Genomic DNA, 72,089 nt, shown 5'->3' on the forward strand with positions numbered 1-72,089 from the left:
GCAGTCCTCTCTGTGGCTTAAACATTGTTTCATTGGTCAAAGGGAAAAAAGAGATAAGAGAAACAGAGATAACACTCTTAACATGTGCACCACATTGGAATGTGAACTAATGTAAACATCAAGTAGGCGCCATCTTCAGCATGCCGTCTATTCTAACAAGAATACTGCATACGTCATGTGTGACACTTCAAGGAGGTCCTTCTCTATAGGCAGTGAATAATAGGTATATATCATCAACCCATATGATAGGCTTATGCATTCCTCCACACTCTATACAACTTCCTTGAGGACCCCTGTACAAAGGTGAGAAACCAGACATTGCCCACAGCACAGGTCTTTGCCTCCCCCCCTCTCTTCTCCACTCTTGAAACAAAGAGGGGGGTGGAAGACACTTGTAAAGAGAAGAAGTTAACCAATTACTGTCCTAGAGATACAAAACATAGAATAAAATTCACACATCTCTATTAGTCCCCCCTTGAATTTCATTCTTAACCTAAACATCTGTCCCAATGCTCCGACATCCTCTTCACCAGCTTCCACGACAAGCCATTCCTAGCGAACAGCCTCCTGTGACACTGGATTTGACCACGGGGAAGTCAGATGATCTTTCCCTAACTGGCGTTGACAGTCATCAGTGCTCCTGATTTTCTGGATCGAAGTCTTTATACAATTCTCCCATCATCATCTCTGGTGTGGCCTCATCAACTGCCTTGTTGAACAATTTTTTTACACAGGGAATAATACAGCAGATAATTAGAACAAGCAAAATCAAAATAACGATGATGATGATACCAATTTGCAACAACATCTGTTTCCAATTTTTGAACCAGTTCTCTAGCCCTTCTGCCCATGAATTGTCTATTCCTGAATTCCTTTTTAATTCTTCAGATAGGGAGGTCAATCCCTTTAAAGCATTCATGACCTGCCCATTGGGCCCTAGATTATCGGGTATGACAGTACAGCAGGTTTCTCCTATCATTTTGCAAACTCCTCCTTTCTCTGCCAGCGACATGTCCAAAGACATTCTGTTCTGGAATGCCATAGTACTAGTGGGACCTAATTGTTCTATTATACCTTTTAGGGCATCCCGAGTGTAATTCACAAAGCGTTGCTGGTTATAGTAGATATAATTTATCCAATCCACATTTTTGTTTACCATAATTATTGGGAATATAGATTCAAATCCTGCTGCAACTTGATTCTGTGCTTTAAATTCATCAGGGACCCCCCTCGGGACTCCAATAGCATCTATATATACATAGGCATCCAAACTACCACCTGGAATAGTCTCCCGTTTTCCCCTTGTCCCTATGTGCTCCTGGGATCTTGGAGACTGCTGTATATGACTTACAACCTTCCAATCAGGGATATCGAAAATATGGCAGGGCATCAATACCATGGCTAATGTACACTGACCATGCCATTGTACCTCGATTTTTGTTCTCAATTTCATATCTGCACATATCCATATTATATCTCCTAGAGCCTGGGTTTGATTCACCAAATGGATTTTATACTCCTGTATTGTCATCAAATCATAACATCTGCAATCAGCAACATCACAGTAATCAAAGTCATATACTTGAATTTCTTTGGTTAAGTTGACCCAAAAAACTAAAGGACTTCTGTCTGAATGTGATTCCCAATAATGACATTTCAGCGGAGGTTTTGGGCACACATCTTTGTAGAAGCATTTGTCTGAACTTACATACCCCCCCCCCCCCCCATATGATGAATAGAATGAAAAAGGATATCATCATTGTTCAGGAGGTGGGTCAGGATTCGTGATTCTTTTACAGTGGGATGCGTGTATCCAAGTCTTTTTTCCCTCTAGTTTCACTGAGGTAGCTGTGGTGAGCAGTACTTGGTAAGGCCCCTCAAATCTGGGTTCCAGTGTCTTTCTGACGTGTTTCTTTACCAGGACCCAGTCTCCGGGCTGCAACTTGTGACTTCCAGGAATCTGTTCAGGATCTGGAAGTGAAGAAAAAACTCGAAAATGCAGATCAGTCAAATGTTTACATAGAGCAATCACATAATCAGCTAGACAGTCATACAGTAATGCAAGCTGTTCTGGAAAATACTGTCCTAACTTAGGGGCACTACCAAATAGGATCTCAAAGGGGGATTGTAACGGACCGTTTCAGCAGACAAGGGGTTAAAATCCGTTCAGGCGATATGCCCCTTTTCTGAGAGACAGGCCCAGCTACGGCAGAACACCAAACTCCCGAACTGGATACAAAGTAGCACTCCAAACTGGAACCTCACGAATAGCTGCTAGCAGACGAACAGGAATCAGCTTACACTCCTGGCAATCAGTCCCTAACAGCATACAGCGGATCCCCCCAATAATGAGACAAGGCTCCGTGTTGAGGGTCAAGCAGTGGTCTGAGGTGCTGGCACACCCAGCCTGGTTTTTATTACAGTCTTTTCAAATACAGGACCGCCCACAGGGAGGTATAAAACAACCAATCACATATCAGTTACATCCCACATATTCCCTCCCCTTATCCTGAGAGGAAACTCAATTACACATACAGTTAAAACATACTTTCTACCTAACTTTCATAACTCTAAAACCATACATCACATTCACATAAAAATTACATATTCACAATCAATCCATTCAGGGGAACAACATATTACAAAATGGCATGAATCAGACCAGGGGTTGAAAAGTTAGTAAAAGTATCTTTTGGGCCCTGGCTGGCAGCATGGCAATCTGGCTCAAGCAGCTTTTACAGAGACAATACATCCCCACAATGCATCATGGTTTCCTCCTCTCTGCCCTGGAGACACCCGAGGCGTAATCCAATTATCTCTCAAGACAAAGAGAAATCACCAATACACACGTGGGGACAATGGAACAGACATCACTTACTCAAACATACAATGTCCCACCCTTTACAATACACATAGACATTTGACACATTCCCAGACAGCTCAAGTCTGAGTGCATATTATTAGGTGAATGGCACTCAGACAACATGAATACAATAAAATGAGCTAACTGGGTACCCTCACATAACATACAATACAATTACACAGACAGATGGTTCTGTCACACATCTCAAAACCCCACATGTCCCCATATGGCTTGGATCTGAGCGCTCAGATGCCACAAACACAGTCAAATCGCCATGGGGTTTAAGTTTTGCATGGGCTGATGAGAGGGCCCATAATCCTGGGGCAAGAGGCTGATAAACAGGCCTCTCCAAAACCCAGTGGCGAGGTTGGTTTCGCCACAGGGATAGTTTCTCTTTTCCCCTGGGAGTATGGCGAACACTGGCCAGGGTAATTGGAAGGGTTTCTGGCCATGGTTTGCCAGTCTCTTGGGCCATCTTCAGCATCTTTAGTTTCAGAGTGCCGTTCATTCTCTCTACTTTTCCGCTGCTTTGTGGTCGGTATGGTGTATGAAAGGCCAAGTGCGTTCCCAGAGCTGTCCATATTTCCTGTGTAATGTCCGCAGTAAAAGCAGTCCCTTGATCACTCTCGATTACTTCAGGTACCCCGAACCGGCAAACCACTTCGTTCAACAACTTCTTTACAGTAGTTTTCGCTGTCTGGTTCTTCACGGGGTAGGCTTCTGGCCATCCAGAGAACATGTCTACAACCACCAAAGCATAATGGAACCCCTGTGCAGGGGGCATTTGGATGTGGTCGATTTGGATCCTTTGGAAAGGGTACAAGGGTTTTGCTAGGCACTTTGTGGGAACCTTCTCCAGCTTCCCTGGATTGCACTTGGCACAGACCATGCAGCTGTTCACATATCGAGAGGTGTAAGTGGAGATGGCGGGTGCAAACCATATGGAGGATATGAGATTGTTCATGGCTGTCTTCCCTAGATGTGTGGGTCCATGGGCCCAACAGACTACATTTGGATATAAACTTCTCGGTAGGCACAGGAGGTGGCCCAATCTCCATATTCGATCTTCATCTGGGCCAGCATCTTTCCGAGCCCACACCTCATACTCATCATCTGTAGCCTCACGTTGTCTGTCTTCCAAGATCTCCTTAGTGAGGAAGAATCCCTTTGGAATTCCACCTTCTCCCCTGGCCACTTTACCCGGAGCGAAAGCCATTATGGTGCTGAGATCCTTCATTTCCCTCACTGCCGCTTCTTTAGCTGCCTTGTCTGCTAGAGCATTCCCCTGGGCCTCTGGAGTTTCCGATTTTGAATAGGCTTTGATCTTCTAAATTGCAGCTTGTATGGGGAGGCTCAGAGCTTCCATCAGTGCCTGCACAGCTTCCGCATTCTTAACAGGTGTGCCTCCTGCTGTCAGAAACTTCCTGCTTTTCCATATTGGTCCAAAGTCATGGGCTACTCCAAAGGCATAACGTGAATCAGTATAGATGTTTGCAGTTTTCCCTTCTGCCATCTTGCAAGCCTCAGTCAGAGCTATTGTAGTGTCCCACTAGGTAGGGGTGGGTACTACACAAGGGTCAATTGGGTCATGTGTTACTCCTACTCCTAAGGGACAGTGATATTATATTTAGCCATGTACTTTAATGTATTTTCTATGTGCTTTTACATGTATTGTTCCCCTGTGACATGCATAGCAGGCCTATGAGGGTGAAGTTAGGCATCCTAGACACTAGAGGGAGATAGGGAGCCCCTAGTATAAATGTTCAGGCCCAGACAGGGAGGAGTGAGTCTGTAGTCAGGAGTCTGTGGACACAGAAGTGAGAGGGCATCTTAGCCAGAGACATGCTGAGGGCCTCCTCCTGACATGCAGCTAGATAGTCCAGGCTTCTAGTTGCCACCAGGAGGCTAGTGAAGGACCACAGCCCGCCTGGAGTATTATTGAACTTATAATAGCATAAGAAGAATCAACCCCAGTAGAAGAAATGAGCCTCCTGGGAGAAACCTGCAGTTACCCTCAAGCCGAGCAGAGCCATTGCATCCAATTAAGATAAGTAAGTTGATGGGCAGAGGAACTATAAAGTGAGAGCAAGGGTCAATACGGGAGGAAGATTAATTTACCAAGGATAAAAGCCAGCATTTAGGCATCCGGGCCTTGGGATAGAAACCATACAGGAGTTCTAAAGAACAGTGTACACTATTTCTGAGGAGAAGGTACAACCTGATTCTGAGTGTGTTGTTGATTACCCTCTGAGTATCTTGCACAGAATTATACCTGCCAGTATTTGAAATAAGTCTGCTTGTGAAGCACTTGATATAAGGGACTGCATTACCATCTTGTTGTACAAAGTTGGACTGTTATAAGTAAAGCAAAGTTTGGTTCACTATACTACCTGTGTACCTCACTTATTACTGCTATAAATCGGTGTGCCACCGTTACAGGCACTGGCGTCACGATTCTTAAAGGGACCTTGCCCCAGGCACTCAAAACACCTGCAACATCCAGGGCACCTCATCCACCATCAGGCCTGGTCCCTACATACAGAGTGTGCCTCAGAGGAACTTTGTGTCAGCCTCTCCTTCACTGTCGCATGCCTGCCCAGGGTTCTCCTATGAACAGTGAGTAACCCTCGATTGCCCATAACCGTGACCTCACTTCGCAATACCCTGCAGGTCTGGCGTGCTGCACTATTAATTCAGCCTCCTGTGCTGATTTATCTGGTGGAAGGGGTTGTTGCTGTAATACTGTTTCCATTGAGGTAACTGCATATCCTGTGTGGAATTTTCCTGTTTCATCTGCGTATCTAGATCCATCCACAAACAGTGTCAAGTCCGGGTCCAGAATAGGAGTTTCTTTGATGTTCCATAGGGGCTCAGTTTCTTGTTCAATTAATTGTAGGCAGTCATGGGCTTCCCCGTTATAAAACTCATCATCTGAGTATGTGGCATCGATGTTGTCGTCCTTTCCTTCTTGAGACCCCCCTTGAGGGAAAGGAAGGAGTAAAGCTGGATTGAGGACATGGATCTGCCGATAGTGACCGTTTCCGGAAGTAAGAGAGAACACTGCATTCTGAGATGTCTAGCTGCAGATAAGTGTTTTGGCTGAGTCTGCTGAAGGATGGCTGATATGTCATGAGGGGCCAGGATTTGAAGTGAATGACCCAGGACAACATCAGCTGTTTTGTCCAATAGCAAGTGACATGCATGAATGGCTCGGATACATGATGGACTTCCTCTGGCCACTGGGTCAAGCCTGGCCGAGTAGTAGCCCAGAGGGCGACTGCGGCCTCCATGTAGTTGGGGTAGCACACCTGTGGCATATCCTTGACATTCCATGACGTAGAGCAGTGATCAGCAACCTCCGGCACTCCAGGTGTTGTGAAACTACATCTCCCATCATGCACACTTGCTTGGTTGTTCTCTGACCTCCCACAGAATTGAAAGGAGCATGCTGGGAGTTGTAGTTTCACAACAGCTGGAGTGCCGAAGGTTGCTGAACCCTGACGTAGAGTCTGAATGGTAAGTTGTAGTTTGGGAGGCCCAAGGCTGGAGAGGATATGACTGCTTGTTTTAATAGTTCAAAGCATTGCTTGGCCTCAGAGGTGAGGTAGAAAGGCTGAGTAGGAACACAATCATACAAGGGTTGCATGAGGATTGAAGCATCCAGAATCCATGGTCGACAGTATGAGATTAGTCCTAGAAAGGCTTGAAGTTGTTTTGGTGTTGTAGGCTCAGTCATCTTCATGACCTCTGTCTTCCTATCTTCAGTCAGGTGTTTAGCCCCAGGGCTGAGACAATGGCCCAGAAAAACCACCTTGTCCTGACACCACTGGATTTTCGCAAGACTGACCTTGAATCTTTGTTGTGCCAAGAAGAGTAATAATGCAACAGAAGCTTCTCTGCATGTCTGTGCAGTATCAGCACACAAGAGCAAATCATCCACATATTGCAGGAGTGTCACTGTATCATGCTCCATTCTCCATTCTCCATTCATCCAGTATGGAAGACATGGCTTTACTGAACTGATAAGGACTGTTCTGTGCTCCTTGGGGCATGACCGTCCAGGTATATTGGCATCCAGCATGCGTGAAAGCAAACAGATATTGACTGTCTGGATGAAGTGGCACTGAGAAGAAGGCATTTGCCAAATCAATGACAGTGAAATGGGTGGCTTCTGGAGGCACACATGACAAAAGGGTATATGGGTTTGATACCACTGGTGTTTCCAGGACTGTAACTTCATTGACAGCCCATAGATCTTGTACCATACGATAAGTGTCTGGCTGTCCTTTTTTCCCCTTCTTTTTCACTGGGAAAAGGGGCGTGTTACACGGAGAGGTTGTTTTAATTATTGCTCCCTTTTCTTGGAATGCCAGGATTTGCTTAGTCCCCGCATCTATTTGTGCCACTGACAATGGATATTGGGGTTTGGGTGGTAGGATGGCACCTGACTTGACCGTGACTACTACCGGCTGGACCTTTAGTCTTCCAATATCTTGTGGCCCTGAGGACCATAAATGGGGAGGTATCAGCTTCATTACATCTGATGGGATAGTTGTTCCCGATATCTCATCCTGTATTATTTGTAGGGCAGCAAGCATAACTGTCTCTTCTGGTTGTAGGAGGGAAGAAAGTATAATTGTTCCGTCTTCATTGAACTGGATGTTTGCTTGCATTTTTTGGAGTAGGTCTGCCCCCAAGAAGTTGAGGGGGCAGGTAGTAGACACTACAAATTGTGACAGGACCGTGGGAGAAAGGACTAAACCTGAGGACACAGGCAATGGTTTAGTCAGCACAGATGTTCTTGCCTCTCCATCAATGCCAATACATTTTACAGTAATATTGTCCAGAAAGGACGGGTCATAGATCTCTTCAAGTCGGAGCACACTTCTGGCTGCACCCGTATCCACAAGAAAGGTGTGTGGGTTCCCCCCCACCTGCAGCTGTACAGTTGGGGAGGACACAAAGCCATAGTATTAATGGCCTCTCCGACGTGTGGATCTGGCTTGCCCCTGTCCTACTGTTGATTTGGGGCTGCCCCCTTTTGTTGGACTGCCTGGGCAGTTTGGGTCGGTGCCCAAGGAAATTGGGGAGGTCTCCTCTGCCCCCCCCCCCTTGGCCGATGTGGGCATTCCCGTTTGTAATGCCCCTGTTGTCCACATCCATAGCAGGTGATATGGGCTCTCCAGGCCGGATCCTGAAATCTTTCTTCTGCCCCCCTGGGCTCTTCCCTGCTAACCATGACAGGATGAGTTCGAGGGGCTGCCTCAATGCTTTTTTGCTATTACTACAAGTGTTTCCAGGTCAACCGTCCGATACTCAGGGCGGGCAATTTCTAAGGCTTATTGGATGGGTATTTTTAGCCCATCCACGAAGGCACTGGATAACATTCTTACTTGCACTGTATCATTACGATTGAATCCTAGATCCCAGAACATCTGTTCCATCCTGTTAGCAAATTTTTCTACGGATTCACTTTTGTCCTGCTTCATATCTTGTATCTGAGTAGCTTGATCAGCCAATCTCCCCCTTGCCCATTTCTCCAACTTCTGACTAAATTCCTCCCCTGACTGTAACAGACCGTTTCAGCAGACAAGGGGTTAAAATCCATTTAGGCGATAAGCCCCTTTCTGAGAGACAGGCCCAGCTACTGCAGAACACCAATGTCCCGAACTGGATATAAAGTAGCACTCCAAACTGGAACCTCACGAATAGCTGCTAGCAGGCGAACAGGGATCAGCTTACACCTCTGGCAATCGGTCCTCTAACAGCATACAGTGAATCCCCCCAATAACGAGACAAGGCTCCGTGTTGAGGGTCAAACAGTGGTCTGCCTGTACTTCACGTACAGCCTCTTTTATTCATAAACCACAAACATAGTACTGCCCACAGGGGTTTGAAATACAACCAATCAGTAATTAACAACACATACAATGTAACTACAGCAACCAATCGTTCACGCCCCCAGAGGACCAGAATGAAGACTGGGACATAGGACAACATATCCCCACAATGCATCATGGTCTCCTCCCCTCTGTCTGGAGACAACCTGAGGAGCAATCCAATTATCTCTCAGAACAAAGGGAGATCGCCAATACACATGTAGATACAACAGGACAGACATCACCATTTAAACACACAATGGGACAATGGCACAATAGAAACACACCCAGCATTTTCCTCCCAAGCTGACAAGTTACAATTATTATAGATTGTTACAACTTTGTGAGTTTACATTGGCCATACATATAACTTACATTAATTCAAACCGTATAACGTGGGGACAAACCTATCCAAAATTCACTTGAATCGGTTCAGGGGTTTAAAAGTTAGTATATGGCCCATAATCCTGGGGCAAGAGGCCAGCAGCCAGTCCTCTCCAAAACCCAGTGGCGAGGTCGGTTTCGCCACACATCTCCCCCCCCCAGGGAAGACTAACCAGATACCTGACCTCACGCCGGTCGGTACCTGAGTTAGTCTGGCAGCCCACCCACAACCAAATACTGGACCTGTTGACTTTAGTAGCCTGTCTCTGTCCAGTGAGTCCACCAAGGTTGTGTTGGAAGCTGGTACTCTCGGTCTCTGTGTTGCTCCCTGGCTTGGAGTGGAGGTTGCTTTGTGGGCAGGTATCAGCGGTACTCTGCCCTGGTGCCAGCGCTACCACAGAAGAAGCCTGGTTGGAGCCTGGTTGTTGGAGGGGGAGACCGACTGTCTCTACCCCCTGTGCTGTAAGTGCAGAGACCACGGTCCCATCTGCACTGTTGTGGGGCTTACTGTCTCCCCTTGGTGCGTTAAGCTGCCGCTGGGGAGAGGGGGTAACAAGCTCCTCTCCCATACATACTTCCGGCCGCTGGGGAGGGCGACCGACCGTCTCCGCTTCCAATACAGTGTCCTGTTGCTGGGGAAAGGAGACTGGGCTCTCTATTCCCTGCTGGACACTCTGCCGCTGGGGGACAGGACCGACTGTCTCTGCCCCCTGTAACTCCGCCTGCCGCTGGGGAATGGAGACTGGGCTCCCAATTCCCAAAAAATCATGCTGCTGCTGGGGGGCAGGAACAACTACCTCTGCCCCCTGTAACTCTGCCTGCCGCTGAGGAGGGAGGACGCTGCTCTCCTCTCCCTGCATTTCACACTGCCTTCCCGGCATATCACTCTGCTGCTGGGGGGCAGGAACTACTACCTCTGCCCCCTGTAACTCAGCCTGCCGCTGGGGAGGAAGGGCGCTGCTCTCCTCTCCCTGCACTTCACACTGCCGCTGGGGAATGGAGACTGGGCTCCCAATTCCCTGCAGGACCGGTGGAGAGACCTCGGTCCCATCTCTACCGGCCACCTGGGGTCCTTCCCAGTAACACTCTACAATATCTGCCCAGCTGAATGGGTCTGGATCTGGGTCTGTCACCTTACCGTCCTGCTGAGCCTTCTCAATGGAGTGGAAGAGATCTCGGTAGTCCTGCTCCAGTTCCCACTCCAGGGTTGCTAGGGGAGCCAGGTCTTGCTCTACCTCATGGGGGTCATCCCACTCATGCCTAGCCTCCCTCTCATAGAAAATGTCCTGAAGTCTGGACTGTACAGGGCTCCTGAAGTCAGGCTCTGCAAAGGACTCCCATAACAAGCCAGGACCATAAAACTCCTCTCCCTCTGGCTTGTCATGTTCGGCTGTCCAGGGTATATACTGTGCCATATACCACCAAAGCGCCTGGTAGGCATCCTCCAGCCATAGCTCCTGCCATACCCGGTGCTCTAGTTCCTTCACCCATTCCTCCAGGGGCTGCTCTCCCAGGAAGGGCATCCGCAGGGCCACTTGCTTCTGCAACCGCTGCTCTTCACTGGGGAGACTCTCACCCCGCTGGTATTGTAGATTATCCAGGGCCTGGTACCAGATGCCTTTCCTTAATGCATCCCGGCCATCCAGGTCCTCCTCCTCGTATAACACTGCTGGTTCCATCCTGCTGCTGTCAGGGACGCTGTACTGGGACATGCATTGTCCTTAAATTGTAGAATCCACAGAAATGGTGTCTCCTGTAGCTGTCCTTCTGGCTGTAGGAACGATCCCGCTGCTTGCCACCAATGTAACAGACCGTTTCAGCAGACAAGGGGTTAAAATCCGTTTAGGCGATAAGCCCCTTTCTGAGAGACAGGCCCAGCTACTGCAGAACACCAATGTCCCGAACTGGATACAAAGTAGCACTCCAAACTGGAACCTCACGAATAGCTGCTAGCAGGCCAACAGGGATCAGCTTACACCTCTGGCAATCGGTCCTCTAACAGCATACAGTGAATCCCCCCAATAACGAGACAAGGCTCCGTGTTGAGGGTCAAACAGTGGCCTGCCTGTACTTCACGTACAGCCTCTTTTATTCATAAACCACAAACATAGTACTGCCCACAGGGGTTTGAAATACAACCAATCAGTAATTAACAACACATACAATGTAACTACAGCAACCAATCGTTCACGCCCCCAGAGGACCAGAATGAAGACTGGGACATAGGACAACATATCCCCACAATGCATCATGGTCTCCTCCCCTCTGTCTGGAGACAACCTGAGGAGCAATCCAATTATCTCTCAGAACAAAGGGAGATCGCCAATACACATGTAGATACAACAGAACAGACATCACCATTTAAACACACAATGGGACAATGGCACAATAGAAACACACCCAGCATTTTCCTCCCAAGCTGACAAGTTACAATTATTATAGATTGTTACAACTTTGTGAGTTTACATTGGCCATACATATAACTTACATTAATTCAAACCGTATAACGTGGGGACAAACCTATCCAAAATTCACTTGAATCGGTTCAGGGGTTTAAAAGTTAGTATATGGCCCATAATCCTGGGGCAAGAGGCCAGCAGCCAGTCCTCTCCAAAACCCAGTGGCGAGGTCGGTTTCGCCACACTGACTCATATGTCTTTAAGTGTTCTTCTGATGCATACGGTGGGAGATTCAATTCCCGCTGCATGGTGGGCCAGAAGGAGTCCCCTGCTTTGATTTGTACCAGCCCAGACAAGTCCCTCCATGCAGCTGAATGCGTCTTCCTTATCTGCTCTATTGCTCTGTAGAAAGGCATAGGGTGCAGTTCTGGATCCGGGAGTGAGTTCACTAAATTTGTGGCTTGGGTGGGGCTAAACGTAACATATCTTCCTCCTGTTTTATACTCCTCACTGGACCTGGCTGTTGAGGTCTGGGCTTGTCGTGTTAGGATGTCTATTTGTCCAGACAGTTTGGCTACCATCAGATCCAGTTCCTTCTCTTTCTCTACTCTGGACATATCATCCAATTCAGGTGGTTCCTCATCTGCTACACCTTCTGGTACACCTGTACTCTCCTTTTCCTCATCGTCTGTTTTCTGATCTTCCGTTCTGTTGGATTTTGCAGCTCCTGTCCTCTTCACCCCTCCCCCCATCATGATTGGCACCACTAGTTTTCTTCTTTGTGACACTCCCTTTTCTGGTACGTAGTAGGTGCCGTCAGCATTTATGACTGGATATATGGGCGCTGGCAGGAGGGGCATGGGCTGAGTTGTCTCCTGTGTTTCCCCAAAGGAGATGAGAGGCGGTACATTATCTACAGCCACAAGGGGGGGAGCTGAGGGGTTTGCAGCTACTGTTATCAGAGAGGAGGTGCTACAAAGCCTGGGGGCTCCACATGCCAGGCAAGTGTTATGTGTATCGGGTTTTTCTGCCTGCACACATTACAAACCCACCGGTCAGGTCTCTGTTGGGGGAGGGCACTTTTCAACAGGGCCTGCGAGTTCCTTTGTTTGTGAGCACCATGATAGGGTGGTGGCTCATCTGGTCCCACAGTATACATATACATCTTAGTTTTTTCATCCCATCTTTCTGTCCCTCCAGTTGCCATAAATCGACTTGCCGCTCGGTGCCATGCCTGCGCTGCACTTAATAATCCTTCATCATTCAGCTTTCCTCGACAACGCTGTACCAGTCTTTTCAATATTTCAACATTCAATTCTCCATTAATATCACATCCTGCAATCTTCATTAACTTCTTATACTTTTTTACATGTTGACTTCCTTCTTCTCTCGCTACAAGCTGAGGAGCAGTATATTCTCCTTCTTCATGTGAGTGGGACTGACCCATCTCAACCGCAGTATTTCAGAATGACACACACAAAACAGAGGAGTGATCAGCACCTTTAACCCTTTCCTCCACAGACAAAGGATTCACCCTCCCCTCTGGTTGGCTCAAATCTGACTATCACGTCTGACTAGTCAGTTGGGACTCCCTGCACGTCTTCCCCCTAGAGGGTCAGACGGGCTCCGCACGCGTCTTCCTGGGATCAGGTCAGGTGGAGAATATCTCCGCAGTCTTCCCTTCTAAGGGTCATGAGGCTCCGCACGCGTCTTCCTGGGATCAGGTCAGGTGGAGAATATCTCCGCAGTCTTCCCTTATAAGGGTCATGAGGCTCCACGCGTCTCCCTGGCCAGGTCAGCCGGAGTTTACTTTGTCCCACACCTCAGCACTACAGCGCCCCCTTCCAAACCAGGAGGTTACTGTCCCCTCCCTTTGTCTGTGGTCTTACCGTCTGTGCTCAACTCACTCCTCAGATAAATCACAGACACACACAAAACATATACACACCAGAGTGATCAATAATTTCAGACTATTGGTTCTATAGACTCTAAGCTTTCAGCATTACAGCCGACTACTATACTTACATCGGTACCACTTCACAGCAGACTGAGCTATCTGAGCATGACGAAGTAAATAGCAGAAAGGCAGATAAGATAAAAAAGTTTTCTCACCTTTCTTTTGAGGCTGCAGTCCTCTCCCCTCTGCCGTTCGTCAAGCTCAGGGCCCTTCTGGTCGGCTGTTGGATGCTACCTTCACTTTGAGTCCCTGTTCGGGTGCCAGCTGTTGAAGTAGCCCTAAATTAGGGCATTTGAGATACACTCTGGTGCTCCAAATCAATGTACCCCCAGGGGTTAATCTCCACGCGTGGTTGAGAGACTAGGCACTGACAGAGACGCTGGTCAAAGCAATCTCTACCTTTTATTACAAAGAGTAAACGTTATATACATTTTCAGAAGAGGGCAGTCCTCTCTGTGGCTTGAACATTGTTTCATTGGTCAAAGGGAAAAAAGAGATAAGAGAAACAGAGATAACACTCTTAACATGTGCACCACATTGGAATGTGAACTAATGTAAACATTAAGTAGGCGCCATCTTCAGCATGGCGTCTATTCTAACAAGAATACTGCATACGTCATGTGTGACACTTCAAGGAGGTGCTTCTCTATAGGCAGTGAATAATAGGTATATATCATCAACCCATATGATTGGCTTATGCATTCCTCCACACTCTATACACCTTCCTTGAGGACACCTGTACAAAGGTGAGAAACCAGACATTGCCCACAGCACAGCTCTTTGCCCCCCCTCACTTCTCCACTCTTGAAACAAAGAGGGGGGTGGAAGGCACTTGTACAAATACAGATACAAAACATAGAATAAAATTCACACATCTCTATCACATGCAAATTCACAATAGTGGTGAGCAAAGTTCATGTGACAAATGCATATTTCGAGGAAGTCCAGGTGTCCCACATCTTCTCAAATTTTGGAAAAGTAGAGGTCACATGGGCCATAGTTTTCTCATATAGGAAGGTAGTATGCCCCTTGTGAAGGATCTTCTTCTCAGAATTTAACAGCTTTTCCAGTTTCTCGTTATTGCCAGTTTGGTTGCTATGAACAGGTGTACCACCTCTAACCGGCATCTCAGTGAAATGCTGTCTACCTTTAAAAGGAGAAGAGCCAGAGCTGGAGAAGGCTGTATGCTAATACCTGTGATGGAGCTTATAGTACCATATATAAAAATATAATTTTTATTGAAACATGATTAAAATATGAAATAAATGAATAGTGTGCTGTTAAAAAGTGAAGGAGAGTAGCAAAAAAGAACGCCATCCTGGTGCTGCACACATATCAAAATAGAGAAATGTAATAATAAATGACACTGAATATATCCAAATGTACTGTAGTACACTGCTCAAAAAAATAAAGGGAACACTTAAACAACACAATGTAACTCCAAGTCAATCACACTTCTGTGAAATCAAACTGTCCACTTAGGAAGCAACACTGAGTGACAATCAATTCCACATGCTGTTGTGCAAATGGGATAGACAAAAGGTGGAAATTATAGGCAATTAGCAAGACACCCCCAATAAAGGAGTGGTTCTGCAGGTGGTGACCACAGACCACTTCTCAGTTCCTATGCTTCCTGGCTGATGTTTTGGTCACTTTTGAATGCTGGCGGTGCTTTCACTCTAGTGGTAGCATGAGACGGAGTCTACAACCCACACAAGTGGCTCAGGTAGTGCAGCTTATCCAGGATGGCACATCAATGCGAGCTGTGGCAAGGTTTGCTGTGTCTGTCAACGTAGTGTCCAGAGCATGGAGGTGCTACCAGGAGACAGGCCAGTACATCAGGAGACGTGGAGGAGGCCGTAGGAGGGCAACAACCCAGCAGCAGGACCGCTACCTCCACCTTTGTGCAAGGAGGAACAGGAGGAGCACTGCCAGAGCCCTACAAAATGACCTCCAGCAGGCCACAAATGTGCATGTCTCTGCTCAAACGGTCAGAAACAGACTCCATGAGGGTGATATGAGGGCCTGACGTCCACAGGTGGGGGTTGTGCTTACAGCCCAACACCGTGCAGGACGTTTGGCATTTGCCAGAGAACACCAAGATTGGCAAATTCGCCACTGGCGCCCTGTGCTCTTCACAGATGAAAGCAGGTTCACACTGAGCACATGTGACAGAGTCTTGAGACGCCGTGGAGAACGTTCTGCTGCCTGCAACATCCTCCAGCATGACCGGTTTGGCATTGGGTCAGTAATGGTGTGGGGTGGCATTTCTTTGGAGGCCCTCTATGTGCTCGCCAGAGGTAGCCTGTCTGCCATTAGGTACCGAGATGAGATCCTCAGACCCCTTGTGAGACCATATGCTGGTGCGGTTGGCCCTGGGTTCCTCCTAATGCAAGACAATGCTAGACCTCATGTGGCTGGAGTGTGTCAGCAGTTCCTGCAAGATGAAGGCATTGATGCTATGGACTGGCCCGCCCGTTCCCCAGACCTGAATCCAATTGAGCACATCTGGGACATCATGTCTCGCTCTATCCACCAACGTCATGTTGCACCACAGACTGTCCAAGAATATTTAATTAATTCAGATCTAGGATGTGTTATTTTTGTGTTCCCTTTATTTTTTTGAGCAGTGTATAATGACCAACTATTAGAAAATAGAGAATATATAGCAAGTATTAGGTGAGTCTGAAATAAAAAACATGGCTGTGCGGCTAAAGGGGAAGGGATTGCATGCAAGTGCTATAAGGCAATCCACAATGGTGACCAGGTGTCAATAAGCACCACCTATATCCAATGCCGTATGAAGCCAAAAAAAAGAGACACAGACTCACCTAAGAAGAGGGTGTGCTGTACCAACCAGGATAGCTGCTACTCTCCTTCACTTTTTAACGGCATACTATTCATTTATTTCATATTTTAATCATGTTACAATAAAATTTTTATTTTTATATAAAGGTACTATAAGCTCCGTTCTTTGTTTTTTGCTTGTTTTCACTCGGGAGATAGTACCGAGTTATCTATATAGGTGACCTTTGGTTTCATTGGGTGGGCACAGTTTCCACTCTCACCATTTGGTCATCTCTGGTCTTTCTTTTCTAATACCTGTGATGTCAGAGGTTATTGCAAAAATTTGGTGCCACAAGGAGTTTAACCTTGGGCATTTCGAAAGTAGATGAAGTAGGGTGCCCCTACACCAACAGTTCTGCCAACAGAGATGTGAGACGCCTGGGAACATATAAAACATTTAAAATGTTTTTCACAAATGATTCAACATGCAAGGTACATTTCAAGTTGGAGGAGATAAACCGAAGTGCAGTGGACCATTCCAAGTCAGTATACGTGGTTTGTAGTTCCTGTTCCCATGAGAGAAATGGAGTTGACTTGGTGAAAGAATCTTTGTCGCCTATGAGTAAGTAGATGGGCCGTAAGGTAGAGCCTGTTGAAGGGGATCTAGACCATAAATGGAAGATATCCTGATTAGCCTTCACCTGGAGGATTACTTTTGAGTTTATGAAATGCCTAATCTAAAGGTATTTATAAAAATCCTTATTAGGAATTTGGTATTCATGGTGGAGATCCTGGAATGATCGTAGGGTCTCCCCTTAGAAAAGTTGAGACATTTTAGCTAAGGAGTTATGCCTCTAGCATTTAAGGTCTAGATCCAGAACGAAAAATGGCAAAATTTCTATTGGCGTCTTCTCTAGGAGTGAGAATGTTTTTTTGTGGGCTAAATGCATGGAAGCGTTTTCAGCTTGTAATTGCTGAGGTAATAAGGGATGGGGAGGGAGGGTGTAGAATGGGTCCAGGGATGCTATTAATAAGGCATTTAGGTTGCCTGAAGGTACAAGAGCCGATACAATCTGCCCACATTGATTAAGGGGCTTAATTGACCACCATTCTCTTAGTTGGGATGTCAATGTGGCTATAAAATAATCGTGAATGTTAGGAACGCTTAGGTCACCAAAAGGCCCTTGACCAGTAGCATGTTCCCTAGCATGTTTGGCTAGGGAAGTTAAGTCTGAAGTGATCTTATCAAGGAATGGGAGATAATTAGTTTTGTATAGGGAATGGACAGAGTTGGTGATGGTGATTCCTAAATATTGTATCTGTCGGGTTTGCCAATCTAGGGTGAAATTACTTTGAAGATATGCCTATGTCAGATCTGGAGGGTTTAGAGGGAGTGCTTGGGATTTGGATTAATTTAGCTTATAATATGAGAGGTTGGGTTGCTTAAAGGCTGGGTTGCTTAAAGTCAGTATCACATCATCTGCGTATAGCGATATACAGTGGGGTCAACCACCAATGTGAATCCCCTTTATGTTTGAGTCTGAATGTATGGCTTGGGCTAGGGTCTCAATAGCCATTATAAATATCAACAGGGAGAGTGGGCAACCCTGGCGCGTTCCATTAGTGATAAGAAAAGGGTCTGACAGTGTTCTGTTAACAAAGACCCTGGCAGAGGGACAGGAGTATAAAGCTTTGATGGAAGAAAGGATATTACCCATGAATCCCATCTTGCCCAGAACTGAGAATACATATGACCAGTTTAGTCTGTCAAATGCCTTCTCCGCCTCCAACGTCACAAAAATCGCCTGTTCTCCTCTTTTTTCTACATAATCTAGGATATGAATTGCTCTCCTAGTATTGTCATGGAGCCGTCTCCCCTTAACGAAGCCTGTCTGATTGGCAGAGATAAGCTCAGGCAGAATGTTAGCTAGTCTGTTTGCAATAGCCTTGGCGTATATCTTTACATCATATCTTTACATCTGTGTTAAAGAGGACCTTTCACCAGAGGAAAGCCTCTAAACTAACTATACAGAAGTGTAGAGCGGCGCCCAGGGATCCCCCTGCACTTACTGTTATCCCCGGGCGCCGCTCCGTTCCGCCGGTATAGCCTCCGGTATGTGAGTAGTTAGGCTCCACCCACTTGATCCTGCAGCCGCCTTCTTCTCCTATGCTGTAGCGCTGGCCAATCGCAGCGCTCAGCTCATATCCTGGCTATGAGCTGAGCGCTGTGATTGGCCAGCGCTACAGCATAGGAGAAGAAGACGCCGGCAGGATCAACTGGGTGGAGCCTAACTACTCACATACCGGAGGCTATACCGGCGGAACGGAGCGGCGCCCGGGGATAACAGTAAGTGCAGGGGGATCCCTGGGCGCCGCTCTACACTTCTGTATAGTTAGTTTAGAGGCTTTCCTCTGGTGAAAGGTCCTCTTTAAGTAGTGATATAGGTCTGAAATTTTGGGGTCTGTCCATTGGTTTCTCCGGCTTAGGGATAGTGACAATTGTAGCTTCTAGCATCTCCCTGGGGAAGTTCCCTTGGTTTGCTGATAGATTAAATAAGGTAGGTAAATGTTGTAGGAGGATATCAGCATAGGTTTTGTAATACATGTTAGAGAGATCATTGGGTCCTGGGGATTTGTGCAAGGGGAGAGAGCTGATGATCTTGCTAACTTCTTCCAGGCTAAATGGTTCGTTAAGGCGGAGTGCTGTTCTTGGGATAGGCTAGGAAGTGACTGGGATGACAAAAAGGAATCTATTGAGGTTTGTGAAGGTAGGATGGTAGCATCTTCCTAAGCTAGGTTATATAAAGAAGCATGGAATTGTTTAAATTCTTGAGATATATCTTTAGGAAAGCTAATTTTAGATCTATCTGAGTGGTGCAATAGGAATGGGATTTTTGAGTTAGAGGTTCTGGCTTTCAACCTCTGAGCTAACAGCTTACTAGCTTTACTATCTTGGGAGTAATAGAGGGATTTAGTTCTTTTTAAGTTATTTTCATATTTGTATAATAGACACTCTTTTAGTTGTATACGAAGGACTCGAAGTGCATCTGTGTGCGCTTGAGATGGGGATGGTTTGTTAAGAGCTTCCAGAGATCGTATCTTAGCCAAAGTGTCAGTGAATTTACGTTCCCTGTCTTTTTTTGCTCTGTGACTTAGCTTGATGAAAACTCCCCTAATGTAGGCTTTGTGGGCGTTCCAGATTGTACTGTGATCGCCTACAGATCCCACATTAGTGTGGAAGTATTCTAGCAGGGCTTGTTTCAGCTCCTCTTTATATCTACTGTGTGCCATAAAGTAAGTATTGCTACGCCGAAGGAAGTTGCTTTGGGCGGTATAGTCACCTGAAATTTCTAACGAAATAGCTGCATGATCAGACCATGTTATATCTTCTATTGTGGAGGATTTTGCAAGATCTAGTGCAGCCTTATCAAGAAGGAAAAGGTCTATGCGGGAATATGAATTATAAGTAGGATAGAAAAAGGAATAATCTCTTTCTGTGTCATGATGCATACACCACATTTCAAATAGTTCCTCTTGGCGCAACAATGTCTCCAAGGCAGTAGAGCGCTGTCTAGAACTGGAATACAACATAGGTTCAAGAACTGCGTTAAAGTCCCCTCCCCAGATGACCGCCCCTTATTTGATGGTATTGACTTTCTTAAGAAGTAAAAAAATAAATGTGGGGGGCAGTTATTGGGAGCTTAGACAATTACCAAGGTACAAGTAGTATTGTTAAATGAACCCACTTGTATGATGTACCGGTATCTGCATCTTGTGTCCACAGAAGATGCTATTGGGATAAAAGCTATGCTGTTCTTTACCGCTAACAGAACTCCTCTTTTTTTCTTAGAATTATGAAAATGGATAATGTATGGAAATAGAGGGTGTTTAATGTGGTTGGCATCAGAGTGGAGAAGGTGAGTTTCCTGCGCATAAGAAATGTCGCAGTTCATCCTCTTCACTTCAACATAAGTGAGCGCTTAAAGGGGCTGTTCAACCCTTTGACATTTAGAGATGCAATTTTAAGAGCCATGTTGGGAGTATAGAAGTGGTGTAGTTGGGTGGATCATGGTATGTACTGAACCCAGAGTGGCATAAGTGGGTGGCGTCGCAAGAAGTGTGACATGTACTGGAGCCTTTACATAAAACAACATACCGACTAACATTTTAGAAATGGCTGTAATTATGTCAGTAGGAACAACAAATATAAAACTTATTACAAAACAGAGAAAGTAGAACTATCAGCATCAAAGACTGATCAGGTATGGTGGGTCAGTCACTCACGGTTTAGACCGAGCCAGCAGATAGCGCAGGCAGAACTGTTGGAGCACTCGCAGAGCAGAGTCGAGGTAAATACAGTTAAGCGCTACTTCCAGGTGACCAGATGCCTGTTGGAGCTCACTTTCCCAGGGGTCCATGGAGGTCTGCTGCTGAACAGGGTGAGATGTTCCAAGAAGCCAGTAGCTTAGTCCCTTCTTCCACTGACAAGATTGGATGGACAGAGCCGTTATTGTGAATCAAGATCTTATTTGGGAAGCCCCACCTGTATGGGATGTTATGGTCCCTGAGGGCGGCTGTGATGGGGGTCAGGAGTCTTCTTTGCTGCAGAGTTGCGGCGGATAAGTCCGCGAACAGCTTCACTCCAACGAAGGGAGCTGGCAGCTCTCCATACTTCCTGGCTGCAGCCATCATGGATTCCTTGGTGTGGAAAAAAATGTATACGCGCCAGGACATCTCTTGGTGCTGTGTCAGGGAGGTGGCATGGTCTTGCCACTCAGTGAATTCTGTCTATCACCAGGTCTTCCTTGAAGATTGCAGGGAGTAGAAGTTTCATCAAATCTTGAACATAGGATCCCAAATCCTGCGGTTGTACATCTTCCCCTATACCCCGGAAATTAATATTGTTTCTCCGGGATCTCTATTCTAGGTTGATGACCTTGGCTTTTAGGAGATCCATATTGTCTGACATGGAATTGTGGGAGTCCACCAGTTGGTTAAATGAATTGGCGAATTTGCCCATTTTGTCTTCCACATGTGAGAGAGACTCCACCGCCCAGCTGAGATATAGAAGCTTGTAGGGGTTTAACAAGGGTGACCAGGTCTGTCAATATGGAAGAACCGAAGGCCAGAAGCATTTCCTTAAGCAGATTACCCAAAGCGGGTGCCTCCGATGTTGGGAAGGAGTGAAGGGCTAGTACCGCAGTTTTTTGTATGGTGTACAGCATGTTCCCACCCGGAGACCCTCTCTCTTCTGCGGCATCTTGTAACTTGGGCTGGTTTTGCCGGGCTGGAGGTTGGGGCGGATCTGTGCTCCCACGATGCCTGGGCCAAAGCGCTCTGTGGCTTACTCCCTTTATAATTTTCATGGGGTGGACTGTGTGGCAATAGTGGGGTGGGCATGGGAGGGGAGCAGGTACCTCTAGTGTCGGTGCCCGGCAAAGATTGAGGAGACGCTGTGGCCATGCTTGAGGCAGGAGAACCAGAGGTGGGAGTGGAGTCGGCACCATCTTTGTCTCCCTCTCGATTGAAGAAAAAGTCTAGTTTGCTTTGTTTTTTCACTGACCTTTTGCCTCTGGTCATCATCTGGGCTCTGTGAGTCGCAAAATAAGAGGCTTAGAAGTAATGTACATGCTGGTTAGCTGGATAAGTCGCTGCTAGGGTGCTGGAGCTCCGCAGCTATGCGGCCATCACATTCGGTCAACAAACCACGCCCCCTGTCACTATCTATATTTAAAAAATTTATACAAGCCTGCAATTTTCACACTGACCACAAGGTCTAATAATAGGTAATGATTTCCAGTTTTGTACAGGTAACTTTTCAGTAGCTTTTCAGAATTAAAATGACAAGTAACGCCTCTATATAGATAACACCGGATTTACCATTCACAATAGGTGATATCACAGATTACCAGCTTCCTCCTGACCTCTGCAAAGGCCACACAGCATGCCTAGAAAACTCTCCCATATAAGTCAATGAGTCAGCTCCTGCCCATTGTGTCAATGGCCCATAGTGACTGCTCTCAAAAGTCTTAACATATTTAAGGCCTAGTGGTCAGTGTCAAAATTGCAAGATTATATACAATTTTAAAATATATATTGTGACATGGAATAATTTTTTTAAAACTCCCCAAAATTCAAAAAAAAAAATTCAACATAACAGTAATTTAAACAATAGCTTATTTTCTGATGACACATTCCCTTTAAAGGGCTTGTTCACCTTTAAACAACTGCCTATGGATATAATCTAGGTTAAAAAAAAATATAGGTAACCTTGTAAACATATTTCACTGCTTATCACATACAGATCCTTAGTAATCTTTAATGAAACCTACATAACTGTGAATAACTATGGGGCAGCGCAAAATAAATAAAACAACATACAGTACATATAAAGTTACTCAGTTAGGTATGAGCTAGTGCTAAATTTTTATCCCATGAGCTTGGAAGCACAACATTCATTCTTTTTTAGGTAGTAAGGTACTATTCTTTGGAGATTAATAAACAAAGTTAAAGGGGTTACCCCATTAGGACAAATTTGGGCAACCCTGTCTAATCCAGTGCATATGAAGATCATAGAAGGGGGTGCCCATGTAGAGACCTACTTATATTAGGGTGCTTTCACAATGCATTTTTATTGTTTTTCAGAGGTATACATAAGGAGAATTCCCCAGCGTATACCTCTGATGGATGCTTTTGACATATGCATTGTAGATTGTACATCATACATAGAATAGGCATACAGGGGGAGATTTGTCACCTCCCTTGCGCCTAAAAAGTAGCATTATGTGTTTGTGACTTTTTAACTGCAACTTTTAAAAAAGATTGTCGCATCTCTCTTATTTTACACTCCCCTCACCACTTTCCCTAAAGAAGAGGGCATGGCCAGCCGCCCTAACAAATTTATCTTTTTTATGTTGTAGATTTATGTTTAGGTGTATGGACTGCAGGAGGGTTCACAAATTTTTGATGAGGCCTGCACCTCGTCATAAATTAGGTGCATCCTCCGGCAGCACAGAGGATATCAAGAAAGCTCCAGTCTTAAAAAATCTCCCCCACAGTGTCAAATGTCGCCCATATGCAACCATGTTAAAAAAGTCGGTTTGAAAAATAAGGAGCTTTCTTGGCACATATACCAAGTAAACATTGTATATATACTGTACATAAACACATACAAATATAATTCTGAATGTGTTATTGACTACCAGGCTAAGCCGTTCCCATTTTATACAGGTGGTGTAGCTATGGCCCTTAACTTCATGGTATTACAAGAATAAAAACAGTTTCTTTTTTTCATTAGTAACCAAGTCATTCAAGGTGACTGAAATTTCCAGACTGGAAAACGTAACTGTAGCAAAAGGGCAGACCCTGATGCCTTTGTAAAGGATTGCTGTGAAAGCAGAAAAAGAGGGGGCTACACACGTCTATCGGTGATTAGAAAACCTTCAGAAGGACAGGGGCATGTTGATGAGAAGTCATGTTCTAAGGATTAAGTATGACGGCTCGAAAGGAAAACTGCTTTAAAGAGGGAGCAACTGAACTTACTGAATCAAACTGAAAACGTTGATTCAATATCAAAAGGTATTTTGTAAGGTTCACAAATATGTATGCTGCCATGTCATAGTAAGTTCTATGCACGATTGATATCTAGTTGAGCAGTAGCTTTTTATTCTCCAAACACTTTTTCCCCTATTAAGAACATCTGAGTTAATAGAAGGCATCTCATAAAGGACCCTCATGTATTTGCTAGAACAGACTCACTACAAAAAGAGTCTCTCACTGTGGAGGACCTGACATAACCATGCAGCACAGCTCTCCAGCAGGCTGATCTAGCAGTAATAAATGTGACACGTCATGAACCCTTTAGTAGACTATTTTGAAAAGTGTCTAGCAAGGTGCAAACATCTTCTTCTTTTTTTGGGGGCAAAATGCAAATCAAGTCTTAAGAGGTTTGCACCAAAGTTATAGCACAACCAATGCCTTTTTCTGGGATCTCCTCTACACCTGTGTTGTCGTGTACCTGGAGGACATCTTGATATTCTCGCCTGATTTAGTTTTCCATCATAGACGTGTCTGCACTGTACTCCAGAATCTAAGGCTTCTTTCACATTTCCATGCATTTTTTGCCCGGTCGAATACTGGCATATTTGCCAGGTAGCAGGTGGATCTCCACTGGAACCCATTATAGTCAATGGGGCCAGAGGTCTTTCAGCAAGAATCTAGAGAACTCCGGCATGTTTTGGAGGGAAAAAAACGAACTTGTTTAGCACCAAAACCAGACAGAAGCTCTAAAGTCTATGATAGATGGGAGTGGTAACTTTTTAATTTTTTGTGCTGAGTTTCTTCACTCCACCCCTCCCACAAGAGGGTTCAAGTCCAGCTAGAAACTGTATATAAGGAGAGCAGTCAGAGCCCCTAGTGTTCAGCAGCTAGGGATCAGTGCTTGGAGGGGGAGACTCATGCCAGTCTGCATGAGTGACCAGAAGAAGACTCAGAGATGGGGATGCCGAGCCAAAGACCATGGGTCACCTCTCTGTAACCAAGGAGCCACCCGGACTACTGACCTACAGACCGTGGGCCTTCAGCATTTGGCCAGGTTCCAGCCTTCTGATAGAGAGAGAAGAACAGCTAGCTCATGTCTTTCCTCAGCATCAAACCCTTCTTCTGCCAGGGAGCAGACTGGAGAAGCCAGCCCTTGGCCTCGACTGTATTGTTTTGCACCTGAATTCCTCCAATAAAGAAGCACCCTGGTTACTGCAGACACTGACTCTCTGGACTTATTTCCTATTGGGGTGTGTTAAAGGGAATATTCATTATTAATATTTTGGTTAATATCAATAATTAACCCCTTAAGGACCGGGCTCATTTTCACCTTAAGGACCAGGCCATTTTTTGCAAATCTGACCAGTGTCACTTTAAGTGCTCATAACTTTAAAACGCTTTGACTTATCCAGGCCATTCTGAGATTGTTTTTTCGTCACATATTGTACTTCATGACACTGGTAAAATGAAGTCAAAAAAATTATTTTTTTTGCACAAAAAAATACCTAATTTACCAAAAATTTTAAAAAAATTAGCAAATTTCAAAGTTTCAGTTTCTCTACTTCTGTAATACATAGTAATACCCCAAAAAATTGTGATGACTTTACATTCCCCATATGTCTACTTCATGTTTGAATTGTTTTGGGAATGATATTTTATTTTTTGGGGATGTTATAAGGCTTAGAAGTTTAGAAGCAAATCTTGAAATTTTTCAGAAATTTACAAAAACTCTATTTTTAGCGACCAGTTCAGGTCTGAAGTCACTTTGCGAGGCTTACATAATAGAAACCACCCAATCTAAGAAACTACACCCCTCAAGGTATTCAAAACTGATTTTGCATACATTGTTAACCCTTTAGGTGTTGCACAAGAGTTATTGGCAAATGGGGAGGAAATTTGAGAATTTCATATTTTTGTCAAATTTTTCATTTTAACCCATTTTTTCCACTAACAAAGCAAGGGTTAACAGCCAAACAAGATTGTATCTTTATTGCCCTGACTCTGCCGTTTACAGAAACACCCAATATGTGACCGTAAACTACTGTACGGCCACACAGCGGGGCGTAGAGTGAAAGGTGCGCCGTTTGGTTTTTGGAAGGCTGATTTTTATGGACTGGTTTTTTGACACCATGTCCCATTTGAAGCCCCCTGATGCACCCCTAGAGGAGAAACTCCCTAAAAGTGACCCCATCTAAGAAACTACACCCCTCAAGGTATTCAAAACTGATTTTACATACGTTGTTAACCCTTTAGGTGTTGCACAAGAGTTATTGGCAAATGGGGATGAAATTTGAGAATTTCATTTTTTTGCCTAATTTTCAATTTTAACCCATTTTTTCCACTAACAAAGCAAGGGTTAACAGCCAAACAAGATTGTATCTTTATTGCCCTGACTCTGCCGTTTACAGAAACACCCCATATGTGGCCGTAAACTACTGTACGGGCACACAGTAGGGCGTAGAGTAAAAGGTGCGCAGTTTGGTTTTTGGAAGCCAGATTTTGCTGGACTGGTTTTTTGACACCATGTCCCATTTGAAGCCCCCCTGATGCACCCCTAGATTAGAAATTCCATAAAAGTGACCTCATCTAAGAAACTACACCCCTCAAGCTATTCAAAACTGATTTTACAAACTTTGTTAACCCTTTAGGTGTTGCACAAGATTTAATGGAAAATAGAGACACAATTTCAAAATTTCACATTTTTGGCAGATTTTCCATTTTAATATTTTTTTTCCAGTTACAAAGCAAGGGTTAACAGCCAAACAAAACTCAATATTTATGGCCCTTATTCTGTAGTTTACAGAAACACCCCATATGTGGTCGTAAACTGCTGTACGGGCACACGGCAGGGTGCAGAAGGAAAGGAATTCCATACGGTTTTTGGAAGGCAGATTTTGCTGGACTGTTTTTTTTGACACCATGTCCCATTTGAAGCCCCCCTGATGCACCCCTAGAGTAAAAACTCCAAAAAAGTGACTCCATTTTAGAAACTACGGGATAGGGTGGCAGTTTTGTTGGTACTAGTTTAGGGTACATATGATTTTTGGTTGCTCTATATTACACTTTTTGTGCAGCAAGGTAACAAGAAATAGCTTTTTTGGCACGTTTTTTTTTTTTGTTATTTACAACATTCATCTGACAGGTTAGATCATGTGGTATTTTTATAGAGCAGGTTGTCACGGACACGGCGATACCTAATATGTATACATTTTTTTTTATTTATGTAAGTTTTATACAATATTTTCATTTTTAAAACCAAAAAAATGTTTTAGTGTCTCCATATTCTAAGAGCCATAGTTTTTTCAGTTTTTGGGCGATTATCTTGAGTAGGGTCTCATTTTTTGCGGGATGAGATGACGGTTTGATTGGCACTATTTTGGGGTGCATATGACTTTTTGATCGCTTGCTATTACACTTTTTGTGACGTAAGATGGCAAAAAATGGCTTTTTTTACACTGTTTTTATTTTTATTTTTTTACGGTGGTCATCTGAGGGGTTAGGTCATGTGATATTTTTATAGAGCCGGTCGATACGGACGCGGCGATACCTAATATGTATACTTTTTTTTTATTTATGTAAGTTTTACAGAATGAGTTCATTTTTGAAAAAAAAAAAATCATGTTTTAGTGTCTCCATAGTCTAAGAGCCATAGTTTTTTCAGCTTTTGGGCGATTATCTTGAGTAGGGTCTCATTTTTTGCGGGATGAGATGACGGTTTGATTGGTACTATTTTGGCGTACATGCGACTTTTTTGATCACTTTTATTACCTTTTTTGGGAAGTAAGGTGGGCAAAATTTCAATTTTCTCATAGTTTTTATTTTTTTATTTTTATGGCGTTCACCGTGTGGGGAAAGTAACATGACCATTTTATAGATCAGGTCGTTACGGACGCGGCGATACCTAATATGTGTAGTTTATTTTATTTTTTTAATTTTTATTCAGTGATAAATGTTTTTTTTTTTATCTTAACTTTTTTCACTTTTTTTAACATTTTTGTGACACAGACCCACTTGGTTCTTGAAGATCCAGTGGGTCTGGTGTCTGTATAATACAGTACAGAACAATATATATTGTTCTGTACTGTATTTTACTTACACTGAACAGATCTGTGCTTTTAGCATAGATCTGTTCAGCACCATGGACAGCAGGACGCCTGAGCAGGCGTCCTGTTGCCATGGGAACCCTCCCCGTCTGCTCAGAACTTCGCAGACGGGGAAGGGTAAGCACGGGGCTGAGGGGGGCTCTCTGGGGGCTGTCGGGGGGCTCTCTCCCTCTCCATCGGGGGGCTGCAAAGGCACAGCAGCCCCCCGATGGAGAGGGAGGGAGCTCCCTGACCGATGACAGTTAACTTTTTCCATACAGCGGTCCGTACGGACCGCGGTATGGAAAGGGTTAAACGGCTGACATCTTCACAGATGTCAGCCGTTTATACCAGGGTGCCAGCAATGTGCTGGCACCCTGGTACAACCACTAGAAGCCAACGATCGTTCATGGGGAGGCGGGCGGGGGATCGCGATCCCGCCTGCCGCACCGCCCGCCTCCCGCAACGCCCCCCACCGCCTGCGACACCCCCCCCCCGCACCACCCGCCGGCATAAAATCGTGCAGGGGTGCAGGGGGGGGGTGAAAAATATTTATTTTATCCACTCTAAAGTTTCTGATCCCCGCGGTCAGGGACCGCGGCGATCAGAAACTGCAAAAAGCGCAGCAAACCGCAGGTCTGAATTGACCTGCGGTTTGCTGCGATCGCCGATACGGGGGGGTCAAATGACCCCCCCCTGCATTGTTACGGGATGCCGGCTGAATGATTTCAGCCGAAATCCCGTTTCAATTAACCCCTGGGGCGCCGGAATACAGATTTTAATTCAGGACGTACCGGTACGTCCTGGGTCCTTAAGGACTCGGGAAATAGGGCGTACCGGTACGTCCTAGGTCCTTAAGGGGTTAATATTCATACATAGGCGTGAATTGTCTATTGATGACTCCGCCTATTTATACCTTAAAAGAAACTACCTGTGTTGCCTTACCTAATTCCCTGAACTGCATGCGCTATATTACTACTATCGCGTCGACTACTACAATAAATGACTACACGCTGTACTTTGAATAATAAAAGGAATTTAGTAAAACTATTACACGTCTACAGTCTAATTATTGTTATATATATTTATATCAATGGACATATAAACATATATACTTATAGTCGCACACAGTAACATATATTAACAACACTACAATACACCTAAACTACTCTACACACAATACAATATCTTACATAACTCCACCCCAAATCTACCTAAATAACGCACTTACACACACTCTATTAATGACAACCCCTGGGCTTAGGGGTAATTGCAGGGGTTAAAGGGTTAAGTGTCTAGGGGTAATTGCAGGGGTTAATAATGCGTTGGTGGTATAGAGATACTCAGCCATTAATGCTCGTCTCCAGGGGTTTCTCGTCATCATGGGGATGATTCTCTTCTTGGCTCCACTCTCCTCCCCTCCACTCCTGGGTTAACTGATTTTAGAGCGCAGCGCTGCCGGGTTATTTAAACACTGCCGCTCTTGCTCCTGACTTCCCGCGCTGCAGGCAAGTCCATGTGGGCTGGCGTGGTGATGTGATGTCACCGCACCAGCCCACGCGTCCTGGTGTGCGCTTCTAGGTGGGGGATGATTTGAATCTCCTGCCTGTGAAGCGCCCGCATACCGGAGGTATGTGACACACAGGGGCAGAGGAACTCTTTGTTCCCCTGTCCCTGTTATGTAAAGCATCTCCGTCCTTGCCGGAGATTCTATCAAAGGGCAGAGGATCTCTATTGATCCCCTGTCCTTTGAAGTGACCCGAATCTGGACATGATTGTCCAGTCACCTAGGTGTCACTTCCCTCCTGAAGACACGCTGGAATGCGCCTGCAGGAGGATTAGGCTGGGGGGGGGCACCCGTGATAGGGGTTGATTTATTGGCCGCATTTCATATAAAACCTGGGGCATATAGCTCATATATATATATCCTGGGGAACCTGGCATTTTCCTCTACATGGGGCATATTATATAAATATATATACAGTCAGGTCCATAAATATTGGGACTTCGACACAATTCGAACATTTTTGGCTCTATACACCACCATAATGGATTTGAAATGAAACAAACAAGATGTGCTTTAACTGCAGACTGTCAGCTTTAATTTGAGGGTATTTACATCCAAATCAGGCTGAACGGTGTAGGAATTACAACAGTTTGCATATGTGCCTCCCACTTGTTAAGGTACCAAAAGTAATGGGACAGAATAATAATCATAAATTAAACTTTCACTTTTTAATACTTGGTTGCAAATCCTTTGCAGTCAATTACAGCCTGAAGTCTGGAATGCATAGACATCACCAGATGCTGGGTTTCATCCCTGGTGGTACTCTGCCAGGCCTCTACTGCAACTGTCTTCAGTTCCTGCTTGTTCTTGGGGCATTTTCCCTTCAGTTTTGTCTTAAGCAAGTGAAATGCATGCTCAATCGGATTCAGGTCTGGTGATTGACTTGGGCATTGCATAACATTCCACTTCTTTCCCTTAAAAAACTCTTTGGTTACTTTTGCAGTAAGCTTTGGGTTATTGTCCATCTGCACTGTGAAGCGCCATCCAATGAGTTCTGAAGCATTTGGCTGAATATGAGCAGATAATATTGCTCGAAACACTTCAGAATTCATTCTGCTGCTTTTGTCAGCAGTCACATCATCAATAAATACAAGAGAACCAGTTCCATTGGCAGCCATACATGCCCACGCCATGACACTACCACCACCATGCTACACTGATGAGGTGGTATGCTTAGGATCATGAGCAGTTCCTTTCCTTCTCCATAGTCTTCTCTTCCCATCACTCTGGTACAAGTTGATTTTGGTCTCATCTGTCCATAGGATGTTGTTCCAGAACTGTGAAGGTTTTTTTAGATGTCGTTTGGCAAACTCTAATCTGGCCTTCCTGTTTTTGAGGCTCACCAATGGTTTACATCTTGTGGCGAACCCTCTGTATTCACTCTGGTGAAGTCTTCTCTTGATTGTTGACTTTGACATATATACACCTACCTCCTGGAGAGTGTTCTTGATCTGGCCAACTGTTGTGAAGGGTGCTTTCTTCACCAGGGAAAGAATTCTTCGGTCATCCACCACAGTTTTTTTCCGTGGTCTTCTGGGTCTTTTGGTGTTGCTGAGCTCACTGGCGCGTTCCTTCTTTTTAAGAATGTTCCAAACAGTTGTTTTGGCCACACCTAATGTTTTTGCTATCTCTCTGATGGGTTTGTTTTGTTTTTTTCAGCCTAATGATGGCTTGCTTCACTGATAGTGACAGCTCTTTGGATCTCATCTTGAGAGTTGACAGCAACAGATTCCAAATGCAAATAACACACTTGAAATTAACTCTGGACCTTTTACCTGCTCATTGTAATTGGGATAATAAGGGAATAACACACACGTGGCCATGGAACAACTGAGAAGCCAATTCGCCCATTACTTTTGGTCCCCTAACAAGTGGGAGGCACATATGGAAAATGTTGTAATTCCTACACCGTTCACCTGATTTGGATGTACATACCCTCAAATTAAAGCTGACAGTCTGCAGTTAAAGAACATCTTGTTTGTTTAATTTCAAATCCATTGTGGTGGTGTATAGAGTCAAAAATTTTAGAATTGTGTCGATGTCCCAATATTTGTGGACCTGACTGTATATATATGTAATAACTGGGGCATACATACATCTATATATATACCCAGACATACCTGTGGCATACATGGCAACAACCTGGGGGGATACAGATCTATCTCCACATATATACTGGGCCCATACTGGCCACACAGGGCCAATATATATATGTATAGAAACATAGAAACATAGAATGTGTCGGCAGATAAGAACCATTTGGCCCATCTAGTCTGCCCAATACCCAATATACTGAATACTATGGATAGCCCCCGGCCCTATCTTATATGAAGGATGGCCTTATGCCTATCCCATGCATGCTTAAACCCCTTCACTGTATTTGCAGCTACCACTTCTGCAGGAAGGCTATTCCATGCATCCACTACTCTCTCAGTAAAGTAATACTTCCTTACATTACTTTTAAACCTTTGCCCCTCTAATTTAAAACTGTGTCCTCTTGTGGTAGTTTTTCTTCTTTTAAATATGCTCTCTTCCTTTACCGAGTTGATTCCCTTTATGTATTTAAAAGTTTCTATCATATCCCCTCTGTCTCTTCTTTCTTCCAAGCTATACATATTAAGGTCCTTTAACCTTTCCTGGTAAGTTTTATCCTGCAATCCATGTACTAGTTTAGTAGCTCTTCTCTGAACTCTCTCTAGAGTATCTATATCCTTCTGGAGATATGGCCTCCAGTACTGCGCACAATACTCCAAGTGAGGTCTCACCAGTGTTCTGTACAGCGGCATAAGCACTTCACTCTTTCTACTGCTTATACCTCTCCCTATACATCCAAGCATTCTGCTGGCATTTCGTGCTGCTCTATTACATTGTCTTCCCACCTTTAAGTCTTCTGAAATAATTACTCCTAAATCCCTTTCCTCAGATACTGAGGTCAGGACTATGTCAAATATTCTATATTCTGCCCTTGGGTTTTTACGCCCCAGGTGCATTATCTTGCACTTATCCACATTAAATTTCAGTTTCCAGAGTTCTGACCATTCTTCTAGTTTTCCTAAATCCTTTTCCATTTGGCGTTTCCCTCCAGGAACATCAACCCTGTTACATATCTTTGTGTCATCAGCAAAAAGACAAACCTTACCAGCGAGGCCTTTTGCAATATCACTTATGAAGATATTAAACAAAATCGGTCCCAGTACAGATCCCTGTGGAACCCCACTGGTAACATGACCTTGTTTTGAATGTTCTCCATTGACTACAACCCTCTGTTGTCTGTCACTCAGCCACTGCCTAATCCACTCAACAATATGGGAGTCCATGCTCAATGACTGCAGTTTATTGATAAGTCTTCTATGTGGGACAGTGTCAAAAGCCTTACTAAAATCTAGATATGCGATGTCTACTGCACCTCCACCGTCTATTATTTTATTCACCCAGTCAAAAAAATCTATAAGATTTGTTTGACATGATCTCCCTGAAGTAAACCCATGTTGTTTTTCATCTTGCAATCCATGGGATTTTAGATGTTCCACAATCCTATCCTTTAATAGGGTTTCCATTAATTTGCCTACTATTGATGTCAGACTCACTGGTCTATAGTTGCTCGATTCCTCCCTACTACCTTTCTTGTGAATGGGCACGACATTTGCCAATTTCCAATCTTCCGGGACGACTCCTGTTACTAATGATTGGTTAAATAAATCTGTTAACGGTTTTGCCAGCTCACCACTAAGCTCTTTTAATAATTTTGGGTGTATCTCATCAGGCCCCTGTGACTTATCTGTCTTCACCTTAGACAGCAAACTTAGAACATCTTCCTCTGTAAAGATACATGCATCAAACGATTTAATAGTCATTCTTTCTAGTGGAAAGAATATATACATATATATATTATATACATATATATATATATATTAAAATCTCACCCTTCCCTCTACAGTGCACCATGCCTTAGTATCCCTTCCAGAGAGCAGCAACACATAGTGACGCCTCAACAGTGTCCGAGAAACCCAGCCAGTGGCATACATAGAGAAGTAAGGGCCCCATAGCAAGGATAAAACCAAGCCCCCCACATAGGACAGAAGGGTTTCTGCCTAAACCCTTTTCAATGACCCTTGGGCCATTATTCCACTGCCTTATTGGCTAAAAGTTGTTCCTTTAGAGCATGGATGCTCAACCTGCGGCCCTCCAGCTGTTGCAAAACTACAACTCCCAGCATGCCTGGAAAGCCTACAGCTATTATGGCATGCTGGGAGTTGTAGTTTTGCAACAGCTGGAGGGCCGCGGGTTAAGCATGCCTGCTTTAGAGGGTAGAGTCCTGATAAAGTTTTCAACCCCCAGTAGAAGAGGAGATAATCCCAACTAAGACTGGGCCCCCTTTTGCTCTGGGCCCCATAGCAGTCGCATGGTCTGCCACTATGGTAGTTACTCCCCTGGACCCAGCATAGCATTGGGGCCATTCCAAACCCAGCCACTGCACAACCACCATAGGCCATAGACATAATAGAGTGAAAGGGTTCATTGACTTTTATTGGAAAGTTTTCTAGGAATGCTCTGTAACCTGTGTAGAGGTCAGGAGAGAGTAGTTAAGCTTTGACAATCACCTATTGTGAATGGTGGATCCTGGTGATATCTGTCATTGTAAAATTAATTAAAAATATTCTTAACATAAAAACCTGATTTAAACAATAGGTAATTTTCTGAGGACACATTCCCTTTATAAGTACAAACGTGAAATATATCTGCACTAATGAGAGTAATTTTCCACACACTTTGCTAATGTCTGCTGTTGTTGTTGAGCAGTTGACCAGTATGACCAATTCCTGACCGTAGTAGTAACATAAACATAATAATAAATGTTAGTATAAATGGGTAAGATGATTTAATTCACTTGAGGTTAGATTTTCCTATTATCGTATTCATTTCTTTTCCCAGTCATCACCTTGATCAAGCAATTAACTTCAAAGGCAGCAGATGAATGCTTAAAACAAGAGGATCCTTGTCTGTTAAGAACAATGGACAGTTTATTGTGATTCTCTTCGATGCTAGCTCCATTACTATCTTCTATGGCTTCTTTAAGTTCCCTACAATGTTTATTAAAAGCATGTCTGACATTCATTTACTAACAGTTCTTCATTACTTCATCCAGTGGATTAAAGGGGTCATCCACTTTAGAAAATTTTCAGATACCAATTCTCAGCAGAGGGACAATAATCAGTAAAGGACAAAAATGCTACTGATTACCTAATAAACATTTCCCCCATGTCTGATTTTTAGCCCTTCACTCTAAAGGGTGTATTAGACAGGTAGATTTGGTAACGAAGACGATTGACAGTCGAATAGTTGTAGAGTCATTATCGTTCATAACTGGTCATTATTACACAAGACAATGATTGCAGAAGTAATCGTTATTGCGATCGTTCTAAAGTTGATAATCATTGGTAAATGCATCTATTACATTCAAAGATTTTAGCACTTGGGGGTTCCACTCTGATTGCACTCCTCTGCTATGATGTCTTGATGTTTAGACCAAAGGTAGGTTACATGAAAGAAAGGAAAACGACAAACCGCATGAACCCATCTAAGCAAAGCTAGCTCAGCAACATGAAAAGACCTACAACAAAACACTGAGGCTAAATAGCTATAAAAAATAAAATTTTATTGGAATATATAAAAAAAAAATCCAGAAAAGAGATGACAAACGTATAAATACTAAGTGCGGTACACCCCTGGGAGATGTAAATCATGGGTATGACATAAAGAGGGATATAGGGAGAGAACACTAAAGGTGACCTACTGAGTGGGCATCCATACATGCAAAGTTCTATATAAATAATCTGCAAAACAAGCCCTATTGTACAACAGAGGCAGTATACCTACCCTACCAATAAATACCAAGTAATATACAATGTATCCAAGTAACAACATACCCTTACAAAAGTAATATCTCCTCAGGAAGACCGCACACCCAGATGCGCGTTTCGGTGGAAACCTTCCTCTGGGTACCGCACTTAGTATTTATACATTTGTCATCTCTTTTCTGGATGTTTTTTTAATATATTCCAATGAAATTGTATTTTTATAGCTATTTAGCCTCAGTGTTTTTTTGTAGGTCTTATGATGTCTTGATGATAGGTGACGACATATTACTTGCTGAGATGTAAAAAATCTATGTATAGTAAACGATATTACGATTTTTAGGACGATTATTGATTAGTCTAATACACCCTTAAGTCTGCAGTAGATCAGGCTCTGCATTTAATTCAGTGTAAAACATTACACAATGGCTAGAAAAGAGGAGGGGAGAGTGGGAGATGTGACAAAATGCCTGGTCCATAATTAAGTTAAAGTGTGCCTATCAGTTCAGGTGAATTTTCAAAATTTGCTATATTTTCTGTGTAGATGTGGAATAACACTATTTCTGGCTATTTCTCAAAACTGCCTAGCAGTGCAGTTGCTCAGCTCAGAAGCTGTCCCTGCTCAGGAAAAATCTCCTGCCAAAACAGACTTCCAGAGCTTAATGACCGGGCTAAGCAATCCTGAATTGCAATGCTGGTTATATAGAGAACCGTGCAGCCATACAGTTATAGCTGCACAGTCCTCTCTATCCCCTCCTTGCACTCATCTCTATGATTACTGCAGGTAGGAAGCAGGAAGCTTATCCATCAGTGTTCAGCCCTACTGAAACCATATCCTGCTTTCCACCACTCTGGCTCTCATGAAATGAGCATCGTAGCATTTCATGCTCCATTGCTCTCTCGCCCTGTGCTGTATCATGCAGAGCAAGAGTTTTTTCATTAGATCCGGTGACATACTCGTCTCTGCTAGGCAGAGGCTTCCGCCAAGCAATGTTGCCAGTGACGTCACTTGCACTAATGGGTGGGCTTTAGCAGGCTAGAGCAGCACTAAAGCCCGCCCATTAGTGTCGGTGACGTCACCGGGAAACCTGCTAGGAGGAAGCCTCCGCCTAGCAGTGTGAAATGTAAACAAAACAGCCATGAAATGCTCCGATGCTTATCTCAGAGGGGCCAGAGGGGTGAAAAGCAGGATATGTCCAGGTTCACCTCTGAAACCAAACAACCTCTTTCATTTTTCACCAGTTTTCCCCTCTGCAAGCTCCATCTCTAATGTTTTTAACAGACTGAAAATATGATGCTGATTTTGAGGGAAATCAGCATCAGAAATCCATGTGTTTACTAAGGAAGTTAGAAATTTGGGTTTTATATTTTGATGTGAATTTTGATGTGTACGGTATCTCTGCCTCTCATTGACTGGAAAAATTTGGAGCATAATTTGAGATTTTCCTAACTTATGACGGAAAATATTGATTATATGAAGACAGGAGGCGAGTATCTTATGCATTAATCCTTCTTTATTAACAGCAGAGAAAAGGTATTGCTCAATTTTAACGTAATCAATAGAAAAGAAAAGAAACTGCAGGGACTACACTTCCCAGCAGCCCTTGGTCTTAGCCACTCCCATCCTAGACTCTATAAAAGGACTGCTCACACTTCTCTCTTCCTCTTTCTTTGTGTAAGTCCCAGATATCGAAACCAAGTCTATCTCTGAACTTCGTCGTCATCTGACAACTCTTCGGCCAGCCGGCCTAACATCTCCGTCTGTGTCGACAGCAACTGGTCCCAACGGGGACAAACCAAGAACCAATTCGACCATTGGTCGTCCGGAAGGTTGAGCATCATTCGATTAACCGATCGTTTGCATGCCGGTGCCGTGACCTTGTTCAATAACCTGAAATACAATATAGAATCGTGAAAAGGGTTGGGTAGGGAGGGAAGATACTCGCCTCCTGTCTTCATATAATCAATATTTTCCGTCATAAGTTAGGAAAATCTCAAATTATATATCAGACAGGAGGCTCATATCTTATGCAAGTTCAAAGCTTAACAGTAGCATCTTAACAAGATTATAATAATAAATAAATAAATGTAATCATCCTAAGACTGACATGGAGACATGATCCTCCGGTCTGAAATAGAAGAGACGAAAGACTGTCTCGGAAGACCAGTCGGCCGCTATTAGAAGGTCTGCGAGAGAGCCCCCTGTCGTGACCACCTTAGTAGCCATGGCACCTCTGGAGGAGTGTGCCCCAAACAGGGTAATGTCTATGCCCGCCATTGCCATGGCCGATCTAACCCACCGCGCCAGAGTGGCGGGGGTGACCGGGTGATGTGGTTTTACGTAGGATATCAGAAGTTGAGACAGCCCTTGGGGTCGTAGTTCTGTAGTGCGAGCCTCGTATGCCTGTAGGCATCTAACCACGCAGAGCCGTGGGTGTGCAGGAAAATAGGGATAAAACACCGACTGTAGGCCCGTCTTAGTTCTACGGACCACCGTGAATCTCACGCCCTGCGGTGAGAACTGGCGTCTGGAAATGTCCAATGCCCTGACGTCTGAGACGCGTTTGATGGATATTAGGCATAGGAGGACTGTTAGCTTAAACGACAATAATTTGAGGGGTAAAGTATCATTGTCCTCCCAGCCTGAGAACATGTCTAAAACTCTGGAGACATCCCAGGTAGACTGATACTTAGGGCGAGGGGGTCGTTTGAATCTAATGCCTCGTAAGAGTCTACAAATCAATGGATGTCTGCCGATTGGGAGAGAATTTACAGGGTAGTGGTAAGCTGATATGGCTGACCTGTAAATATTTAGCGAACTATATGATTTGCCGGATCCGAAAGAATCTGCCAAGTAGTTCACTATGACAGTCACAGGGGCATGTATGGGATCAACCTGCCGTTGATCGCACCAACGTACCCAGAGTCTCCAGGCTGATCGATATGCCGATCGAGTCCCGGGGGCCCAGCCCAGGGCGAGGAGATCTCTAGCCGAGTTTGAAAGGTCATCGTGTGTTCCTGGCACCCCGAAACCAACCATGCCAGGAGAATCAGTGTGCCCTCCTCTACCAGAGGATGCAAACCTTTGGTCGGGTGGGAGAGTATGTGTGGGAGCGAAGGTAGAAGCCTGGGGTAGTCCGAAGCTAGTTCCAGCAGGAGAGGAAACCATGGTTGTGTTGGCCACCATGGGGTGATCAATACGACCGTTGCCCTCTGGTTCGCAATCTGCAGCAGTACCTTGGGGATCATGGAGAATGGGGGAAACGCATAATGCGTCTCCCCCGTCCAGGATTGTCGGAACGCGTCCACCGCTGCTGACCCTGGGTCCGGCCTCCAACTGAAGAAACGAGGTAGTTGGTGATTGAGGCGAGAAGCGAACAGATCTATGCCCAGGGGACCCCAAAGTAAGTTCAGTTTGACGAAGGTTGGGCGGTGCAAGCGCCAATCGCTGGAGTCGATGAGATAGCGGGAATTCCAGTCTGCTACAGAGTTGGAAATGCCCGGAATGTACTCCGCCATGAGGGTGATGTTGCGAGACAGACAGAAGTGCCAAACCTCTGAGGCAATATCTGCCAGAATCTTGGATCTGGTGCCTCCCAAGCGGTTGATGTATTGTACCGCTGCAATATTGTCCATGCGTAGTAAGACGCAACAATTGGATCTTTCCGCCAGAAAGCTCTGTACCGCAAATAAGGCCGCTAAAAGTTCCAGCGCGTTGATGTGTAGGAGGGTTTCGTCCCTGGACCAGGTCCCTCCTGTCGACGTCTCTCCCAAGCGTGCTCCCCAGCCTCGGCGACTCGCGTCCGACTCTATGGTGATGTCCGGGTGGGAATTGAAAATCGTTTTGCCATTCCACTCGACGGCGTGTCGAAGCCACCATTGTAGTTCGACTTTGGCCTCTGAAGAGAGCAATATCACGTCCGCGTACCGGAGACCCTGACGCAGATGGAGGATCTTCAGTCTCTGGAGGGCTCTGTAATGGAGAGGGGCCGGAAAGATGGCTTGAATGGAGGCCGCCAGTAGGCCTACCAGACGTGCCAGGATGCGTAACGATAAGTAGCCCTTGCGTAGTATCGCTCTGATCTCTTTGCGGATCAGAGCCAACTTTGCGTTGGGCAGGCGGAGAACAGCCTGGTTGGTGTCTACCAGGAATCCTAGGAATTCCATCTCTTGCGCCGGAATAAGAACCGACTTTTCTTGATTGATCAAGAAGCCTAGGCTCTGTAATAGATTGATCGTCCAATCCATGTGACGATAAGCTAGAGTTTTGGAGCATGCTATGACGAGAATATCGTCTAAGTAAATAATCAGCCGTACGCCCCTGCTCCTCAGTGATGCCACTACTGGTTTCAAGATTTTTGTAAAACACCATGGGGCGGATGATAGGCCGAACGGTAGGCATGAAAACTGCCAAGTGCGTCCCCACCATCTGAAACGGAGTAGGTGTTGGGAGTCCTGATGTATGGGGACGGTGAGGTATGCGTCTTTCAGGTCCACCTTTACCAGCCAGTCCCCGGGCTGGAGGAGATCGCGGAGGCAATGTATCCCCTCCATCTTGAAATGTCGATAGGTGACATGTTGGTTTAAATCCCGTAGATTTATGACGGGGCGGTAGCCCCCTCCTTTCTTCTTGACTAAGAAGAGGTTGCTGATAAAGCCTGGGGAGGAAGGGTCGACTTCGATCACAGCTCGTTTGGATATCAATTCTCGGAGTTCGTTGTCTATCAGAGCAACGTTTTCTTCCGTAAATCGAATCGGGGTTGGTAGGATACCTAGATTTGGTGGTGACATGAGTTCTATGTGGAAACCTGCAACTGTGTTTAATATCCATGTATCTGCCGTAATCGCAGACCAAGCGTGGATAAAAAACATTAGACGTCCCCCAACAGGTGTGTGAGGTAGTGGAGTGTATGCGGTACTCACCGGAGTATGGGCGGGATCGAGGGTATCCTCTGTGGCCGCGTCCTCTCCACGGTCTACCACGGGGTGGGAAAAACGGTGCAGGTTGCGCCGTTGTGGTGTATGGAGGGGGAGCCTGAGCATATTGTGGTTGGGTCGGTCTGTGGAACGGTTTGCCGTTGCTATTGCGGCCGGTAGAACGACCCCTACTTCTACCGGCCCGGGGAAAAACTCTAGAATTCCCGGTTCTTTTAAGTGACGACTGAGCCTTGTCGAGGCTGTTGAAAAGCCCCACAAACTTGTTGATGTCCTTGACTAGGGACTCCCCGAACAGCATCCCCTCGGCCGCGGGGCCTGGCTCTGTTTCGGCTAAATGTGCTAATTGTGGGTCGAGCCGCATTAGGATGGAACGTCTGCGTTCGGTGGAGCAGGCGGTGTTGGCGCTGCCCACCAAGCAGATGGCCCTTTGGGCCCATCCACGTAGTTGGGTCAAGTCGATCGTCTGGTCGTTTGTCACAGCCTGTTCTGACAAGTTGAGGATCTTAGTTAGTGGTCCAAATAGGTCGAGGATCCGATCCTGTATGGACTTAAACGAACGGTCTATCCCTTTTTTGGGGAATTTTCCCGTCTTCATTAAATATTTGGAAAGGATAGGATCAATGTCTGGTGTCATGACCACTTTCCTTGGAATATGCGGTCGAGGGCATTCCGCCCGTAATTTGTTACGGTTTGACCGGTCAAGTGACCTACGTGCCCAGAACTCCACGTATTGGGACACGTGGGGTAACGGAGACCACTCTCCAGAACGGGGGTGGGAGATGGCATCTGGGTTGAACAAAGGTTCTCCCAGAGCATCCATAATTTCTTTGCCCTGATTATCAGGGGTGGCGTCGTGTAGTATCGCCAATGCCCCAGCATCCTCTTCTCCGTCATATTCAGACTCGGGGATTCCGGATCCGTCCGAATCATCGGATGAATCCTCGTCTGACTCTATAACATAAGAGTCTGGTTTGGCCCGTTTAGCGGAGCCGTGCCTCTTAGTTGACTCCCTGAGGCCCAGGGGTTGAAGAGAGTCTGTAGGATACTTGGGGTGGCAGTCCGTGAGGGGAGCTGCTCTATGCATATTGTTTGCTTCCCCTGCCGGGGAGTCATGAGTCAGCAAAGCATGCTTCCTTTTGTGCAAGGATTTGCCGCCTTTCATGCGCGGTTCATCGTCTTGTGGTGGCGGTAACGGGACAGGGATAATGGCCTGCTGCATATCGGGTTTTGTGATAGCAGCAGCCAGTGCCGCTTGTACTGATCTATTAATAATGTCCTGCAATTGGACAGGGCTCAAAAGTTGAGCTGAATCCAGCATCAACTCATCATCGTGGGTAGGTATGGGACCCCCTTCTGCCATAGTGATACCGGGTGTCAGGTGAGGGGGTATTTAGATATGAATCTTAAGATATCTAACTCTAATAAGCTTGTGATGGTTTGGAATAATTCCTATATCGCTAACCGAAACGATAATCAGCTCCCTAGCTATCTTGATCAGGCTCCTACCTCCGACCACCGGCGTTGACTGGCCTGCGGTGGGAGGTGGAGTAGTGAGATGGATTTCTATAGGTTGTTGGTTGAGAGGGGGCGGTCCGGAGGTCCGTCCTTCCCGTCCGTCTGAAAAAGGGCGCGAAGGGAGCGGCAACGCGCGCGCACGTAGTAGGCGCGGCTCCTGAGAAGAGGAAGCCGCGCCCGCGTACATCAGTCGAATACTTGAGCGAGGTGACGCTTAGCAAGATGGCGTCATCTCGCGAGAATGCGGGTTCCGTGAAGGGATACAAGATCGGAACACCAGGGGGAAGAATAGTGTCCGCACGGTCCAGGAATCCAACGAAGGTTAGGATAACTGTAATGGGGGGAATGAACGGTCTGCTGGTGACCGTATCCGCCCTAAATTTGTGTCTATTAGCATACAGTATAAACAATAGAGGGATAGTAGTACTTATCTGTCCATGCCGTGAGCAGAAAGAAAGAGGAAGAGAGAAGTGTGAGCAGTCCTTTTATAGAGTCTAGGATGGGAGTGGCTAAGACCAAGGGCTGCTGGGAAGTGTAGTCCCTGCAGTTTCTTTTCTTTTCTATTGATTACGTTAAAATTGAGCAATACCTTTTCTCTGCTGTGAGCATTAATAAAGAAGGATTAATGCATAAGATATGAGCCTCCTGTCTGATATATAATCTGCAGCTAATACACATCACATTTTTTTTCAATGCCAAGCAGATTAAAAATCCTTGATGTGCTATATGAACTACTGTGTGTATTTCCTATTGAAATCAATAAGGAATGGTTTGTTGTCTGACTTCATGCTTATTCTGGTGTGAAAGTATGACAGATGTGAACAGACCCTAATTGTAAGTTTTTCCTTAACTGGACTTATGAGTTCAAGGAACTCTCTCCAGCAGCTCACTTTTCCTCCCCTCTCTATAGAGTCAGTGGTGTAGCTATAGGTGTTGCAGCTGTCGTAATTTCAACCGGACCCCTATGCCAGGGGGGCCCACGCTAATCACCGTATCTGTCTCTTTATAAGACACAGTTCATCTTATAAATCGAATACTAGTGAGCGCTTCCATTATGGATGCGCTCACTAGTATGCAGGCGGCAGGGGGAGAGGTAAATGAAGCGATGTACTCACCCCTCCTCCCTGCACTTCTCTGGGCCTGCACTGCACTGTCCTGACTGCATACACCATCAGGATGTAGGCATGCACTATGACCTGACACTGCATGCAGTCAGATCCGATTCGTGGGCCCAGAAAAGACCAAGGAGCGTGACTGCAGGAGAGGACGCCAGATCTGAGGTCTGATCTGAGGTCTGATATGGGGGTCTGAGGATCTGATATGAGGGTCTGATCTGAGGTCTGATATGAGTGCCTGAGGATCTGATAAGGGGGTCTAAGAATCTGATAAGGGGTCTGAGGATCTGATAAAGGGGTCTAAGGATCCGATAAGAGGGTCTGAAGATCTTATATGGGGGTCTGAGGATCTGATATGGGGTTTGATCTGAAATCTGATACCCGGGTCTAATCTGAGGATCTGATATGAGACACTGATTAAAGGTCTGATATGGGGGTCTGATTTGAAATCTGATATGAGGGTCTGATCTGAGGTGTGATATGGGGGGTTTGCTCTGATATGAGGGTCTGATCTGAAAGGTAAGAGGGTACTGCCACACATTAGGGAGTATTTTTTGTATTGGTGCACACTATAAGGGGGCATTTTTCTACTGCTACACATTACAAGTAGAATTATTGCTACTGGGGGACTACAGGGAACATGATTACTAGTATGGGCTCAATGGGGCATTATTATTTTGGGGGTACTCTTAACACTAAGTGCAATAATTTTTTCTATTGGTGGGACTTTGGGGAGCATTATAACTGTAGGGGGAGCCCTGGCACCGTATCAGCTTAGCACAATTATTTTTGGGGACATTATGTTTACAATATTAGTCACTATTTGCTGGGTACTTCCCTGTACGGATATTATTTGTAAATTTAGAGTGATTTGTCAGTGCAGGAAACAGAGGGAAGGAAAAAGCCTTTTAAGTGGAGAAAAAGGCATTTACTGTAATAAGATATTTTACAAAGTTTCATATCTTCATGTACTATTGGTTTATGAAAAAATGATAGTTGCTCTTTAACTAAAACATATACCATTAAACTATATATAAATCACAACTTGATTTCTTACCAGCTGACCATCTGTAGGGAGATACTTTATGTCCAATGGGACAGTTTCACTATAATATACTTTTGTAGAGTCAGTAACATAAAAATGCATAATTTAACACTCCATCCAGCTATATATGCTTTACCTTAACTTGGTAAAAATACAGGTGGTCATTTATCAAACTGGTGTAAAGTAAAACTGGCTTAGTTGCCCATAGCAACCAATCAGATTCCACCTTTCATTTTTGACAGCTCTTTTGGAACATGAAAGATGGAATCTGATTGGTTGCTATGGGAAACTAAGCCAGTTCTACTTTACACCAGTTTGATAAATCTCCCCACAGTCTCTAAATTAATACAATATTCAATTCATATCAAAGCACCAAAATATAGTATCAACACATGTTTTAGCATGTGATTATCCTTGGCTTCCCATAGTGTAATGTTACCGGTATATTACATTTCAGGAACTTCAAGTGTTCCATTGAGGACAGAAGACTGCAGCTCGGGACCCATATCTTATGTTGTACAAGGATCTGAATTTTACTGTTTTTTAGCCTTTGAAGATCACAAGACACAAAATCCAGTCATTTGATCAGAACATTCCATCAGAATTGCTGAGAACAGTGCAGACAGTTTAGCAGGAAAGTTAAGTATTAAATAAGGTGAAATAAGGAAAGCAGAGTTAATGTGTCACTTGACAACGTCTTTTGTTCCATTATTTCAACCTTTCCTCCTTCAACTTTCATCAGTATCATCCAAAGCCAAGGCTGGTTAGTGATGTCACTGCGTGGGCTTATTGTAAGCTCTAATAAGAACACACATGCACTAAACAGAGAGATTGTCAAGTGTGGCATTTGAAAAAAGAAACCTTGAAATGTATTTTGTAAAACTTATTTCAACAGAATCTAAAGTAAACTGTTTTATATTCTGGGACATCGAGGGTGTATAGATTCATAATGTTGCACTTAATGCTGTTAAGAGCTTCTGGGAGAGAAAATATTAGTACACAACCAATCAGATGTCAAAGCTGGAAAGGACTAGATGTGTTGTAAATGATTGAATAGTGAAAAGTTTTTCTTTAAATTTAGCAGATTTAAAGTGGATGTCCAGTTGTGCTCACAAGTGCTATGTATGTTGGTTCCTAAAGGTTTTTCATACCTGATATTTATTTCTCTCAGTGATTGCTGCCTGGCTTCTCAACAGAGCTGTGATCTGTGACTACAGTTCAGCTGCAGTGCCTATAGTAGTCTCAGACGCACCCCCTTTCTCATCATTGGTTCAGGCTGCTGCCCTCTCCATTCCCATGTACGTCTGCCTCCTCAGATTGGCTCCTGTGTATAACGTGTATCACAGGCTCACCAGGAAGTCAGTGCATGGAGACTGATTTCTATTATAGCAAGAGCATGATGATTATTAAACCACCAGTGAGAAAAAGAATATCTGATGGTTGCTACTCATATACTGAATGAAATATGCAAGGGAATCATTTTCAAGTGGTAAAAAAAAGGTAAAAAAACGGTTTACTGCTGGAGGTACCTCAAGATGATCCAGAGGGTATTGGATGAATTGAGTCTTAATTGGCTATGCGTTTCGGCAATGAACCAGCACCTTTAACAGGCCTTTTTGTGGCCTATATATAATATATATACATATCAGGGGTTTGTCCAGGTCGTTGTATGATTAGTACATATGGATGAGGGGAATGATTGAGATCGCTCTCTATGGGTCAGAGCAGTAAGACACTGTAAGGCCTTGTTCACATTTCCATGTCAGTGCCATGTCCGTGAAAAAAAGCGTACGTGCTTCATCTGTGAAGATGTCCGCGAAGTAGGTCGGTCCGTGTGTCCGTTTTTACCATCCACTTTTCATCTGTAATTCCCTGACGTTGCCCAGATGAAAATTAATTTCGAAAGAATCTCCTATTAGTCTTCATTGAAAAATGGACGCAACATGGACACAATACGGATGTGTGTCAGTGATTTTCACTAACCCATAGACTTCTATGGGTGTGCTTGGTCCGCATTACGGATCAAAGTAGTGCATGTCCCCGTGACCCATGGTCAGTAAGAAAAATGCTGAAATGTGAACAGACAGATTAAAATAAATGGGTATGTGTTCTGTCCGCAGAAAATGCGGATAGCATTCGTCAGTGAAAAACAGAAATGTGAACGAAGCCTAAAGAGTGGTTCTTGCTCGGGAGGACTCAAACAACATGGTGTACATGGTCTCCTATCCAGGGTGCCATGTTCACCCGCTGGAACAGCCTGCCGGAGTTCCTTGCCGCTAGTGTAAAAGTATCCTTAGCTGTGCAGTGTCCAGAACTCTCCGAGCGCTCCCCAGCCTCTGCTCTGAGTGATGGATTAGTGGTAGAGCTGTCAATCACTGCAGCGGACAGCAGCTGGCTGTTCAGTGCAAAGAGTCTACAGCCCCGGACACAAAGGGACCACTTTTTGGGTACTTGTAATCATGGCGCCACAGGGATTAAAACTTGATTTTCTTGGTCATGCAACCTACATGACCATCACCCACTGTATGCTTATACTGGTCCACCCATCACCTACTGTATATAGCACTGTGTACAGTTTTGAGGCTTCCGTACCACTGACAGATTCCCTTTAAGGATCCATAAGCATTATTTATAAAAATCTGAAAATGATTTGTTTCCCATGCAAGTTAAAGGAAATGTGTCACCAAAATTTTTATCTGCCAGTTAAATTTAGATAGTAGCACATCTCCTTTTTTCTAATCTGTTTTTATTTTCTGAATACAGATTTTTTAATTCTATTTCTTGAACCTGATTATGGGGGCTGCCATCCCACCTGAGCTGTTCTTAACTGTATTTACACAACATTAAAAAAAATTGCTTTACGGCAACCCCATGATCCATAGACACAATGGTCAGGAGGCGACCTCAATGACTTCGATGGGAGAGTTTTCTAGGCATGTTCTGTGACCTGTGCAGAAGTCATTGTACAAGGAAAGAATATATCCCGTCTTATCTATACACAGAGGTGATATCATTACAGTAAGGATTAGAATGAGTTAACTGCAGTAAAGTCATCTATACAGATCAAAAAGAAGGGCCAATTATCAGACCTAGTGGCCAGTGCAAAAACTGCAGGATTTCATATTTTTTTAAAATATGGAATACATGGAAAATTAAAAAATCATCAAAAATTCTTTAAAAATATGTTAAGCATAAAAAAGTGATTTAAACCGCAGGTCATTTTCTGATGACACATTCCGTTTAACTGTGATAGCACAGCCACCTTGCAAGCTGCACAACTGACCAAGGACATCTTCATGTATGTATGTTCACCCTGTATTTGTATAACTTTTTTAAAGGTTCCATCCTCGAAAAAACATACTGATAGGTCAATTGGCTTTGTACGATATTGGCCCCAGTGTGTGCAAGATAGAGAACGTAGATTGCGAGTCCCATTGGAGACAAGAACTGATATGGGCGATAAAAATCTCTCATGTGGAATGTGTTGGTACTATATTAATCGTAGAGAAGAAGAAAACAGCACCTTTTTGCCGGCGCTGATGCAGGAGACGTGGGACCAGATTCGTAAAAGAAAACAACTATTTATTATTCCAGGTCTACGCGTTTCAGAGGCGAACAGCCCCCTTCATCAGGACAATAAAACATATACAATGTACATAGTGGTGTGTGTTTTATTTGTAAACTTTGTTTGGGCGCGCTATTCTCGGGTGGCAGGTGGAGGGAGGGGGAGGGGAGAGAGGGGGGATGTTTGTAGGCGGGATTGCGCTCTAGTGATAGCGCTGCTACATCGCAGGAGGAGATGGTTGCCCCGTTAACAGTAACATCCACAGTGCCCTTCCCTTTAATAGTGACCTCCACAGCGGCCGCCCCTTTATTAGTGACCTCCACAGTACCCTGTCCACAGTACCCAGTGATTTCCACAATAACCCGCCCCCTTAAAAGTGACCTCCACAGAGCTCCATTCCATTAAAATATGACCTCTGCAACACCCCGACCCCTTAACATTGACCTCTACAGCACCCCGCCCCTTAACACTGACCTCCATAGCGGACTGTCCACTTAACTGTGACCTCCACCGTTCCCTGCCCCCTTAACAGAGACCTCCACAGTGTCCGCCCCTTTAACAGTGACATCCACAGCAGCCCGCCCCTTTAACAGTGACCTCCACATCAGTCCGCCCCTTTAACAGTGACCTCCACAGCGGCCGCCCCTCTATTAGTGACCTCGACAGTACCCCGTCTCCTTAACAGTGATTTCTATAACACCCCTTCCCCTTAACAGTGGCCTCTACAGCAATCTGCCCCTTAATACTGACCTCCATAGTGGACTGTCCCCTTAACTGTGACCTCCACAGCAGCCTGCCCCTAGGGTGGCCAGAGGTCCGGTTTTAGGCCGGACAGTCCGGCTTTCAGACTCCCTGTCCTCCATCCAGCGCAGGGCCAGGGATGTCCTTTTGAACAGCTCACTCTCAGACAGCAGCAGCAGGGAGAAAGTCCCAGAATTTGATTTTTACCTTCATTTTTTTCAATCCCCGTCAGCTGCGGAGTAGGGGGCGTGATAAGGGTCATGTGACCAGGCTTCTATTGGCTAATGCATTTTTTGGGAATATCTCAAGAATGGTACGTCATAGAGAGCTGAGACCCAGTCTAAAACCTTCCCGGACACCAGATGTACCTGTGTGCCAAATATCGTGATTGTAATTGCAATGGTGCAGATTCCTTTAGTGGACATGCACACACACACACATATACTCACCTATATATATACAGTCAGGTCCATAAATATTGGGACATTGACACAATTCTAACATTTTTGCCTCTATACACCACATCAAATGGATTTGAAATGAAATGAACTAGATATGATTTAACTGCAGACTGTCAGCTTTAATTTGAGGGTATTTACATCCAAATCAGGTGAACGGTGTAGGAACAGTTTTCATATGTGCCTCCCACTTGTTAAGGGACCAAAAGTAATGGGACAATTGGCTTCTCAGCTGTTCCATGGCCAGGTGTGTGTTATTCCCTTATTATCCCAATTACAATGAGCAGATAAAAGATCCAGAGTTCATTTCAAGTGTGCTATTTGCATTTGGAATCTGTTGCTGTCAACTCTCAAGATAAGATCCAAAGAGCTGTCACTATCACAGGGCTCCAAATGGCGACCAAAATGGTCGCCAATGCGACTTAGAATTTACAAATGGCGAAAAGACTTTTTAGTCTTGTCGCCATTTGCGACTAGACCCGCCGCCGCAGCTCTGCAGTTGAATACAGCGGAGGGGCACAAGAGATGATAGTTCTCTGCCCCGCCGCCAATGTTCTTCTCAGCAGCGCAGTGGAGAAGGAGTCTCTCCCTCCCCCTGTGCTGCTGCCGCCGCCAATAAGAAGAGAGACGGGAGGAGGAGGCGAGGGGCTGTGGCCACTGCGCCACCAATGAAGATAACTGACCTGTTAATACAAATACAGGAGGCGGGTGCCGGAATCAAATTGCCGGCACCCGACCTCTATGACAGGGAGCTGCGATCCGCTGCAGTTAACCCCTCAGATGCGGTACCTGAGGGGTTAACTGCAGCAGATCGCAGCTCCCTGTTATAGAGGTCGGGTGCCGGCTATTTGATTCCGGCACCCGCCTCCTGTATTTGTATTAACAGGTCAGTTATCTTCATTGGTGGCGCAGTGCGCCCCCCCAACACCCCAGTATAATAAACATTGGTGGCGCAGTGCGCCCCCCCAACACAACAGTATAATAAACATTGGTGGCGCAGTGCCAATGAGGGTTAAAAAAAAATTTAAAAAATTAACTCACCTCCCCTAATTGATCGCGTAGCTGCCGGTCTCCTGTTATTTCTTCAGGACCTGTCAAAGGACCTGTGGTGATGTCACTGAGCTCATCACATGGTCCATTACCATGGTGATGGATCATGTGATGGACCATGTGATGAGCGCAGTGACGTCACCACAGGTCCTTTTCCTCACAGATGAAGGCAGAAGAGAAGCCGGGCTGCGCGAACAAGTGGATTAAGGTGAGTTAAATAATGTTTTGATTTTTTTTAACTCCTCCAGCCCTATTGTACTATGCATTCTGTTTTAAGAATGCTATTATTTTCCATTATAACCATGTTATAAGGGAAAATAATTACATCTACACAACCTTGAACCCAAACCTGAACTTCAGTGAAGAAGTTTGGGTCTGGGTACCACAGTCAGTTTTTTATCACGTGCTTGCAAAACACATTGCACCCGAGCGATAAAAACTGAACAATGGAACGCAATCGCAGTCAAAACTGACTGCAATTGCGTACCTACCCGCGCGGGTTTGCCGCAATGCACCCGGAACGCATCCGGAGACAAAAGGTGACGCCCGTCTGAAAGAGGCCTAAGGCTACCGATCTGGATGTGACTGAAAGCATTTGTGAGATGCATCCGGATGCGGATCCATCTCACAAATGCATTGCAAGAACGAATCCGTCTCTCCGCTTGTCATGCGGACAGACGGATCCGTCTTGTATATTTTTACACATTTTTACCGGTCTGCGCATGCAGGACGGATCCGGCATTCCGGTATAGGCACTAATACATTCCGGAGATAAAACCGTAGCATGCTCAAAATGACTGAACTGAAAACATCCTGATGCATCCTGAATGGATTACTCTCCATTCAAAATGCATGGGGATGTGCCTGATCAGTTCTTTTCCGGTATAGAGCCCCTGTGACGGAACTCTATGCCGAAAAAGAAAAACGCTAGTGTGAAAGTACCCTTAAATATTAAGTTTAAATCCCCCCTTTCCCAGTTTTACATAGAAAATATATAAACAATAAATAAATAAACATATTACATAGCACTGCGTCCGAAAAGTCCAAAAAATATCTCCTATGCGGTGAGCGCCGTAACATAAATAAATAAATAAATAAAAACCATGTGATTCGCCATTTTTTAGTCACCTTGTCACCCCAAAAAATTGGATAGGACTGTTCTATTATGGGCTGAACGTTTCATAAAATGCAAAATGCACGCTGCTTTTTTTGGTGTTTTTATTTTTTTCGCGTGGTATTCAGTATCGGAATACTTTTTTATGGTGACGAAAGCGAATAAAGATCTGATCGGCGTAGCGTTGTCACGATACCCAAATTTTGATTTGATTTCGATTTGGCGACTAAAATTTTAATTTGGTTCCTAAATTTTTTAGCTCAGGAGCCAATGGCTACTAGGTATTATTTTTAGTCTGGAGCACTGTATCAGTGAAGCAAGCCATCATTAGGCTGGAAAAAACAAAACAAACCCATCAGAGAGATAGCAAAAACATTAGGCGTGGCCAAAACAACTGTTTGGAACATTCTTAAAAAGAAGGAACGCAGAGGTGAGCTCAGCAACACCAAAAGACCTGCAAGACCACAGAAAACAACTGTGGTGGATGACCGAAGAATTATTTCCCTGGTGAAGAAAACATCCTTCACAACACTAGTCTCCTTTAGAAGGAGTCGTACATTGAGAGACAAACTTGTAAGGAGTAGGTTTACTCCTATGCGCTCTAGTCAGTGGTTGACAATTAGTAGACCAGAAGGGAACTTTAGATGTGGGAATTGTTCCCAATGCAAATACAATTCATGCAAGAAATTCATTGATTTTGCAGGGGTACCCCACAGGGTACGGAGTTTTATTAATTGCAGAAGCACATTTGTGGTTTATCTTTTAAGCTGCAAATGTGGCTGATTTTATATCGGCAAAACAATCAGATGCTTATAAGGTAACGCATCGACTCCACGGCTTAAGAAGGCGGAGCGCACCTGCGCTCTGACGTAGTAGCCTGACGAAGCGCGTCAAGCGTGAAACGGCCGTCACTAACTCACCTGTGTGAAGCTCCTGGCGTCCTGCCCAATGCCGCCCGATGCTACTTTTGGAATAAAGCAACTATCAAAATTCTTACACTGGTGAGTGCCGCCCATCTTCACTTCTCTATTTGGTTGCATCTACAGCATCTTACTCTATTTAGGGCTGAGCACCACCGTCAGTGTTTTGTAATAAGGAGACTGAGCTGTGGTCGATTACTATGTACCGGGATCTAGCGGAGGACCGTGAGTGCCGCTTCATGTCTCATCGTTGAAATCCTTCACAACAGTTGGCCAGATAAAGAACACTCTCCAGGAGGTAGGTGTATGTGTGTCAAAGTCAACAATCAAGAGAAGACTTCACCAGAGTGAATAGAGGGTTCACCACAAGATGTAAACCATTGGTGAGCCTCAACAGGAAGGCCAGATTAGAGTTTGCCAAACGACATCTAAAAAAGCCTTCACAGTTCTGGAACAACATCCTATGGACAGATGAGACCAAGATCAACTTGTACCAGAGTGATGGGAAGAGAAGAGTATGGAGAAGGAAAGGAACTGCTCATAATCCTAAGCATACCACCTCATCAGTGAAGCATGGTGGTGGTAGTGTCATGGCGTGGTCATGTATGGCTGCCAATGGAACTGGTTCTCTTGTATTTATTGATGATGTGACTGCTGACAAAAGCAGCAGCATGAATTCTGAAGTGTTTCGGGCAATATTATCTGCTCATATTCAGCCAAATGCTTCAGAACTCATTGGACGGCGCTTCACAGTGCAGATGGACAATGACCCAAAGCATACTGCAAAAGCAACCAAAGAGTTTTTTAAGGGAAAGAAGTGGAATGTTATGCAATGGCCAAGTCAATCACCTGACCTGAATCCGATTGAGCATGCATTTCACTTGCTGAACACAAAACTGAAGGGAAAATGCCCCAAGAACAAGCAGGAACTGAAGACAGTTGCAGTAGAGGCCTGGCAGAGCATCACCAGGGATGAAACCCAGCGTCTGGTGATGTCTATGCGTTCCAGACTTCAGGCTGTAATTGACTGCAAAGGATTTGCAACCAAGTATTAAAAAGTAAAAGTTTGATTTATTATTATTATTATTCTGTCCCATTACTTTTGGTCCCTTAACAAGTGGGAGGCACATATGCAAACTGTTGTAATTCCTACATCGTTCACCTGATTTGGATGTAAATACCCTCAAATTAAAGCTGACAGTCTGCAGTTAAAGCACATCTTGTCTGTTTCATTACAAATCTATTGTGGTGGAGTATAGAACCAAAAATTTTAGCATTGTGTCGATGTCCCAATATTTATGGACCTGACTGTATATATATATATATATATATATATATTGTATCACTTCAGCAAATGGCATTTATCATGTAGAGAAGGTTAATATAAGGCACTTACTAATATCTTGTGATTGTCCATATTGCCTCCTTTGCTGGCTGGATTAACTTTTCCATCACATTATTCACTGCTCGTATCCAGGGATTATGGCCACCACTGCAGAGCAGATAAGAGGTGGCTAGGACAGGAGCAGTTGCTTATGCGTGCCTATGCGCTGCTCCTTTTTCCTTAAGTGTGCAAGCACGACCTTCGCTGATGGATTGCAGGGTGGTCGTAACCCCTGGAAATGAGCAGTGTATAATGTGATGTAAAAATGAATCCAGCCAGCAAAGAAGGCAATATTGACAATCACAGTACAGTAGTAAGTGCCTGGTATTAACTTTGCCTACGTGATAAATGCCATTTGCTGAAGTGACACAAGCCCTTTAAAGATACAATTTCTGTTCCTAATCCTACTTTACTGAAGAAAATCTATAGACATCAGACTTGTGTCTACATATACATTCTCCAGTGATCTGCGCCCACATCCCAGTCTCTCACATTAATAATAATAATAATGATGACAGTCTGGGATCCAGAGATCAGAATGTACATATGCAGTGTGTGGGTGGCAGCTACTCAGTAACAGTTTACAATGTCAAAGAGGGCACTGAAGGTTACCCAGGTGCCAGGCTGCCCAGGAACTCTGTTTACATCCCCTCTACAGGCAGTGATTGTTTTGTCTCCTTTATACAATCCAAGATATTTGCTCCCTTTTCATAAACAGCATGTAACTTGCTGTGCCTTGCTTCGACCCAGAAATACTGTCAATGTAATAAGCACTTGAAATATAAACTCCAGAAGCTTTCTTAGCATTTTTGCAGATTGCAGAATATGTGTATACTGGCTCCTCTGTGCTCTGTCCATACAGGTCAGGATGTGCTCAAATCAGCAAAGGAAATTTTGGCGAGAGAGGTTGAATTGCAGTTCCATGTTGGCATATAATAGTGATTTTGGAGAGTTTAGGCAAAACATTGTTGTAATATAGACTGCAAACCTGTTTTGCAGAGCATGCACAAACAGAAACCGGAGATGTAGCTAGACTTTCCTGCACCCGGGGCAAGGATTCAGACTTGTGCCCACCTCCCATGCCACTGAAATTTACATAAATAAGGGGTAGCTAAGCAGCACGCGCAGAGCGCCACGTCAAATTTTTTTACACTGAGCCACTCCTCTAACTCCACCCAATGCACAACTATACTCACCCAGTCCCACCTAATAAAATCTATCATAGGGTACACGACGGTACCAATGCACCTTGCAATAAACGAAAGAACCAACTGGTCCTACCTCATCCAGGGTGTTTCTGGCGTCGGCGTGATGTCCCTCTGGATCCGGAATGGGGTACCTGTGGTGATGGAGCAAAAAAAATAATCACATAAGGAATAGTGTTGGGTGCGAATATTCGTATTCTCGAATATTCTAGATTTTTTTTTTTTTATCAGTAACCTCCCTTCTTGCTTGTGGGCCAATGAGAAGGCTGCAATGTCTTTGTCTGAGCTTAGCAACATCCCTACCAACATCCCTACCTCTTACTATATAAGAACCTCCCCAGCAGCCATTTTCTGCAGCTTTTTGCAGTTCTGAGAGAGAGAGCAGTGTCATTGCTGTGCTCTGTGCTTTGCTGTGTCATTACATTAGATAATTAGCTTATATATATATAATACAGATAGGTACAAACGGATCCATTCTGAACGGATGCAGACCGTTGTATTATCTGAACGGATCCGACTGTGCAGAACCAGGTCAGATCCGCAGCAAACGCGAGTGTGAAAGTAGCCTTAGTGGGAGATAGTCAGTGTAGGTTAGTTTGTGATATAGTGTAGCTGATGGTTCCAGTGCAGGGTGTTAGGTAGTGTGATAGGTTCTGCTGCCCATACATACATGCTACATACAGTACAGACCAAAAGTTTGGACACACCTTCTCATTCAAAGAGTTTTCTTTATTTTCATGACTATGAAAATTGTAGATTCACACTGAAGGCATCAAAACTATGAATTAACACATGTGGAATTATATACATAACAAACAAGTGTGAAACAACTGAAAATATGTCATATTCTAGGTTCTTCAAAGTAGCCACCTTTAGCTTTGATTACTGCTTTGCACACTCTTGGCATTCTCTTGATGCTCTAAACACAGAACAGGAGCAGATCTTTCCCTTATACCTTATGTCTGTGGAGGCTCCACTCCTGGTTTTTGCTCACAATCATTGATGCAAATCACTGACCAAAACACTGATGTGTGAATGAGGCTTTAATATGTGGGCCCTTTGCTGTCCAGCAGCTGATTTTCCTCCTGCATGACTTCTTTTATTCTACTGCAAGGATCAGAAACCTCTGGCACTCCATCTGTTCTGAAACTACAACTCCCGGAATCCTCCTTTCATTTCTATGGGAGTTAGGGCTCATTGAGACGACCGTAGTGTTTTGCGGATCCGCAAATTGCATATCATCAAAACACGGATGCTGGCCCATGTGCGTTCCGCAATTTGTCTGCAATTGCAGACAAGAATAGGACATGCTCTCTCTCTTTTGCGGGGCCGCGGAACAGAACTACGGATGAGGACAGCACACAGTGTGCTGTCCTCATCTTTTTTAGCCTCATTGAAATAAATGGGTCTGCATCCGTTCCGCAAAGAGATGTCTATGCCGTAAACACATACCGTAAGTGAAGGGTGTAGCAGATTTATCAGAAATGATAGCACTATTTACAAATTAATTAACACATACTTATTAAAATGCTTTATTTCTAATGATAGGTACACTGAGACCTCTTTAATACCGTATGACAGTTCAAAATTGTATTAAGTGGTCTTCTAGGGGAATGGTCTTCTCAAAGAATATAGCTAGAATGCACAATAGGTGGTAGAAGTGAAAATCTATGACATGAAATTTAGTCTAGATAAGGGGCTGCTCTCCTCAAAGAAGTGTCTTTTGTGGAGAATATTCACAGTGTAACTACGGACTGTTATGTAGCATGCACAAGTGCAGATCTCACCTATCATAAAAAGACACCCTCTATAGTCAGACATGGATAAACACATCTCTGTAGCATCTTGCAAATCTGACCTATGTTTATAGCAGTGGGTGCTCAGCACCAACTATACAGCCCCCTGAATTGAATCTTTATTTAAAGAGTTTGTCCCAGGATTTAAACTTATTACGTATCAACAGGCTATGGGACATCAGCTGATCACAAGTGGAGGCTTCATTCATCTCTAAGGGACTGCTGGGGAGTAGTGTTGAGCGCGAATATTCGAATATCAAATTTTTTTAGCGAATATTTCTAATATAGCACTATAAATTCGCTATTTCGAATATTCTTTTTTTTTTTTTTTTTTTTTTATTGTTATATTTTTTTCTTTCCCACTTCCCAAAAGTAGTTCTTACCTGTCCTGAGGATTCCTGGCTTCCTGGCTGCTCCCGTTGCCGCTTCTGCCGACTTCCGTGCTCATGGAGCGTCCCCATCACCATGGGAACGCCTCCATACTAGAATGTACTGTCGGATTTGAGAATTACGTTGAAATCGCAATTCGATTATTATAACTTGAATTAATCGCATTGCGATTTCAACTTAGTCCTGGTTTACTATGGTTGGCTTGGTAGAATTATCGAAGATGACGAATATGATGAATGTATTCGTCATATTCCTCAAAACGAAGATAACAAAGTATTCTCCATCTTAGTTTTAGCTCCATATTCGTCAACTTCGCTAATTCTAACAGCTGTGTTTAATTCGCTATGCGATTATATTACTTTGCTTTTTTTTTAAATAAATAAAATAATTATAATAATTATCAAGTATTATAATTATTTTATTTATTTAAAAAAAAAAGCAAAGTAATATTATCGCATAGCGAATTAAACGTAGCTGTCTCTAGTCAACTTTCCTATTTGATTGCTAGAATTAGCAAAGTTGACGAATATGGAGCTAAAACGAAAATGGAGTATACTTTGTTATCTTCGTTTTGAGGAATATGACGAATACATTCGTTATATTCGTCATCTTCGCTAATTCTAGATATCAAACCAATAGGAAAGTTACCTTAAGTTAAAATTGCAATACGCGATTATTTAAATCGCATATTAATCGCGATAACTAGAATAATGACGAATATTCGATTTCGCCAAATATGAGACGAATATTCAAGCGAATATTCGCGAATTTCGTAGAAAAATCGAATATGGTACCTCCCGCTCATCACTACTGGGGAGAAGCCATGTACAACTCTTGGCTATCTCTGTAAATCCCATTGAGTTGAATGGAGCAGCAATGTGCATGCTTGATGACTACTGTGTTCATAAATGGAGACTGTGCTGTCCCAGGTAATGGTTCTGAACTTAGAATTCATATTATTGTATGCTGTGTTATATTTGTTATCTACTACACTTAGTCTACTTTGCTGCCACCTAGCAGCCATTGTTATATTTTATTTTATGTAAATTATCTAGGTTGTAATTCATTAAGTCATTCATTTTGTAACTCCTCCTACTCTATGAGCTCATATCCTTTGTTCTTTCGTTTTCTCTTGTTTGTCAGACATGCTTCACAGAGCTGGGGAGAGGATTTTTCCTTTTAACCTCTATTATAATTTCCCAAGGTACAAATCTACAAATCCCAGTATTCCTGGACAGCCTACAGCTATTAGGGCATGATGGGAGTTGTAGTTTTGCAACAGCTGGAGGGCCACAGGTTGAGCATCCCAGACCTAAGTCATATCCATGGCATCTCCCTCACTACAGAACAGAGATACACAACCTTCATTCTTATGAACCGAGGAAACCCACTGATTAGACACTTGTCAACAATCCTGTGGATAGGCGTTAAGTTTAGATCTTAGGACAACCCCTTAACCCCTTAGTTACCAGCTTGTTTTGGTCCTTACTGACCAAGACAATTTCATTGTCACGTTCCAAGAGCTATAACTTTCTTATTTTTCCATCTATATACAGTAGCTTTATGAGGGCTTGTTTTTTGCGGGACAAGTTGTAGTTTTTAAGGGCGTCATTTTGGGGTACACATAACTTTCTAATTAACTTTTATTAACTCTTTCTGAGAGGGAGATGGGAAAAACTGCAATACTGCCACTGCGTTGTTACATTATAAATTTTACGGCGTTTATTTTTTGGTATAAATAACAATATCTTTATTCTCTAGGTCAGTACAATTACAGTGATACCAAATATATATCTTTTTTTTAAGTTTTACAACTTTTTTGCCATAAAACCCCTTTTTTTTAAATAAAAAAATGTTTTTGCATTGCCACTTCCCAAGACCCATAACGTTTTTATTTTTCTTTCTATGGAGTTGCATTTTGTATTTGTTGTATTTTTCATTGGTATCATTTTGGAGTAAATGACGCTTTTTGATCACTTGTTATTTCGTTTTTTTGGTGGCAACTAAGAATAAATGAGCAATTCTGTCTTTTTTTTCTTTTTTTTTACGGCGTTCATTGCAGGATATAATTTACATGATATTTATGTAGTCCAGGTCATTACGGTAACATGGCAATACCAAACATATGAGGGAGATTTTTTTTTTGCTATTTTGTTAATTGAAAAGCATTTTTTCAATGGAAAATAAGCGTCATTTTTTAATGGGATTTTTTTATTGAATAAATGAGTTTTTTTTTTTTTACCACTTAATAGTCCCACAAGGGGACTATAACTCTATAGTGCATTGCCTTTTAATGTCAGTACTATTCTGACATTGACCAGCAGGCTGAGCAGAGAGCCTGCTAGAAATTACTCAAGGCTGGTCTGGGGCCTACATCTGACCCCTGCCAGCCTTCACACACATCGGACCCCCGCAATAGCATTTTCAGGGTGCTGATGGTAGACAGAGGGAGTCCGCTCCCTCTCTCAGCACTTTACATGCGGCGTGCGCCATTGCCCACTGCATGTAAAGTATTAAACAGCCCGGATCGGCACTCCTGCCGGTCCGGGCTGTTAGAGCAGGGCCGTGGCTCTCATGTGAGAGCCGGGCATCCGTTCCCCGCTGCACGGTGGACCCGTGCAGTGCTTAGACTGGGCTGCCATAAAAAAGCGCCGGCCTAGCCTAAGGCACCTTAGTGACCGCCGTAAAAAATGGGTGGCCACTAAGGGGTTAAAGAGAACCTGTCACCATTAAAATGCAGTGCACAGTAATCTGTAGAGCATTAGGAGTTGAGCAGACCTATATATACCGTATTTTTTGCCCCATAAGACGCAGTTTCTCCCCCCCAAGTGCGTCTTATCGGGTGAATACTAATGAGTGCTTCCATTATGGAAGCGCTCATTAGTATCGGAGGATCGAGAAGCAGTGAAGGCTCTGTACTCACCGATTTCTGGCCATCGGCTGCTGGCTGTGAAGCCTGCGCACATCATGAGGGTGCTCTGTGACCTCACGCTGTGCGTGCAGGTTCACAGTACAGCCGACAGCAGGATGAAGAAGATCGTGATGTAGGTGAAGAGCGGCGGCGTCTGGGAGCAGGAGAGGTAAGTGGGTTTTTTATTTTGTCATCTGAGGCAATGGGGGCTGATAAAGAGGCAATGGGGGCTGATCAAGAGGCAATAGGGGCTGATAAAGAGGCAATGGGGCTAATATGATAATGGGGGCTGATCAAATGAGGCATGGGGGGCTGATTTGAGACTGGGGGTCTGATCTGAGGTCTGAATGGGGTCTTATTTATATTGGCGCTCATATGAGGTCTTATATGGGGTCATTCACTTTTGGGTGTGAGCTGAGGTCTGATTATGGGTCTGATCTGAGGTCTTATTGGGGTCTTATTAACATTGGGAATCTGATTTGAGCTGTGATCTGAGGTCTGATTAACATTGGGGGTCTGATTTGAGCCGTGATCTGAGGTCTGATTAACATTGGGGGTCTGATTGCTGGTCTGACCTGAGGTCTAATAAAAAATGTTTTTTCTTATTGGCCTCCTCTAAAAACTAGGGGCGTCTTATGGGCCGGTGCGTCTTATAGGGCGAAAAATACGGTAGTCTTGTGGAAAGAGATTCAGTAAAACTTGAAAAATGTATTCATTTAAATCTCTGCTCTTTTTATGCTTAGGAGTCATATGGGCGGTGTTATAGCTAACTGCATGCCTAAGCATACAGGGAAGGCCGTCAATCACTGATAGGACCACATACATGACTCCTTCCTATTAAAACAGCAGAGAGTTAAACAAATAAATTACAAGTTTTACTAAATCTTTTCTCATAAAACTATATATCAATCTGCTCAGCTACTCCTGCCATATAATATGCTGACTGTGGATTACACTGCACTTTTAATGTGACAGCTTCCCTTTAAGTCCATGCATTTTATATTATGATCCAAGTATGAGACCTATTTGTATATAACTTGTAACATAGTTACAGGTTTGGTAAATACTCTATATTGCATTGCTTGGGCATCTTACCTGTATATTGTCGGGAGGGACCCCTGCTAATCTAAGTACCTCAGCCCCAGAGCCAAACAGTCATAAAAATAAAAAAAACTATTATGCTTGGAAAAGGTAAAGAAAAAAATAATAATCCAACCTGAGAGTTTATAATAATCATGGTAATAACTAGTGTTGAGAGAATTTGTGGTTTCAAGTTCAGCTACTTGGTCTGTGGTAGCGGAATCCATAACGGAATTCTTAGATAACCCGAACCTTGTGCGCCGAACTTGAAACCACAAATTCGCTCAACACTAGTAATAACCAAAGCTGTCACCAGGCTGAACACATTCAGGTGAAGACTTTTGATAGGCACGAACAGCTGAATATAGAGATATAGCAGGAAAGTGATGGTCGGCTTGATAAATACAGCATTCAGTACGAACACCTATTGTTTCAATGCAATTTTTGTAAGGTTGTATTGATGAATATGTTATTGGTGGCTTTCTATACCAAAGCCCACTGCATTTACTCACAGTGCACAAGTGATGCATAAAGAGTCAAATAACTATGGCTCTGCTACATCTGCCCATGTGTATTACTAGTTGAGTCTCTAGAAGAAAGTCATCTGATGTTTATGTACAAGTCAGAAGCAATGCTCCAAGATGACTTTGTTTTATGTGTGAAGTATATATTTGTCTCATTAAAATCCCTAAGTAAAGCACAGCCGGCTTCCTTATGTCCCAGCTAGCATTACAAAACATTTTTCTATCAGTTATTATCGGTTATCCGTGAAAAAACAGAAATGTGGCCATTCCGGAAGAAGGGATTTGGAATATGAATCAATCATGTGAACCAGAAAGAGGCTCAGTTTCGCTTCCCCCTCCTGTCTCCTAAATGTGGGTCTGTTCTAACATAGCCTTCCCAGCTCCCGGCAGAACTAAAACTCCGAACCACCTCTTAAAGATTCACATACTTTTCCCATGACATAGGAGGAAGCGAGGGCTGGAAAGAAGTCCCGGGCTGGGACGCTGGCGTGGAAGTGAAAAAGTGAACGAGATAGAAGTATGCACAGAATACTGAATGGCACATTGTGCCCACACAAATATCATTCATTGTGCATCAGGATATAGTAACGGCGCCCGCAAGCTGTTACAGCTTGTATGTGAATGACAGCTTACTGAGGAAATCAGGGGTTAAAAGGTCCGTGTAACATAAATACTAGCAAGAACTTCAACATGTAGTAAACCGTGTAGACTACATGTTCTTCATGAGGACTTCATTCACTAAATCCAGGACAAAAAATAACCACATGTAATTTATGGCTCACATGGAGCAACTTGAATTGTGCATGCTCAGGGTACTTTCATATTAGCGCTTTTCTTTTCCGGCATAGAGTTCCGTCACAGGGGCTCTATACCGGAAAAGAACGGATCAGTTTTATCCCCATGCATTCTGAATGGAGAGCAATCCGTTCAGGATGCATCAGGATGTCTTCAGTTCAGTCTTTTTGACTGATCAGGACAGAGATAAAACCGCAGCATGCTACGGTTTTATCTCCGGACAAAAAAACGGAACACTTGCCTGAATGCCGGATCCGGCATTTTTTTCTATAGGAATGTATTAGTGCCGGATCCGCCATTCAAAATACCGGAATGCCGTATTCGTGCTTCCAGTCTGCGCATGTGCCGGATCCGTTTTTCCGGATGACACCGGAAAGACGGATCCGGCATTTCAATGCATTTGTAAGACGGATCAGGATCCTGATCAGTCTTACAAATGCCATCAGTTGGCATACAGTTTGCTGGATCCGGCAGGCAGTTTCGACGACGGAACTGCTTGCCGGGTCACTCTGCCGCAAGTGTGAAAGTAGCCTCATTCGGGTAGGCCTGTCCCAAAGCTACTAGAAATTTGGGAGCATGAGAAAGGCATTTAGGGATGATTTACCCTTTGATGTTGTTTGCATTCAGTAATACGCTGGTGGAATTCCCCGTACATTTGCCATCACATAGGTGCTCTGTCTGAAAGAGTTAAAACCTTATACAACCTCTAATCATGGCCCCGAACTGAAGACTGCAGGCCAGGGGCATGTGTGTAAGTGTACTTCAGTCTGAACCACCTAGTTCATTCCGTTTTTCATAATATAGTTTTAGAAATAAAATATTCTGGATGCACTTTTATTCATGGATGGACAGAAGTCTGATGGTGAAAAGGTACATACTGTACAGGTGAAACTCGAAAAATTAGAATATCATGCAAAGTTCATTTATTTCAGTGATGCAACCTAAAAGGTGAAACTAACATATGAGATAGACTTATTACATGCAAAGCGAGATATTTTAAGCCTTTATTTGTTATAATTTGGATGATTATGGCTTACAGCTTATGAAAGTCACAATTTTGAGGTACCCTTTGCTCAGGCGGTATGGATTAATTAGCTGACTAGAGTGTGACACTTTGAGCCTAGAATATTGAACCTTTCACAAAAATCTAATTTTAATTTGCATTACTGAAATAAATGAACTTTTGCACGATATTCAAATTTTTCGAGTTTCACCTGTGTATATATATATATATTCACACACTATGGCACCCGTTATAAGTGGACCCCTGGGTGAATCACAGTGGGATCCCTGCCTACCATCAATTGAACATGCTTACCCAAATTCCATGGGTTGCCCAAACGCCAGGGGCCCTGCATTTGCCCAAATTTGTCAGGTGCTGATACTGCAAGTATATACGTTATAAATCCGTTTGAGCTGCAGAAATAGTCAATATTGGGTCTTACAAGACCAATCAGGATAACTTTGCATATACATTTAGGCCCCTTTCACACGGGCGAGATTTCCGCATGGGTGCAATGCGTGAGGTGAACGCATTGCACCCGCACTGAATCCGTGCCCATTCATTTCTTTGGGGCTGTGCACATGAGCGGTGATTTTCACGCATCACTTGTGCGTTACGTGAAAATCGCAGCATGCTCCTCTTTGTGCGTTTTTCACGTAACGCAGGCCCCATAGAAATAAATGGGGTTGCGTGAAAATCGCAAGCAGCCGCAAGCAAGCGCGGATGCGTTGCAATTTTCACACACGGTTGCTAGGTGACAATCGGGATGGGGACCCGATCATTATTATTTTCCCTTATAACATGGTTATAAGGGAAAATAATAGCATTCTGAATACAGAATGCTAAGTAAAATAGGGCTGGAGGGGTTAAAGAAAATAATAATTTTTTTACTCACCTTAATCCACTTGTTTGCGCAGCCAGCATCTCTTCTGTCTTCATCTGTGAGGAAAAGGACCTTTGATGACGTCACTACGCTCATCACATGGTCCATCACATAAGCCATCACCACGGTAATGGATCGTGTGATTGACCATGTGATGAGCGCAGTGACGTCACCACAGGTCCTTTTCCTCACAGATGAAGACAGAAGAGATGCAGGCTGCGCGAACAAGTGGATTAAGGTGAGTTACATTTATTTTTTTTTAACCCCTCCAGCCCTATTTTACTTAGCATTCTGTATTCAGAATGCTATTATTTTCCCTTATAACCATGTTATAAGGGAAAATAATACAATCTACACAACCTTGAACCCAAACCTGAACTTCTGTGAAGAAGTTCGGGTCTGGGTACCACAGTTAGTTTTTTATCACGCGCGCGCAAAACACATTGCACCCGCGCGATAAAAACTGAACAACGGAACGCAATCGCAGTCAATTGTGTTCCTACTCGCGTGGGTTTCCCGCAATGCACTGGGACACATCCGGACCTAATCCGGACACGCTCGTCTGCAAGGGGCCTAAAGGGAATCTGCCGGCGCCTGCACGAGAACCCATGGCCAGGCGAGATTACATCTTCTCCGTCTGGCCTTGTCACTCAGAGCTGGGGTAATGGGGAGATCAGTGATAAAGAGAAGGACTTTCACTGCAATAGTGACGCCCTTGTTTCCCCAATCAGCTAATTTACATATCACAAGGTCAGGGCTGGTTTTAGACAATATGTGGCCCTGGGCAAAATCAAAAGTGGGGCCCCCAAATCTTGTAATAATGTACCAACAACACATATGTGGAGAGCACACCGTGAGATGTCCGCATCCGTAGTTCCGTTCCGCGGCCCTGCAAAAAAGATAGAGCAAGTCCTGTTCTTGTCCGTAATTGCGGACAAAAATAGGCATTTTCTATCGTAGTGCTGACCGTGAGCAGTCTGCAAAATGCGGAACACACATCGCCGGTATCCGTGTTTTGCAGACCGCAAAACACTACAGCCGTCTGAATGAGCAAGGGACTCATCTGTATTGTCTAACTCACATTAACCCCATGTTGCCCATTATTTCAGGAGGTACTTGGAGGTCACTTAGTATTAGGTCTTTTGCACGCGGCCGTTCCGTACATTGGGGGCCGCAATTTACGGCCTCACATTAAGGCCTCACGCACACGGCCGTTGCTGGCCGTGGCCCGCAAACAGCGGGTCCGCAATATGCGGACACCAGTCGCATGCAAATAGCGGGTCCGCAATATGTGCCACGGCCATGTGCATGAGGCCTTAATGTGGGGCACATAGGGACAAATTGAGAAAAGCCTGTGCCTCACATTAAAAATAAGAGAGCCCCATCATGTTTTAACACATGGCGGTGGCAAGATTGGGGTTAATGAGTCAGATTAGCCCTAATGTTGCTGGCCCATCTGGTACTCATGTTTTTGCCTGCCTTTATTTTTCAGCAGGCTAATCATTTGTGTTCAGTATGGACAGTCTGGGATACCTGATGATTGAGTCCTTCTGCTACACCCTGTTGATCCAGGGAGTTATTCTGATTGCCTGATTGGAGTCGGGAAGGAATTTTTTATTCCCCTAAAGTGGGGGAAATTGGCCTCTACCTCACAAGTTGTTTTTTTTTTTGCCTTCCTCTGGATCAACTTGCAGGTTAACAGGCCAAACTGGATGGACAAATGTCTTTTTTCGGCCTTATGTACTATGTTACCCTGTGGGGTCAGGGGCCTGGGCTGCTAATGACTGGGAATGTGGTGGTTGTGGTCTTGTGGAGATACTGGGCACTCTCTGGCTGGCTTGCCTCACCTCAAAAACAGCCAGCAGAGGACCTTGGTTCGTTTGTATTCCCTCCCTTCTCCTCTTTTAATTATTAGCTTTTTTCATTGCTGCTACAGAGGCCCCTACCCTTGCGATTTCATTGGTGGTAGTGGCGGTCGCATGACAGTGGGAGAGGCAGGGACGCTCTCTCACTCTTTCTTCACTGTGCAGCCGAGACGAGCGATTTCATTGGTGGCAGTGGCGGGCTGCATCACAGTGGGAGAGGGAGGGACGCTCCCTCCCTCCTCCATCACCGTGCAGCGGACGAGTACAAGGAACGCGGCTGGCAGCTCTTTTGCTGAATGCCCGCTGACTTCCACAGATGTTCAGCTGAAGAGCCTGACGCAGGGGGCCCCCTTCCATGTTAGGGGCCCTGGGCAATTGCCCAGTTTGCCCCCCCCCCCAAAGCCGGCCTTGCACAAGGTCATGATCGGGATGGGGAAATAGCGTTTGAATCAGGAGACCTGGGCACATCTGACAATGCACTTGGATTACTATGGAGGTGTTTGGTGACAGATCTGTAAGGGTCAGCCCCTAGAATAACTGTTCTTTGCACGGATATCTACAATATGGTGCTGCATAGACTGTAATGACTTATTTCAGCCACTAGAGGCCACTGTGGCTCTGAGAAGAGGAAGCTGAACTTTTTCTGAGCTACACAAGAGGTAGGAGGAGCCAGAAGTTCCCGGGGTTTGAGTCCTGGCTAGGTGTGGGTATGCTCTGAGAGCTGTGAGAGGATAGCTGCCATGTTAGGAGCCAAGTAAAGGCTAGTGATGGGACATGGAGCCTGACTGATGGAGTCTTGAGAAGCTGGCTGTGCTGGAGACAGGCCAAGATATACTCTGAACTGAAGTGCTGCAGCTGTGACCCAGAGAAAGAGACTGCACAGTGTGTTACATAGGAGTGGGACCGTGTGTAAAGACCAGCCGGATCCTTCCTGCCAGAGCTGAAGATCTGCATCTGCTGTAACCAGAGAGAGTAAGACAGACAAGCAAGCGACCGGACCTGGAGCCAGACTGCATATTGGATCCAAGAGAATCTGCAGAACTGTGAGTGGCACCGGTGCTTATCTGTGATAGGTTATAGAGTCAGGGACTTAGTCAGTGCGCTGCAGAAGCGTCCCCTGGGTAGCGGGGCTAGATAGGAGTATACTAGCTGAGTGTAGCCTGGACTCTGATGTGTATACTGTGCAACGCATTTATTCTAACTCGTGTTAATGTAATCTGTGTAAACCTGTTTATACTGTTAATCCGATTTTCCGGCAGTTACATCTGGTTCTTTAATAAAGCCATTTTTTGCTTCAGTCTCCTTGTCCGCTGTACTGTACTTGAATCCTGCTTTGCGGTCTCTCCCTCCTCTGACCGCTACAGATCCAACACTGACCCCACCCCACCCCGCACAATGCCCGGTCCCAAGATACTGATAGTACTGGTCCCCGACGCTGGTTTTCTTTCCGGATTGCTCCACGGTCATCTTTGCATCTCCCTCGCATGCAGATAATAACATTCCTTGATGGGAAAAGCGCTGCCAATAGCAGATGGCAGTGGAGTGATCCAGAAGGAAACCATCATTGGGAATCAGGTAAATATTCTCAGTATCGTAGGTCCAGGCATTGTCGGTGTGGGGGGGGGGGGGGAGTTGTTCAGTGTTGGAAAATCCCTTTAACTTGGCTAAAAAGGCCTGAAAAGGCTCTTGGTCTCCTAAGGCTCTGTTCACAATTCATATGACACAGAGCCATTATGATTTTTTATGATCCTTTATGACGTACTTGATGGATCTGTTATGATTAGTCATGGATCCTTTTAACCCCTTCACTACCGAGCCACTTTTCACCTTAAATCCCATTGTCACTTTATGTGGTAATAACTTTAAAACACTTTTACTTATCCAGGCCATTCTGAGATTCTTTTCTCATGACATATTGTACTTCATGACAGTGGTAAAACTGAGTCAAAAAATGTAATTTTTATTTATAAAAAAATACAAAATTTACCAAAAGTTGGGAAAAATTAGCAAATTTGCAAATTTCTATTTCTCTTCTTTTATAATAGATAGTGATAACTCCAAAAATAGTTACTACTTTACATTCCCCATATGTCTACTTCATGTTTGGATAATTTTGTGAATGCCATTTTATTTTTTGGCGACGTTAGAAGGCTTAGAAGTTTAGAAGCAAATCTTGAAATTTTTCTGAAAATTTCCAAAACCCACTTTTTAAGGACCAGTTCAAGTCTGAAGTCACTTTGTGAGGCTTACATAATAGAAACCACCCAAAAATGACCCCATTTTAGAAACTACACCCCTCAAGGTATTCAAAACTGATTTTACAAACTTTGTAAACCCTTTAGGTATTCCACAATAATTAATGGAAAATGGAGATAAAATGTCAGAATTTCACTTTTTTGGCAGATTTTCCATTTGAATAAATTTTTTTCAACTAACAAAGCAAGGGTTAACAGTCAAACAAAACTCAATATTTATTGCCCTGATTCTGTAGTTTACAGAAACACCCCATATGTGGTCGTAAACTGCTGTACCGGCAGACGGCATTGCGCAGAAGGAAAGGAACGCCATATGGTTTTTGGAAAGCAGATTTCACTGGGATAATTTTAAGCTGCCATATCACATTTGAAGACCCCCTGTTGCACCCCTAGAGTAGAAACTCCCAAAAATTGACCCCATTTTGGAAACTACAGGATAATGTGGCAGTTTTGTTGGTACTATTTTAGGGTACATTTGATTTTTGGCTGCTCTATATTACACTTTTTGTGAGGCAAGGCAACAAAAAATAGCTGTTTTGGCACCGTTTTAATTTGTTATTTACAGTGTTCATCTGACAGGTAAGGCTACTTTCACACCTGCGTTCAGGTGTCCGCTCGTGAGCTCCGTTTGAAGGGGCTCACGAGCGGCCCTGAACGCAGCCGTCCGGCCCTAATGCATTCTCAGTGGAGGCGGATCCACTGAGAATGCATCAGTCTGCCAGCGTTCAGCCTCCGCTCCGCTCAGTGAGCGGACACCTGAACGCTGCTTGCAGCGTTCGGGTGTCCGCCTGGCCGTGCGGAGGCGAGCGGATCCGTCCAGACTTACAATGGAAGTCAATGGGGACGGATCCGCTTGAAGATGACACCATATGGCTCAATCTTCAAGCGGATCCGTCCCCCATTGACTTTCAATGTAAAGTCTGAACGGATCCGCTCAGGCTACTTTCACACTTAGAAATTTTTCTAAGTTATAATGCAGACGGATCCGTTCTGAACGGATGCAAACGTCTGCATTATAGGAGCGGATCCGTCTGATGAAACATCAGACGGACCCGCTCCGAACGCTAGTGTGAAAGTAGCCTTAGATCATGTGCTATTTTTATAGAGAAGGTTGTTACGGATGCGAAAATACTAAATATTACAGTTTTGTTGGGTTGTTTGTTTCAGTTTTACATAATAAAGCATTTTTGCAAAAAATATTTTTTTAGTGTCTCCATATTCTGAAAGCCATAATTTTTTTTTTTTTTTTTTTTTTGGGAGACTGTCTTACGTCATGTAGGGGCTCATTTTTTGTGGGATGAGATGATGGTTTGATTAGTACTCTTTTAGGGTGCATATGACTTTTTGATCGCTTACTATTGCACTTTTTGTGATGTAAGGTGACAACAAATTGCATTTTTACACAGTTTTTATTTTTATTTTATTAGGGTGTTCACCTGAGGGGTTAGGTCATGTGATATTTTTTATAGAGCAGGTCATTACGGACGTGGCAATACCTAATATGTATACTTTTTCAATTTATGTAAGTTTTAAACAATGATATAATTTATGAAACAAAAAAAACAAAACATGTTTTAGTGTCTCCATAGTCTGAGAGCCATAGTTTTTTCAGTTTTTGGGCGATTGTCTTAGGTAGGGTATGATTTTTGCAGGATGAGATAACGGTTTGATTGGCACTATTTTAGGGTGCATATGACTTTTTGATCGCTTGGAATTACACTTTTTGTGATGTAAGGTGACAAAAATGGCTTTTTTGACACCGTTTTTATTTTAATTTTTTTACGGTGTTCACCTGAGGGGTTAGGTCATGTGATATTTTTATAGAGCAGGTCGTTACAGACGTGGCAATACCTAATATGTATACTTTTTTTTTATTTATGTAAGTTTTACACAATGATATAATTTTTGAAACAAAAAAATTCATGTTTTAGTGTCTACATAGTCAGAGAGCCATAGTTTTTTCAGTTTTTGGGCGATTGTCTTAAGTAGGATATCATTTTTGCAGGATGAGATGACAGTTTGATTGGCACTATTTTGGGGTGCATATGACTTTTTGATCGCTTGGTATTACACTTTTTGTGATGTAAGGTGACAAAAAATTGCTTTTTTTGACATAGGTTTTTTTTTTTTTACAGTGTTCATCTGAGGGGTTAGGTCATGCAATATTTTTATAGAGCTGGTTGTTACAGATGCAGCAATACCTAATATGTCTACTTTTTTTTTTTTTTTTTTCATTTAACACAAGAAAAGCATTTTTGAAACAAAAAAGATAATCATGTTTTAATGTCTCCATAGTCTGAGAGACATTTTTATTTTTATTTTTTGGGCGATTGTCTTAGGTAGGGGCTCATTTTTTGCGGGATGGGGTAACGTTAGATTGGTACTATTTTGGGGGGCATATGCCTTTTTGATCGCTTGGTGTTGCACTTTTAGTGATGTAAGGTGACAAAGAAATGTTTTTTTAGCACAGCTTTTAATTTTTTTGACTGTTCATCTGAGGGGTTAGGTCATGTGATATTTTCATAGAGCCGGTTGATACGGATGGGGCAATACCTAATATGTCAACTCAACTTTTTTTCATATTGTTAACAATTTTTTTTAACTTTATTTTGGGAAAAGGATGCTTTTATTTTTACTTAAATTTTTTATTTTTGAAAACTTTTTTTTTAAACTTTTTTTTAACTTTATTTTTTGTCCCAGTCTGAGACTTAAACTTTTGGGGGTCTGATCCTTTTTACAATGCATTACAATACTTCTGTATTGAAATGCATTGGCTGGCTGTAATTGTATTACCACTGTAATACGCTTACAGCCTGCTTGCCTGTGAGATCCAGGGAGCTGGATTTTACAGGCTCTCCCGGAAGGCAGCCACGATGCCTAAGAAAGGCATCGGGCTGCCTTCACTGCCATTGGGTCCCCGTCACAGCAGCCCGGGGACCCCATGGACACCGGCACCCATGAGGATACCGCACATGCCGCGGTCAGTGTGGTCAGCGCTGACCGCGGCGGTGCAAGGGTTAATGCGCCGGCATCGGTGAAAACATACAGCAGGGGTCCAGCTATCAGTGACAGCCGAACCCCTGCCTCTGATCAGCACGCTGTACCTGTACTGCGCTGGGATTTCTGTCCCACATATCCTAATACGAAAGCCACCAGACCAATTTAAACAGATCATAATTAGACATTGTAGTCAGTAATGGAAAATATTAAATGATATGCATTGGATGATTGTGACAGGTATGAGTGCATGGTTGATGAAAAAGTCGGGATGAGCTGAATGGGTAAGGCCTCTTTCACACGAGGGTGACGGATTAGGTCCGGATGCGTTCAGGGTGCGTTCAGTGAAACTCGCACTATTTTGCAAGCAAGTTCAGTCAGTTTTGTCTGCGATTGCGTTCAGTTTTTTCCGCGCGGGTGCAATGCGTTTTGATGCGTTTTTCACGCGCGTGATAAAAAACTGAAGGTTTAGGCCCCTTTCACACGAGCGAGTATTCCGCGCGGATGCGATGCGGGAGGTGAACGCATTGCACCCGCACTGAATACCGACCCATTCATTTCTATGGGGCTGTTCACATGAGCGGTGATTTTCACGCATCACTTGAGCGTTGCGTGAAAATTGCAGCATGCTCCTCTTTGTGCGTTTTTCACGTAACGCAGGCCCCATAGAAATGAATGGGGTTGCGTGAAAATCGCAAGCATCCGCAAGCAAGTGCGGATGTGGTGCGATTTTCACGCACGGTTGCTAGGAGACGATCTGGATGGAGATTTTCCCTTATAACATGGTTATAAGGGAACATAATAGCATTCTGAATACAGAATGCATAGTAAAACATCGCTGGAGGGGTTAAAAAAATAAATAAATTTTTTTAACTCACCTTAGTCCACTTGTTCGCGTAGCCGGCATCTCCTTCTGGCTTCATCTGATCTCTGTGCAGCAACAGGACCTTTGGTGACGTCATTCCGGTCATCACATGATCCATCACCATGGTAAAAGATCATGTGATGACCGGAATGACGTCACCAAAGGTCCTGTTGCTGCAGAGATATCAGATGAAGCCAGAAGGAGATGCCGGGCCGCGAACAAATGGATTAAGGTGAGTTAAACATTTTTATATTTTTTTTTAACCCCTCCAGCGATGTTTTACTATGCATTCTGTATTCAGAATGCTATTATTTTCCCTTATAACCATGTTAAAAGGGAAAATAATACAATCTACAGAACACC

At 44.1% G+C, this 72,089-nt stretch overlaps 1 long non-coding RNA gene across 1 annotated transcript; it reads right to left on the minus strand.

Moving 5' to 3' along the window:
* Positions 1-21,984: 21,984 nt before the first annotated feature.
* LOC120985978 lies at positions 21,985-35,328 on the minus strand. Its single transcript, XR_005775623.1, has 3 exons — positions 35,318-35,328; positions 32,250-32,255; positions 21,985-22,094 (listed from the first exon to the last, which is right to left on the minus strand). It is a non-coding gene; the product is annotated as an uncharacterized LOC120985978 (long non-coding RNA).
* Between the last annotated feature and the right edge of the window lie 36,761 nt (positions 35,329-72,089).

Source organism: Bufo bufo, chromosome 1 (assembly GCF_905171765.1).
Source record: "Bufo bufo chromosome 1, aBufBuf1.1, whole genome shotgun sequence".
Classification (NCBI taxonomy): domain Eukaryota; kingdom Metazoa; phylum Chordata; class Amphibia; order Anura; family Bufonidae; genus Bufo; species Bufo bufo.